Source organism: Haliotis rufescens, unplaced genomic scaffold (genome assembly GCF_023055435.1).
Source record: "Haliotis rufescens isolate VD_foot unplaced genomic scaffold, xgHalRufe1.0.p SCAF_1, whole genome shotgun sequence".
In the NCBI taxonomy this organism is placed as follows: domain Eukaryota; kingdom Metazoa; phylum Mollusca; class Gastropoda; order Lepetellida; family Haliotidae; genus Haliotis; species Haliotis rufescens.
Window position 1 is genome coordinate 26,460,258 of NW_025963779.1, and position 53,845 is coordinate 26,514,102.

At 40.5% G+C, this 53,845-nt stretch overlaps 1 protein-coding gene across 1 annotated transcript; it reads left to right on the plus strand.

Annotated features, from left to right (window-relative positions):
- The first annotated feature begins 1,051 nt into the window (after positions 1 to 1,051).
- Positions 1,052 to 20,499, plus strand: LOC124131701 (calcium-activated chloride channel regulator 3A-1-like). The gene is made up of 14 exons (XM_046495154.2): positions 1,052 to 1,391; positions 2,554 to 2,730; positions 4,644 to 4,764; positions 6,878 to 7,167; positions 8,702 to 8,983; positions 9,331 to 9,561; positions 12,473 to 12,659; positions 12,942 to 13,054; positions 13,419 to 13,544; positions 14,027 to 14,131; positions 15,534 to 15,807; positions 16,329 to 16,493; positions 17,459 to 17,668; positions 17,776 to 20,499. The coding sequence occupies exons 1-14, from the start codon at positions 1,191 to 1,193 to the stop codon at positions 18,198 to 18,200; spliced, it is 2,907 nt and encodes a 968-aa protein (XP_046351110.2). The 5' UTR covers positions 1,052 to 1,190; the 3' UTR covers positions 18,201 to 20,499.
- The last annotated feature ends 33,346 nt before the right edge of the window (positions 20,500 to 53,845 follow it).

The window sequence follows — 53,845 nt, forward strand, 5'->3', positions numbered from 1 at the left end:
CATAAGACATTAGAAACGTCTGGACCAAGAGAACACATGACAAAAGACATTAGAAATGTCTGGACCAAGAGAACACATGACATCAGACATTAGAAACGTCTGGACCAAGAGAACACATGACAAAAGACATTAGAAATGTCTGGACCAAGAGAACACATGACAAAAGACATTAGAAACGTCTGGACCAAGAGAACACATGACAAAAGACATTAGAAACGTCTGGACCAAGAGAACACATGACATAAGACATTAGAAATGTCTGGACCAAGAGAACACATGACATCAGACATTAGAAACGTCTGGACCAAGACACCACATGACATAAGACATTAGAAACGCCTGGACCAAGAGAACACATGACATTAAACATTAGAAATGTCTGGACCAAGAGAACACAAGACATAAGACATTAGAAACGCCTGGACCAAGAGAACACATGACATTAGACATTAGAAATGTCTGGACCAAGAGAACACATGACATTAGGCATTAGAAATGTCTGGACCAAGAGAACATATGACAAAAGACATTAGACTGCCTAAACCGAGAGAAAACTAGACATCAGACCAAGACACCACATGACATTAAACATTAAAAACGTTTAGACCCAGAAAACATATGACAACAGATATTAGAAACGTCATGACCAAGAGAACACACATCATACATTAGAGCAGTCTAGATCGGGAGAACACATGACTACAGACATGAATAACAGTCTACATCGAGAAAACACAGGGTCTTCGTGGAAAACGTACCGGTGCAGCGTATTATTCAGGCGATAGTAATTATTCAACAGTCGTATGGATGAAAAGATCTCTTGGCTCACCTGAAACCAACTGCGCAAATCTCAACTTTACAGAAAGTTATATGTAGAACACCTTGTGTGCTGAACATAAGAAACTTCGTTTCGGATAGTGAATCTGTCAGATAAGACCCAGATATAAAAGTTCGCTGAATATAATTGGCTCGGCTGCGCCGCTTCGATGCTTCTTATAAAAGGCACATGATGCTCAGTGAAATGTATACCACACAATAAATCCATTCGCGTTATCACAAAACATACCTTTTTGCGCGATAAAAATGCCCTTCCCATTGTAACCGTGAGCTGCATAGTATATAAATTAGGAAGGCATCATCACAAGGCGTGAAAGATCGGCGACACACCGACACAGACGAGGAGGCCTTGAATGACACAGGGATACAGCAGACCAACATTTGATCATAGAGACATGAGAGTACAGGGTCGGATACGTTGGACAGTGTTGATGTTGATGTTGTGCACCGGGGCTGATGTTGTGGCCGTCACGTATGAAGACAATGGATACGATCTACTGGTGGCCATCAACAGAAATGTTGCCCAGGAGCCTCGCATGATCACAGAGCTACAGGTTCGTTGAATATTGATACTCGAGGATATGTGCATTGCAAACTTCTTAGAGACAAGCATATAAGACCATGTAATAATAAGAATCTATGGATCGGTGTATGTTCTAATGCCGTTATCATACAGTGTTGAGGAGTTGCTGGGTTTTTGTTGGGATATTTAGATACCGTAGTTAAACAATGAAGCAATTGTTTTATCGTTGATCCTGACCATCCACTTGCTTGATAACGGTGTTAAAACTTACACTGAAACGTCGCTCTTAATTGTAGTAAAGAAGTTGTTCATCCATAGATTCTTATCCTTACTTAGTACTCCAACTTCTAAATGCCTATCAAAGAAGATATAAGATCATGTTCACAAAGACTGACATCACAGGTGTTGGTCAAAGTAAGGTCACAAGGCGAAACGGTTTCTACGGCTGCCGTGATTGTATATCAAGTTGGAGAGTAAAGGACGTAACAGCGTAACAGCTGTGAGAGGTAGACACGGAAAGCTGGAGTTGTTGGAATGTAGAGGGAAATTTCACTATTGGACAGTTAAAGTCATTCTTTGAGATACTTCATTGTCACTGTGTATCTATGCATAGTTCTAAATGTGGAAACAGGTGCTGCCTGAAGTTTTAAATTTATCCCTCTTGTCAATCTTGTGCAAATCTGGTTCTTTATGCATAAACATTTAAATATGAAACAGATAAACCGGTCTCACTGGTTCCCTTTATTTATAGTTCAGATGGGTAAATCAGTGGAAGGGTATTGCCTATTTGACAATTATTGAACGATATCAGATCATCGATATACCTGAAGCTTAACTTCTTGACCAAATTCAGTGTTTCAATTTTGCCAATCCGAGCAGAACTTCCGATTCATAAACAAATTATGCATAAAGAGCAGTTCAGCAACGACCGGGGCCCTATAGGTGATTATGGAGACACCTACTCCTTGCCTAAATGTGCCATCTCCAAGTTGCAGCCTCTCCTTGGTCGAGCATTTCACCTATTGTTTTCTCAGTGAATTGCAGATGGTATTTGCTTTCAGTTATGACTAATTGGCTTGAACAGTTGAAGATAGTGACAAATTACCTATGGACCTTATGATCAAGGAATATAATTTTCCGTTAGTTCCTTAAGTCATTTCATTTTGTTTATTCTTATGTTTTGGTTTTTGTAGAGTATGTTTACCTCTGCCTCGGACTACCTGTACACTACAACCCGGAAGTACACCTACATACGAAATGTGACCATCTTAGTACCAGACACGTGGACCAGAGATCCAGCTTGGGAGCTGGAAGGGGAGATAACCTTTACTGATGCAGATGTCAGAGTGGATTCGCCCCATCCTGTACAGGTACTACAACAGCACTATTATCTATTTAAGGATTGACATATCATATTTGTCATTGTCATCGCTAAATATATACATTTTGTTTCCATTTAAAGTGAGAAATTTGTGCATCTCTAAAACTATACACAACAAAACAATCTACTCTCAATATTAATGGTATATATTGCTCTTTTCGATAGCATTACCGTTATCTTCTCTCATACAGTGTTGAGGTGTTGCTGTGTTTTGGTTGGGCTATTTAGATACTGTAGTTAAACAATGAAGCAGTTGTTACATTATTGATGCAAACCATCGATTGTGACGTAGTATGTCATGGATTCCGACATCGATTGTGACATAGTATATAATAGAACCCGACTGTGTGAATCGATTGACACGTTGTAGTTATGGATCTCGACTGCATGCATCACGCCCTAATCAGCCCTGATCACTCAGCCGTTAAAAGAATAATAATCATGATAAATCAGAAAAACAATGTTATCTACAGTCCGTTTGATTCCATTTGAGACCGATGAATTGCTCACTAACTCAAAATCTAATAATTGCAACAAAACCAAATTGTGCACAGCGACATGGATTGGACAGACCAACTCTGATGGTTTGTCTCATAATTTTGGACACCCGAATAAAAAAATTGTTTAACAAACGATCATCATATTGTTGACATTTTTGGCCATCCCATACCAGGGAGGACCAGTCGCTCATGGAACAGCCAGGTAATGAACAAGCATGTGCAAGAATGAATGAATGAATAAATGAATGAATGAATGAATTAATTAATGAATTAATTAATTAATTTCATCCATTGTTGAAACCGAAGATCATACAGTATGTTATTTACATTACTTGAGTTTAGACATAGAAGAAAGTGATACTGTGGCAACGAATACATAATTTACAATGTACAATCTGTAAGCAGTAGGGTGTTTGTCTCTTTAAACTCAAAACAAATTAGCAAAAAGACAATATAATTTATTCCCAAATAGCGACATCATTTTCGTCAGATAAATCATGAACATCTGCCACAAGAAACGGTGAAAACATATCATCATATGCAATTTCACATGTACATCAACATCAAGTTTATCAGAGATGAAAAGGAATTATTTCTGTCAGACATAAAAGATCCACAGTGCAGTATAATATGGTAATCATAGTCATAGCAATGTAGCTCCCAATGGTTACATTCATTCGATTCTTTTGTGCCCAGTTTCCCGTACAGCTATGAACAAGTAGATTCCATAATTTGCCCTTGACACAAAGGTCATGCAACTTGACAACTATCGAAGCCTTTTCGTCTTCCTCATCTTCTAAACGTGCAGCAAACACATGCGATTCTCTTTCATGGTAGAAATTAACAGATTCTTACAGATACAGATATGATTGCTCCCTGTGATTTTCTGAAACCAAATTGTAAAAGAAGAGTGGGAGGTTAATGGATGTATATTTTTCTGTTCTTAAAATGTTGAAATCTAATAGTTCAGATATACATAATCCAATAGTTCAGATAGACATAATCTAATAGTTCAGATAGACATAATCTGATAGTTTAGATAGACATGATGTCAGAGTTATGCCTCTGCACAATGGTGATACGGGGATTATGTTTGTCGTTTTTGCCTTGCTAAACAGTTATTATCATACCTTGTCTGAAGACACAAGGATAGTGCTAGGATGCAAGTATATGGTTGAACGAGTGTTCTACTGGCGCCACTCCTCAAAGACATTGGAAGACATTTACATACAATTCATGTACATATATGTAAAATCTCAAGTCAAACGGGATTTTATTCTTTATTCTTTTCAAAAGAATTATTTACATGAACAATGTCTCGTATGTAAGTTGCATATTGTAGTTTTTCATTGCCAATGCAACTATGCAGTTAAGATACAGTTGTTCTTCATAACATTTATAGGGCAATACTCCCTACACGTTCCAACCCGGGCAGTGTGGGGACCCGGGACGCTACATCCTTCTGACGTCCGACTTTGTGCTGGACAAAGACAACGACCGCGACATCAACTACGGGGATGCAGGTGGGTGGGTTGTTACCCCCAGACAACCATTATATACTGAGTCAAATTAAAAACTTCAAATTTTTAAAAGTAATCCCATATAGGATACACAACGGACAAATGTATCAGAGAAGGTAATTTTTAATCATTAATGTCCAAAGAAGGATTTTACTTAACGGTGGTAACCATAATTTGTTACAAGCACCTACGGTATTCGGTAATAACATCAACAGTTTAAATCATAGTCCCAAGCGCGAGAATTTGATGGCACACAAGTTCAGTAGCGTGTATGGCCACCATGTGCGTTGACAACTGCCACACAACGCCTCCGCATGGACCTTGTGATGCTTGTGAAGTAATGATTGGGAAGACGACGCCATTGTTGCTGCAAAATGGTGCCAAGACCTGGCAAATTCTGTGGTTGGTTCTGGAGAGTGCGCAGACTTCTGCCAAGAGCATCCCATACGTGTTCGATGGGATTGAGGTCGGGAGACCTTGACGGCCGGTCCATGACGTTGACTCCCGCATTCTGAAGGAAATTCCTTGTCAAAATTGCTGTGTGGTGTCTGGCATTGTCGTGTTGGAAGATCAAAGCGGGTCCATGTGCTGCCATAAAAGGCAGAAGTTCTGGTGCCAGTACCTGGTCGCGGTAAGCAGCAGCGTTGATGTTGCCATGGATGACAAGAAGCCTTGAACGTGCATTGCCACAGAAAGCACCCCACACCATGACACTTCCGCCTCGAAATCTGTCAACTTCCTGTTCACAACACTGGACGTAACGTTCATGACGGCGCCTCCACACCCTCACCCTACCATCAGCAAATCGAAGATTAAATCGGGATTCATCACTGAAGACGACTTGATTCCAGTTCCTCTGAGTCCATCGTAAGTGTCGCTGTGCCCACAATTGACGTTGACGTCTGTGTAATTGAGTCAGAATCGGCCCGCAGTATGGCCGTCGTGCTTGGTGGTGAGCTGTTCTCGGTGTAGCCGTCAAAAATCGGTTACGGAGGTGACGTAAGACAATCTGACGATCCTCTGCATGTGACGTTATACGTGGTCGACCTGGCCGAGGGCGATCAGCGGTGGTACCCGTTTGCTGTAGACGCGTCGGTACATCATAGACAGTCCGTCGACTACAACCCATCGTCCTTGCGACTTCAGCTACGGACGTTCCCGTCTGCAACATGCCGATGGCACGTTCACGTTGCACATTTGAAAGGCGTTGCATGACAAATGGCCGTAAAGACTTTTGTTTTCTTGTGTTTTTCTTTTTTTGTTAATGACTGCTAACAAGTATGGCTGAAAACACGTGCGGTATTATGGCCACGTGACCAGTTGCACGTGAAAACCACTTTTGCCTCTATAGTGCTGTGCACATGATTTTGATCGATTCACCTGCACAAAAACGGGTGTTATCTGAAGACAGTACGTGGCCATTACAGTTTAAATACACAATAACGGCCCACAAAGATAACTGGTCAAAATGTTTAAATTTTAGGATTGTGAGGTTTTTAATTTGGTTCAGTGTATAATGGACGGATCAGGCTATACCCCAATCTCACAATCACCGAGGGCACTCATATCAACTGTACTGATACCGGATCATGCTAGGTTCACATGACCCATGCTTGTAATAGGTAATTCAAATGAGAGTCGGACTGACTGAATTACTGTATTGGGACCTCAACGGCTTTGATCATTCGTATTGTTATCAAGATATACACTAATTTGTCTGGTTGAGACTCGATATGACACACTGACATTCCCGACACTGGTGTTGACCAGCGTTCAAAGCTCTCACGTAGTCACTGTACACGTTAATTAATAATACAAATATTAGTTATGTAATACCAAAAGGGCGATAAATCCAAAATGTGCTTCATTCGTTTTTAGCGTAACTATTTAATCTATTACCTGTAGTGCGCAAACCTTGTTATCTTTAAATTAGATTATGAAAAACGTACTTAACCCCCGTCACATATTTCTTAAACGTTTTTCTCTACACCTGTACACTTGTACACAGCATGTGTAATTCAAAGATAACATATCAGTATTTTCTCAAAATAAAAAAGTTAACATCCATAAATTATCTTCTTAATTCATTTTTACCGTTTTGTTTTCCAACAACTAGGCCGTGTTCTGGTGCACGAGTTCGCCCATCTTAGGTTTGGTGTGTTCGACGAGTACGGCATCCGTCAAAGCAGCCAGCATCCAGTCTATTATGTTGAAGACTCTGAACTGTATCTACGTCCCACTGCCTGCTCCACCGACATCAAAGGTGACTTCATCAATGAAGTTAAAGACTCGGCTTGCGAACCTATGGACAATACGGAGGTGTTGAATAAGGACTGTGTCTTTCTCCCAAGCGCCTACAACAACAAGGCAACGTCATCTGTCATGTATGCCCAGTTCTTGAAGGAGGTATACGTGCTGGTTTCTTTTCTGATTCTTGATAAGATATATTTGCTCACGCTCCAGATAACGCCGCGATATAACTGGAATATTGTTTAAAGCGGCGTTAAACTCAACCCATTCACTCACTCACGTTAAAAAAATAGCGACGAAACACTTTCCATATCCAATAGAAATCTCTGCATAAAGCAGAGTCTAATGTACAATCCCAAGTATATCATGAGCATGTATTAATGAACCACTATCAAACAGTAATGATACTAGGTGTTCGCGCACCCATAACAAACACATGCAAAGGCAAGTCAATTGCTCACTTGAAAAAACATGGGAACATATGGTATAAGTCAAAATATGGGATTACATCGGACACCATTTTTGACACAAATGGGTCAAATGTGGAAATGCCATCCACATGTCTACCATAAAACCGGCCGGTCGGGTGGCCTAGTGGTTAAAGCGTTCGCTCGTCACGCCGAAGACCCGGGTTCGATTCCCGACATGGGTACAATTTGTGAAGCCCATTTCTGGTGTCCCCCGCCGTGACATTGCTGGAATATTGCTAAAAGCGGCGTAAAACCATACTCACTTACTCACTCACTACAATAAAACCTTTGGAAAGTTTTACTGAGGCCTTGAACGTTGTAACCGTGATCAAACCGATTCTGAGCAAGAGTCGTAAGGCGCTCTTTGAAATCTTGGTAGAAAGAGCATGCTTGATTGATCTCAAACGTTGCGAAATGTAAACACCAAAGGCGGGAGCTGCTAGAATATTGCTCGACATGAAGGGAGAGTTGACCATTGGAAAGCTGAAGTCATCCCTCTTGTCATACAGCCTTGTTTTGTCACTCTGAATCTTTATGCATAGATCTGAATATGAAATAGATGAGGCGGTCTCGCTGGTCTCCTTTATTTCTAGTTTAGGTGGGTAAATCAGTGGAAGGGATTTGGCTATTTGATTGTTATCGAACGATATCAGATCATCGATACACCTGAAGCCTAAGTTAAACTTCTTGATCAAATTACCTTGTTTTGATTTTGCACAGATTTTTCAATTGTTTGCGAAAGCAATTTCACGAGGGTTTTAAGCAGTGAGAATCACGGTTAACATGGGTCTCCAGCAACCAATGTTTATTGTATGAGGTAACTAAACGGAACGGATGGCCAGGCACGGTGACTTAGTTGATTGCGAGTCATCTATCCAGACCGTGCGGGACATTGCTCATCGTAAAAGTAACTGGTTTGGTTTGTCAAGATTCGATTATATACAGGCGGGCGTCATTTAACTGGAATGTTGACGAGCGTGGAATTAAACAATAAATATTAGTTATTGCCTTTTAGTATTCCGTTAGTATTCCTGCATATTTTGCAAGCCAAGGAGCGGCGGAAACAATTGCACTTGGTATGTTACTATAAACAATGACGTCGAGAGTATGCAGTAGTTGTTTTTACTTTCTTTAACTTTAAATATTAATAAAATTCAATTAACAAATATCATAATACCTCCGCCATACTATTAAAGAAAACCATTTTGTTTGTATTCTAGGTGGTTCACTTCTGTGAAAGTAACCCTGACAGTGGTAGGATGGACTTGAAACATAACCCTAATGCTCCAAACAGGCAGAACAAAATGTGCAAGGAAAAGGGAACGTGGGACATCATCAAGGAACACCCAGACATACAGGGGCGTAACCCTGCTGACATTGGGGACCGACCCCCACGTGCGCAGTTCAAAGTTGTCTACCGCCAGAGACAGACAGTCGGCAACACAACCATCTGTGGACGTAGAATTGTTCTTGTCCTAGATCTCTCGGGGTCGATGAGAGAGGTAATCAAACATTTGATATACACCATTTCCGAGGAAATTTTATTGAAGAATATCTTACTACTAACTGCGTAACACCGTGTGAACAACTAAATTCGCGCAATATTATATCGTTCAATAATAATTGTGGATTTACAATTACAATTTACGAGACGAAGGTGGAAAAAGGGAAAGATAATGTACAAGACAAGCGAAGGGTAATTATTTGATGCTACAAATGCAATTGTGGGTCCCTACGCTATTTAGTGGAGTTTCCGTGTAAATTGTCTTTTTGTCTGTCACCATGACAAGTATGTCTCAACATTACAACCACTTCAATATTGACCCCCATTACGCCGTGACTCTGACAGAATTCCAGACACTTCAGACTGAGTCAAATGGCTGACCAAATCATCAGGGATATTCTACCTGTGGGTACAGAAGTGGGGATCGTGGTGTTCGCCAGTTACGCCAGAGTCTTGGCCAACATGCGAGTCATCGCATCTCCAGCAGACAGAGAGGAGCTGGCCCTGAAGTTGCCAAACCTGAGGGACTACGGTGGTAACACAGCTATTGGATTAGGTCTTAAAGAGGCCATTAAGGTACCTAGGCGAAGAAGTATATTAGATTGTCATAACCGTTAAACTGGACATCATTTATCATACTCCTAGCCAGAATTCAAAAAAGGAATACCACACGAGTTTACCTTTGAGACAACACTATTCGAAAATACTTGTGATCATAACCTTTCTTTTTTTTAGAAGCACACGTATCATTTTTTCTTTGGGCCGCCACCGTGCACGTGGTCTGGTGGATAGAGCGTCAGCCCGGAGCGAGGAAGGTTGGTGGTTTGATCCCAGGCTGCTCGATACCAAAAGACATTAAAAGATGGTACTTGTTGTTACCCTGCCTGGCTTTCGGTATTAAGAGGACAGAACAAGGACTGGTCGGCTCAAAGTCAGTATACTGGGTGGGGTATCTTTTAAAACTGCAGCATGGTGTCTCAGTGGGCTGGCACTTTTAAAAAGGCTTCAGTCCTGACTAGTACGAGTAGCCTCAACACACCATATTACATCACGTCTTTTTATTTGAAGATTTAAGGATTTAAGGTAATTTATAATATTCCGGATGACTTCATGGGAGCTCCACGGATGTAACGGCTGTACCTACTGACTTTACACGTTCTGTGCTGGTGAAAGCATATGGTAATCCCAGGCATTTAGGCTGGACACTGAAGAGGCCATAACTTCCGATTTTTAACATTTGGCTGAAATAGCTCACTCCAGAACCCAAGGTATGATTCCAACCAAAGCAGATTCCTATGAATGCCAATAAATTATACGACCTTTTTATTTGATTATATGCCTACTATATAACCCACTTTTTAAATTTCCGAAAAATATTGGACAATCATTTTCAGAACAAGGCCAGAAAAAGTTGAACTAATACGCATTATAACCTAAATCAAGTTTAAGAAAATAATTGCATTTGGTCACGCGGTTACGCGGCATCAGTTTGTGGCCATCTCGAATTCAATTTTTAGTAATTTTGTTCCTTCAAAGATATTCTCCAAACCACTCGTGATAATAGGTGCAAACATTCTATATTTCTATGCGTCTATGTGGACCTCAGGGAAATCTATAAAAAATATAGCTAGAGATCGCATGGTTTGGCGTCCATCTTGGATTGAAGATATCAGGGATTATTATACATCCTTTTCAAAGAGGTTACTGAACCTTCTGGTTAGTACACTTATGTGCTGTAAATCTTGAAATTAATGCATCTCCAAATTAGTGCGACTGATGACCCCTTGCCAGAATGCGACTCAATATAAATGCGTTTTTAAGCACGCAGACTGGATATTGAAGGGGCCATAATTTCTTTTTTGACATTTGGCTAACATAGCTCACTCTAGAATCAAAGTAAGTCTTCATTCAATCTTAAACTACATGTGTCTGGAGAGGTGAGGTGAAATGGGGATTATTGCACTTATATAGCGTCGTGCATATATAGGACGAATGCCGATTTATAGTGCCAGCCCACTGAGTTACCATGCCGCAGTTTAACATGAATACACCACTCAGACACAGTATACTGACTCCGAGCCGATTTAGCCCCTTAATGCAGAGCCAGACAGGGTAACGTGTTCCATCGTTTAACGTCTTTTGGTATGAGGCGGCCGGGGATCGAACCCTGGACCTTCCACTCTCCGGGCGGACGCTCAACCTCTAGACCACGGAGTCGGTCTGTGTCTGGAGAGAATAGACTGTTCTATTAGTATACGTATACATGCATGCTTACATCTGGCATGAAACTTAAACTTGAAAATTACATCTTCATTCTGGAACTGTCCATAACTTTGTTGTTTAGAGAACTAGAGACATTTTCTCCCTAAGTAGGACTATACACGTCTATATTAATTGGCATGTTTTTTCTCAAACCGGATGACTCAAAATTCTGTGGAACTGTTTATAACGTTAATAAGTGAGTTTCTGTGCGCATTCTTTAACTCGAGTTTTGCAACATTATCCCCTGGTGGTAACAGAGTTCTTAATGACGTGATAAGTCACACATGACTCGTCCGGTCTACTACAATCGTGTATGACACGGCATATCAGGGTTACCTTTCGAGTCAGCTGCCAGACTGGTAACTATCGTTGACTTTTTATTGGCAATGATGTCCAGTTTTTCCAGATAGTAGAATACTCTATGGAAGTGTATATCACACCAACGTTTTCCCTGTTCTGCCTGTGGTAACCCGTGAATGTGGTCAAATGTCATTGCATATGATACAGTGTGGGACTGTAAATAGTCGCAGGCTGTGTACTTGAGATATTCACTTTGTCCCTAAGACTCGAAACGCCCTTCTTCTTTCCCTGCGTCAAGATAACATTTTTGCGTTTGCCTAGATCCACTGTTACATTGAAATTTCTTCGGGCTTTAATTTAAGTTAATTTAAGATTCCCAATTACAGTTAGCCATGGTGCCCAATAACATAATGAATTGTGTTTGTCATACGTGAAGAGGGTGCACAGTAGGCCCAGTCGTCTAAGGCGCCGTGATTTGCTTTGCAGAATTGCGTCCCTTGGGCATGCCAGAAACCTATGCTCGTGGATTCGAATCCCGGTTCGCCCCGATTATGTTTCTAGGTTTGTCAGCACCATACCCGAGCTCGTGGGTTTCACCGAAGGGGTAAACATCTGATCATGAGACCTGCATCACTTCGGACTTTCCTCCCAAATTTAAGCTGTCATGCCGTGATATAAATGGAATACTGTTAAAAGCGGCGTTAAACCCATCTCCCTCACTCACTCATACGTCCCAAAATGGGCGGGGTGATCATGCTCTGTGACTTGATTGATTGCAAGTCATCGTACCCTGACGCTTTTGGTGTTCCTCATATCAATCTCAGTCAATATTTACAGGATGTTGAGTCATTACAAGGACATTGCAGTTTGCAGCATTAACAACAGACAAGCAATGGTTATACGTTCTGACTGTTTTGATATCTAGTTGCTAAAAGCAAATGGGAAATCGGCAGAGAATGGACGAATATTCCTCATCACTGACGGAGAGGAAACTCTAAGCCCGTATGTGAATACAATTTTTTCCGAAATTGTGAGCTCGAAGGTTGTGATTCATACAATGGCCTACAGTGATGCTGCCGCCAAAGTCCTACAGCGACTATCAACAACGACAGGTAAGCAGGGATATTAACTTGACTGGAATGGTAACAGTGTCACATTCTGTTGTATATGGTTGGTTAGTGTTCCCTCTTTGCTACTTGAAAATAACGGTTACAGTGTCATTGTTGTATTCCTAAAATGCAGCCAGTATTCCTTCTTTGTTAGGATTCTGGACAATCTTGATATTAGGGTTACAGCGCCATTTTTGTATGCGACAGGAGGCCAGTATTCATTCTTTGTTAGGATTCTGGATAATCTTGATATTAGGGTTACAGTGCCATTTCTGTATGCGACAGGAGGCCAGTATTCCTTCTTTGACGAGAGTTCCACTTCGACAGCCCTTGAGGGAGCAGCGGAGAGGCTGCTGAAAGACGTCAGTCTCTGTGAAGAGGACGACGACGACATAGAGGTACTTCAATTACCCAATACTTTACGTGAATAGTTTAGTTCCTTACATTTGTTCCGGTTAGGTGTTTTTTTCTCAAATGTGTGTCCATTTAAGTAGACCATGGCCGGTGCCGATTCTGGCAGAAAAAGACCCTGATATTTGATGCTTGTGATAAGTGCCGATTAATGATGGAGGGTAGGCTGCAATATCTGACCTGGTTGATTACGGCATTATTGCCCGATGGCGTGGATTGTTGTGTGTGCTGTCACTGGTTTGCCCACAGTCCGATATTATGTCGCTAGCAAATTGCTGACTTTGGCGTTTAAGAACATTCACTGGTATTCCATACTTTAAGTTTCCTAATTCCTCGAAATCTTGTACCCAGATTGATCGCCGTGCCATAGTCCTGACGTCAACACAGACGACATTCAACAGAGAGGTTCTGATTGACTCCACCGTCGGTAACAACACACGTTTCATCTTTACGTTGTCGCATGGTGCGGGAACAGAGGTACTTATACTTGTGACAAACGTGACTGTCTTACACACAGCCGTGTAGCGTTACTAATGATTGTCATGTTATCCAAGCAAGCCAAACCTATCAATGAAATGCCAAAATACCTTCTTGATAATTCAGTACTGCTAAACCCAAATTCTTTCTTTTGTTCCTGCTCTTAAGCCAGTTGTACTGTTGTATGTTCATAGTACTTACAGTGAAACTTCATGAACTCAAAGTCCATCAACTCGACGAAACGTTTTAACCGACCTTAACAGCTTATGGTTTCAGACAGAATCCCACTGATACTTTGTCCTAATGTGGGCACTCTGCTTGTCTCGACTTATGGTTGACTTGATATTTGTTTTGATATTTCCGAGGACATAGAGTTGACCTGTTTTTTAAACCTCGCCTGCTCGTTACTCCGTGCGAAGGCCCACTCAGTGCATATGTTTGATGTGGATATGTTATTCACCAAAAATGTAATGTCACCATAGATCAGTATTGAAGATCCAGATGAGGCCGTTTACAATTCGGATTCATCTGAATACAACAAGGATGAGGCACTAAACATTAGGAGATTCCTTTTCCCATTAACCAAGGTAAGAGTATGTATACGTATAGCCATATGTATTGCACAAATGTATGTAATACCATCTGAACATTGGCCCTGCTTTTTTTTCATAATTGCTATGGGATATAAAATCTACACAAAGCCATCTTGAAAGTTAACATAATATTACAAATTATGATGTTTAAGAATTGTCTTTCACTCAGTGTGGGGGGCATGGGTGGCCCAGACGTCTAAGGCGCCGCGATTCGCTGTGCAGAGTTGCGTCCCTTGGGCACGCCAGAAACCTGATTGTGGGTTCGAATTCCGCTTCGCCCCGATTATGTTTCTAGCTTTGTCAGCACCATACCCGTGCTCGTGGGTTTCACCGAAGTGGTAAACGTCTGAGACCTACATCACTTCGGGCCTTCCTCCCAAATTTAAGCTGACACGCCGCGATATAACTTGAATAATATTAAAAGCAGCGTTTAACCCAACTCACTCACTCACTCTGTGTGAGTTCATTGGAACATTAACCTGAGTGAGGGCAACACTGTATGAACGTCGGGGCTTATTATTTTTTTAGTATTTTATGTCACTATTTTTTCCTTCGGAGGATGTAGGTCTAGATTTACACACAATTGTATTTTAGTATCTAGTGTGACATCATGTTTACACTGACAGACATACAACAACCAGCTCTGTCGCGGAATAAAGTAGTTCCTCAAAAAAAAGAGAGAGGATGTGAGTCGTATGTACGCTCTAACATGATCTACAGAAAAATCTGTCGCATTATGATCACAAGAAATGTATTCAAATAATGTCACCATTGGATTAGAAAGGTGTGTGAAGAACTAGGTCAGTAAGTCAGTCAGAATGGCGTCGTAATACATTTACATCAAGTACAAGACGTCAAAATGACCGACACGATAAACGTGACGGGAGAGATTTCCGAAATTGTTAATGATTCTGTGGCGGTTACATGTGTTGGTCATCATTGATCAATTGACCGACCATTGAAAGGTGATTATAGAGCAACACTACAAGAACCACTCTGATTGATACAGAAAGAAAATAGAGGAAGATTGCAATGTTGAAAAATTTAGATGAAAAAAAGTAATATGTGGCATTGTCATACTTCCAATGATAACTCATGAGGGTAAACAACTTAACCCTGACGAGAAAAAACGACTAAGGATTTCAAGTAACAGTACTAGTCTGTGTCAGTCAATCATGTTATTTGTTTCCCGCACAACCACATCTTCAACCCATTCACCCCCTCTTTGAACTATCACACACACACACACACACACACACACACACACACACACACACACACACACACACACACACACACACACACACGCACGCACGCTCGCACGCACGCACACACCATTGTCAAAAGCCAAAATCCGCCTCTGATATGAAATCGTAAGATTTTCATTCACTCTCAGACGGGGACATGGAAGTATACATTGAAACGCATCTCTAACATGGTCGAGAGCATAACGGCCGTGGTGACGTCGCACCCACGGGTTGGCTCCCCACCCTTCGAGGTGGAGACGTGGACCAGCTCAAAGACGTTCAACTTTTCCGGAGATGGTAATGGAGTCGTCGTTTACACCTATGTGCACCAGGGGTATGCTCCAATCATCAATGCCTCTGTGGAGGTCGAGGTATCCAGATCGAGTGAAACATTGAATATTACTCTCAAGGATAAAGGCATACGTGAGCATTACGTATTTAACTCATTTATTATTTTCATGAGTGTGAGTGAGTGAGGTGGGTTTTACGCCGCTTTTAACAATATTCCAGTTATATCGCGGCGTGTCAGCTTAATGTGGGAGGAAAACCCGAAGTAATGCAGGTCTCAGACGTTTACCACTTCGGTGAAACCCACGAGCACGGGTATGGTGCTGACAAACCTAGAAACATAATCGGGGCGAACCGGGATTCGAACCCACAATCATAGGTTTCTGGCGTGCCCAAAGGACGCAACTCTGCACAGCGAATCGCGGCGCCTTAGACGACTGGGCCACCCGTGCCCCTATTTTCATGAGTGTTGCGGCAGTATGATATAATTGTTAATAACAACAACAATATGTGATTTATTTATTTCGAAAAAAATGCAATATGTCTTAACTAATGGGCACAAAATGACAAATCTGTTCATACAGGGATGTGGATGTTTACGTTTTGTCAGTTGCTCTTGGGTTGGAGTTAATCTGGCTGGTTCGGTTTTTTCACAGTCCCCGACAACACAGCCGACGACGGTGTATACAGCAACTACCTGCTCGGCTTCAAGTCCAACTCCCGTTATTCCATGAAGGTGACGGTAGAGTCGGTGGAAGGACAGACTGTCATCATCAAGTCTGGAACCGCCCTGTCTGGCAGAACACTCTCTGTTTACCAGAGTAAGTCTTCTCATTAATGAACAACACATAACCCTGACTGTAACATAACCGTAGTCCAATGTAATACCAGTTTTAAGAAACAAGTGAATAGTTCTGGTATCTAACGATCGAAAGAACAGATACCAAACTGTTCACGAGTTTCATAAACTTGGTATTCACGGAATGTCTTGTGACATTAAGGCAGACATCTGCACAATCCACAGCATAATCCAATTGAGTTTAACAGAATAATATGTCATACACGTTAAAAGTTGACACGTATTAATTTAAAACCGTACAGCGGACTACCTTTAGCATTCAGGGGGCAGTTCCACAAAACCATTGTAGCGCTATGGTAAGCATAGCTCCCTTACTATAATATGGAGTAACGATTGACGTTGACTCCGATCACTTTGTGAACCTCTTTCCTGCACCATGAGGTTTACAACCACGTCACAATACCCTATGACGTAATTTGTGAAATTGTGTTGCCTAGGGATGTTGAGAGTTTTCAATATTTTCTAGTGAAACTGCATATATAGTTCCCGCAGTACACAAGCACGCGCGTTGGCAATAAACACTTGTAATACGAGCTTTTTGTTATTAAACAGGGTTATCTCCAACGGGCGAGTAATAACATAAGCTGTAATACTCAATATCTACCAGAGTAACCAGCAACACATATCATTGACTGTAAGACAACAGTAGTCCACAATAAACTATGTTTACCAGACTCGAGCCTAGATTCTGGTATTTAGACATAATATCCTAAAAATAATATATATCAGTCCACAGCGGGTTAAAACCAACTCATTCACCATATATATATATATATATATATATATATATATATATATATATATATATATATATATTTATTTATTTATATATACGATAGGAGGAAAAAATGTAGGTAAACGTGTCCTATTGACAATGTCATTTTAACCAATTCTGATATTGATGAACTTTTTGAATGTTTCATCCAGATACGACACCACCAGTGAGGTATGAAAGGGTAGAAGCTTTCAGCAGAACAGCTTCTCCAGATGCCATAGATATATCTGGGTATAATGAAACGGTTGACCAGCTGGATCCAGGTCGAGTCACTGACCTTGACATTGCTATACACAACAAACTCAATCAGACCGTGACCTTGTCTTGGACTGCACCAGGGGATGACCTGAATGTCGGAACGGGTGAGGATGAAATATTTCGTTTATAAATTCTTTTTTATTGTCATATTGACAATATTTTAACCATATCTTATGAAATCGTAATGACATATTGAAATTGTTCATTGCAGTTTCAAAATATGAGTTGAGGGTTGCAGTGACGTTTGGAAGTCTCAGAGAAAACTTCACACAAGCTTCGAAGGTCAAGGACGAAGACTTAGTAACTGGAAGTATGGACCCACTTCCGGCAGGCTCGCAGCAAATGGTCACGGTCCGCCTACCGAGCAACTGGTCAAGTGATTTCTATGTTTATGGCCTAAAAGCATCCGACGAAGCCAGTCGCCAATCAGAGTTGTCGAACCTGCGTTCCATCACCTTGCGGTCTCTTACCATTCCCCAACGTAAGCCTGCGCCTGTGTCACCTGGTAGTGCTACCAACTTCTTGATATGGGTCGGAGTGGGCCTTGGAGTGGCCGTCGCTGTTGCAGTTGCATTGGTCGTCGTAGTGATCTGTATTTACAAACGCAAAATGAAAACTAAGGGAAATCCCATATAAGGCTTTTTTTTATCCAAGGCGATGAACTTTCAACATAAGTTCATGACCGCTAAATGACCCGTAATTCATCGCATCCTGTAAGCCAGGTTTATATTACACACTGGCCTTTTAAAGACCTTATACTTTTCCGTATAGATATATTTTGTTTTATTTGTTTTGTTTTTATTATTATGCAACATTCTTCATCTGAAACGTGACAAGGTAGAAGAGGGAAGATCAGTCAGTTAACTTGGGGGCGGAGTTATTGACCATCTCGTGGAAGGTAAGGCCTACACGTACTTATGGATGCAGATTGGGGACAAACCTCATAATGCCCATATCAAGCGCAAACTTCGGGCAGACATAAGAAAATCTGGAGTTCAGAGCTGAACGCTCGCAATGAAGTTAAAGCCACAAATACTAAAGCTGTGCCCGTCCTTTCATATTCTTTTGGTGTTGTTGATATGACGAAACAAGAAATTCAATACAAAGGTATTGACGCCCTCACACGCAGAATCATGTCAGACAATAGATCCCATCACCCTCGCTCTTCCCTCAATCGCTTATATTTACCAATCATAACGTTGGGGCTCTTCGTAATAGAATTATTTTGTGCACTTTTGCACACATTTATTTGTCTGATGATCCTCTTGTGAAGCATGTCAAGACTCATGATGAAAACGAGGCATTCCAAAGTTTTCTTAAATGATCCAAGGATATGGGACATGATCTCAATGTCAATGTTGATTTGTACTTCTGGACGGAACAGAAATGGGTGTATATGAACGACCACTGAATCGAGTTTATGTGCAGTGTGTTGAGGGGAGTCCTTCGTTTGGATGAAGTCGTCTGGCCTGAAAAAGAGAGTCAGAAGACTTTCTGTTTGCTGTTTAAGACCAGTCACGTCCCACTTTAAACCGTCAATGTGTGATTTTGACTAAAATGTAAATATTAAATATAGATTAGGCAATAAATTTAAGGAGACTGTCCGACACATTGTCAGTGGATACCCAGTTTTGGCACAAACACAATATCTTACGCCACATGATGTAGTGGCTCGATCGTTTTATTACCGTCTTCGCCATGCTTGTGGTTTTGACACAGAGGTCCATCCATGCTACGACCCAAAATATGTACAGGGCGTCATGAAAAATGATTAATATGAAATTCTTTGAAATAGGCCCGTATACAGCCTCAGACCTATCCAGGCCAACAAACCTGATCTTGTCGTCTTTGATAAATCCAATGAAACCTTTTGTATTATTGACCTTTTTGTTCCTTTTGACACTAATGTGATTGACAAGATTCAGGGAAAACATGGCAAGTATGCGGACCTTGCTTACGAAATGTCACGCGTGAATCCCAAGTACCAAGTTGTCAGACTCCCCATTGTTCTCGGTGCCTTAGGTTTGGTACCTCCCAATCTGTCGACTGACATTGGGAGAGTACCCGGGATTTCTGCCAGGAATACAGCCCTTCTGACAATCTAGGTAATGTAGAAGGCCGCAGTGTTGGGGAGACTTCACATTCTCTAAAATGTTCTGGGTGGATTCGACTTGGCAGAAGTCCCATTCGCTGTCTGGGCTGATTGTAGTTGAGTTAATCATAACTCGCTCACTCCTACACGACAATTGTTATATGTTCACCGAAGTAAGCTGAAACAAAATTCCGCAACGTCCTCTTTAGATTTAATGAGTGAGTTGGTTTTTACGCCGTTTTTGGAAATATTCAAGCAATACTTCGGCGGGGAAAACCAGAAATTGGTTTACACATAGTCCTTATTCTGCTTGTCGAGAGAACGCTTTTACCACAAGACTCTAGATTTAGGCCAGCGTTTATCTCCATTCTACCGTGGTAAGATTGAAAGCGAACTCTTTGATGTTAGCGAAGTCATTGGGTGAAGCGGCATAGGTTGAGACCAGTGTTTGGAGTGGGTCGTCGATCAAAATTCACCTAGCACCGATAATAACCTTAAAAATAGAACGTCGACGCCAGACAATAACTAGTCTCGATTATCAGATGGAACAAATTCTATTGGCCATAACGACAAAAGGGCGGTGACAAGTATAATCCATTCAGTAATGGTTTCATCATAAGGTTAGTACCACTTATCTATGCTGAATCAACTATAAAAGAAATGTTTGTGCCGAGACATTAAAACTGTCCCCAAATGTGTTGCAAAACGAATATATTTCCTAAATGTTTTTCTTTATTTATCAGCAGCATAATCTCTGCACTTGTATACACAGCAGATGTAATTCAAAATTAACATAATGTATGTATTAGTTTCAATAAAATCAGAAAACTTTATAATTATGCACTATTGTGTCACTTGATGTTCTTGTCCATCGATCACCTGATTGTCTGAATTGTTTACAGGCCGCCGTCGCATGACTGGAGTACCGTTATGCGGCGTCAAGCTATAAATACTTACTCCTTATACAAATTGTGTGAATTGCTGGTGCTACCGATAGAACATGTTTACCCTTTTCGCGAACACCTGGTGTCATCACTGATTTTCAGTGGTCCATTCATATAGTGTTAAACAACCATTGTGTCCTTTACGGCAAATGGAATCTGTTTTGGTGGATTTATCTTGCATTGACGTTTGATATTTTCTATAAAAACTTGCTTCCGCGATGAAGATATCAAAACAACTATTTTAACCAGGTGTAGTTATTATGCTTTTAAACTTCTAAATGACCAATCATTATTGAATGTGTTCAAAATGCATGTGTTCTCGAGCATTGTCATCTTGGTGTGTGTCATATTTCAAAAAGCTTTCAATATGGAAAAGTGGACGTTTCACTCATATATGTTTATGTTTGACTGATATGCAAGAGGATTGTGTTCATTTCTGAACTTGTTACTTTTTACCAATCTGATCTTATTCCGCTTTCAAATATAAGGTATCATAAAGGAGAATATTCAAATTGATTAGAACATATTTTAGTCATCGTGTTGAGTTTGGGACACAGGTGGCCCATTGGGATGGATGCTCCAAAATCTGCCTTGCAGATGCGAGGCTCGTTCCCATCCCTGGATCTGCTGGTGGAGGTCAAATTCGCCTCGATAATGATACTCGTGCACCTGGGTTGTAACCAAACCTCTACTACCAGTGTCACTTTGGGTGTGTCTCCCACTGTCAGCCACCACCGTGTAATGAGCCCGAGACGATGGTACTCGTGCACCTGGGTTGTAACCAAACCTCTACTACCAGTGTCACTTTGGGTGTGTCTCCCATTGTCAGCCACCACGGTGTAATGAACCCGAGATCATTTTCAAAGTGGTTCAGGATTTAACCCACTGAACACAATGTACACGTAAATCAATTCCTAGAGGCTGATTTAAGATTTACACGTGTAATCGGTAAACATGATATGGTTGAACATTCTAAGTTCCGGTTACAGCATACCTAGCTGGGATACTGAAAATTCCCTTGTTAAAAAGGCATGACATATAAACCAATAAATGTTTCAATGGCTATGCTATATCAAAGTGATTTAATATTTAAAGGGAATGTAGACATTGTCACGCCCTTAGCACTTAGGGTGCAGAGATTGTACAGTATTGGAGCCGCAGACAAACGCAATTTATCAGCTTAAGTATAATACTTATCCCAACAGTGGGGAACGATGCTCATTCAATCAGCTATTGGTGGTCTTATCCACTTGAACGTCTTTCGCTGACTCACTTCCTGGTGCACTTCTTGTGAAGCATGCGTTCCAAGAAAGGCGTGGTTGTCAGCACTCACTCGTCTTGTTCTGGTATTGTAACATCACTTGGTGGTTCATTTCAATAGCTTGCTTACTTGTTCATCCTTTGTGAATGCATTCGGTATTCAGTTACGTTTGTGTTCAATTGAGCAGCAGGTTGAAACACTCTGCTGGTTCTCAAAAGCGTTCTTAGAAGAAACAGAAAGCTCTAGAATATAGGCGTGTGGATTTTACCGCGCGGCGAAGTGTTATCTTTTTTTGCAAATCTCAGTTAACAAGCATGCATAATTCAGACACTTACAGTTTTAACCCGACACAACGTATGTACTTTACTGCTTTGTGAACATACAGACTTATCCGATATCTAAACATAGTTGTCCAAATACCAAAGATAGGTCAAAGAATGACATAATAGTACAAATATTGTTATATCATAAAAAAACACCTATGTTATATGTTTGTTTGTTGTTTAACGTCGCACTCAGCAATATTCAAGCTTTATAATGGCGGTCTGTAAATAATCGAGTTTTGACCAGACAATCCAGTGATTGACATCATGAGCATCGATCCACGCAATTGGGATACGATGACATGCATCAACCAAGTCAGCGAGACTGACCACCCGATCCAATTAGTCGCCCCTTAGGACAAGAACAGTCGCCTGTTACGGCAAGTATGGGTTGCTGAAGGCCTATTCTACCCCGGATCTTCACGGGTCCGTATGTTATATGAATCAAATGCAATCGTTATCCATTATGAAGTCCAGTTTTTATCAAAATTGCTTAAACATTGTTTAATACGGACGTTCTGTAGGAAACGAGTGTATCAACATGTATTTATAAGCCTTTCCATTTCAGAGCACGGTACACATGCCTCGACTACTCACACATACAATGAGACTCGTGAAGATCCGGGTTGCAATGGCTTGTATTGCTGAATGCGGCGTTCAACAAGCAAACACACACACATACTTGTTGCTATACTCGGGCTTTGCAGATTCCATGTCCGCCTTGTGTGTCGGTGATCCATCCATGATGTGTATTGGGTGGTTTCAATATGTGGGTTGGGCACCTGGGTTGTATATAACCAAAGCAGTAAACTTCTACTACCAGTGTCACCTTGGGTTTGTCTCCCATTGTCAGCCACCACCGTGTAATGAACCCGAGATCATTTTCAAACTGGTTCAGCACTGAACCCACTGACCACAATGTACACGTATATCGATTCCTAGAGCCTGATTTAAGATTTACACGTGTAATCGGTAAACATGATCTGGTTGAACATTCTAAGTTCCGGTTACAGCATACCTAGCTGGTATATTGAAAATTCCCTTGTTAAAAATGCATGACATATAAACCAATGAATGTTTCAATGGCTATGCTATATCAAAGTGATTTATTATTTAAAGGGAATGTAGACATTGTCACGTCCTAAGCAATAACTGCAGAGATTTACAGTATTGGAGCCGCAGACAAACGCGGTATACTTATCCCAATGCAACGGTGGGGATCGATGCTCATTCAATCAGCTATTGGTTGTCTAGTCCGGTTGAACGTCTTTCGCTGACTCACTTCCTGGTGCACCTCTTGTGAAGCCTCCGTTCCAAGAAAGGCGTGGTTGTCAGCACTCACTCGTCTTGTTCTGGTATTGTAACGTCACTTGGTAGTTCATTTCAATAGCTTACTTACTTGTTCATCCTTTGTGAATGCATTCGGTATTCAAGGACGTTTGTGTTCAATTGAGCAGCAGGTTGAAACACTCTGCTGGTTCTCAAAAGCGTTCTTAGAAGAAACAGAAAGCTCTAGAATATAGGCGTGTGGATTTTTACCATGCGGCGAAGTGTTATCGCTATTTGCAAATATCAGTTAACAAGCATGCATAATTCAGACGCTTACAGTTTTAACCCGACACAACGTATGTACTTTACTGCTTTGTGAACATACAGACTTATCCGATATCTAAACATAGCTGTCCAAGTACCAAAGATAGGTCAAAGAATGACATAATAGTACAAATATTGTTATATCATAAAAAAACACGTAGGTTATATGTTTGTTTGTGGTTTAACGTCGCACTCAGCAATATTCAAGCTTTATAATGGCGGTCTGTAAATAATCGAGTTTTGACCAGACAATCCAGTGATTGACATCATGAGCATCGATCCACGCAATTGGGATACGATGACATGCATCAACCAAGTCAGCGAGACTGACCACCCGATCCAATTAGTCGCCCCTTACGACAAGCATAGTCGCCTGTTACGGCAAGTATGGGTTGCTGAAGGTCTAGTCTACCCCGGATCTTCACGGGTCCGTATGTTATATGAATCAAATGCAATCGTTATCCATTATGAAGTCCAGTTTTTATCAAAATTGCTTAAACATTGTTTAATACGGACGTTGTGTTGGAAACGAGTGTACCAACATGTATTTATAAGCCTTTCCATTTCAGAGCACGGTACACATGCCTCGACTACTCACACATACAATGCGACTCGTGAAGATCCGGGTTGCAATAGCTGGTATTGCTGAATGCAGCGTTTTACAACAAGCAAACACACACACGTTACTTGTTGCTATACTGGGGCATTGCAGATTCAGTGTCCGCCTTGCGTGTCGGTGATCCATCCATGATGTGTATTGGGTGGTTTCAATATGTGGATTGCTGCTTATGGACCACTGGTTTTCTTAGCCCAGACTCGAATATTTGAAGATATTATTAGAATTTGCTGACAATGACGTTACACAACATTCACGTATTCACACACTCTAACTCTATCCAGAGATGATCAAATACGAGAGGGCGGTATACTGTTTCGTGTCAGTCCTATTATCCTCAGAGTGGGTTCGGGGCACGGGTGGCCCAGTCGTCTAAAGCGCCGTAATTCGCTTTTAACAGTATTTCAGTTATATCACGGCGTGCTAGCTTAATGTGGGAGGAAAGCCCAAAGTGATGCAGGTCTTAGACGTTTACCACTTCGGTGAAACTCACGAGCACAGGTATGGTGCTGACAAACCTAGAAACATAATCGGGGCGAACCGGAATTCGAACCCACAATCATATGTTTCTGGTGTGCCTAAGGGACGCAACTCTGCACAGCGAATCGCGGCGCCTTAGATGACTGGGCCCCCGTGCCCCCTACTTCGAGGTCAGGGTTACGCACCTTCCAATGTATATATTTTATACTGATTGCTGTTTAAAAACATTTGTTCACATAAATATGTTTGTGGAATAATCTTCACTTGTTGAAGAATCAATTTATGCTATTAGTTGGAGTTGGCATTGTAATTATGTAAGCCGGCTGTCGCCAACTACGACCGCTAAACTGGAGAATGATTTTTAGTATACTGCACGTGTTTGAGTATTTATCTCAAATTACCTGTCACCTACTGTGAATTACTTAATGTTTAAAATGATTCTCAATGCTCAATTGCGGAATATTTGGTTTAATATTCCCAGGTATAGATACGTTTCAGCTGAATTATTTTGGTACCGTGGAATCACAATGTAGTTGGGGTATGCCTCGGTGAAATTCCAGGAATTTGATGCCGTTTGAACCTTCTCTGTGGTCTTACGGGTAGAGCGTCTGCCCGGAGAGCGGAAATATGGTACTTGTTGATACCCTGCCTGGTGGTCGGCATTAATGATATCAATCTTGAAAACGACATTAAACCCGCATTTTCTTTGAACGATTTACGGTATTTTATATTATCCTGGGTGAGTTTGAGGGAGCTCTACAGACGTAACGACTGGCCTATTGACCTCACATTGTCCGTGCTTGAAGACTATGGGAAGTGGTGCATATCCTTATCCCAGGGATGTAGGCTATTTACTGAAGGGGCCATAACTCTTTTTTGTTTAATTGGGCCACAATAGCTAACCCAGGAACCAAATATCTTTTTTTAATCCGGACCACATTCCTATAAAGGATCATGAAATAATACGATCTTTGTTTGAGTATAATACTTAGAGGTTATGGAACCTTCTGGTTAGTAAACTTATGAATGCATTCCTTAAGTTTGCCAAATAGGTTCTTTTAACAGAATGTGTCGTCATCATACGGACGTGTTTATAACTTTGATACAAAGTGAGCTGGAGGCAATGGGCCTTCCTATCAGTAAGTCTATACATGCATACATACATTTAGTCCTGCACAATGACCGTAAACTATATTTATTTTATGAAAAAAAAATAATCTAGAAATGTATACAAAAGCAAGTCTAGCCAGCTTAAGCTAGCTCTATTCCACACTGAAATCAGCATAGGGAATTTTTTAATTTTTTTAGAGTCAAGAAGGATATTGTGTAATATAAGATTTCAGAGACTAAATGTTAGTCTAACATACATTTAGCATGACAATTAAAGCCTAAAATAGCATCATGATATTAGAAGCTTCCATAATTTTGTTATTAACAGTCTCCCTCAGAACTAGAGACATGTTCTGCTTTAGCAGGAGTATACGCATCTCCAATAATTGAAAGGGTTTTTTGTAAAACCGGAAGTGACATCATTCTGCTGAAACTGTTCATAACTTTGTTATTAAGTGAGCTGGAGACATGGGGTTCTGGTCAGTAGGGCCTTATATGTCTACATCGATTAGGAATAATTTTTTGTTCTTCGTCAATTGGAGTGAGTGAAATTTTAGTGTCAATCAGGATTGTGGGATAAAGATGAGTTATCATCTGTGTAGGTAGTAACAGAAACAGAAAAGCGGCTCAAATCAAAATTTGTTCACAGCACCATCAAACCCAAGCAGATTCAAATCTTCCAAAAGTGGCTAACTAACATGGATGTTTTGAGTATATCACAAACTGATTTCGGGGAATCCATGTTCTGCATGGCCTTGTTAACTCATAGTAAGTGAGTATGGCTTTACGCCACTTTTAGCAATATTCCAGCAATATCACGGCGGGGGTCACAAGAAATGGCCTTGACTCATTTTATCCATGTCGGGAATCGAACTCGGGTCTTCAGCGTTACGAGGGAACGCTTTAACCACGAGGCTACCCGACCGCCCCTATTTCACAAAAATTCGTTATTCGACACTGTTTTGTGTTTTATCATTTTGATGTGCAAGGACGTTAATGTGTATTTGGATCACGTTCGAGACTTTAATAAAGATTATATAAAGTTAAAATTATCAACAAGGTTTGGCCTCCGAGGTTTGAAGAGTAGTCTCCCTTTGACCCTTAACGCCTTAGGTTGTAAGTGTTAAGTTTTTAGTTTTACGTTTTGACATGACATGTGCGACAAGGATACCAAATAGTGCAAACCTATCGGCATAATAAATTCGTTATGGTGTCTTTAGTTGCCGTATACGGTGTCATATTAGGTTAGCAGAAAAATCTTGGGCTCGGCTGACGCATCGCCCAATTTTGTTTTCTGCTAACCTAATATGACACAGCATAACTAATAATCATGATCATCATGACGAGGGGCACAGTTAGTGGCGCGGGGATGTCAACTTCTTGCCTGAATGTCTTACCCCCAATGCTACACAGATGCTATCAATGAGGAAGTCCAGCATTTCAAAGATTGTTTTCTCAGTGAACTTCAGATGGCATTTGCTTCCATGTTTGACAAATAATCCTGAACCTCTGTAGATTGATACGTAACTATATCTATAGTCACAACGTTTATTACATAAACAGACTAAACCCTTTCCATATTCATAAGACACAGCATTACAAAAGCAATTGAATGTAGGTATCCCACAGCGTGAGTACGTCTAAACAGGTTAACATACATTAGCTCCACTGAAAGTAACTTGTCAGCTCTAAAACACAGCTGACCCGATCTGAAATAAACGGAGGTATAAGCTGCCACGACGCCATTCTAAAGTGTCTTACACATCGGATCAAACCACCTGTTGTGTTGCCAGCCACACTCCGTCGCAGTGGTGACTCAGCATAACACCACTGCCACAGGCTAATTTGCATATCACGTGACCGGACTTTTCTCTTGTTTGTAAACAAACGCGCTTTTTCAGAAATCAGTATAGAACGGACTAATGCAAGTATTTGGGGGCGCTTTACATATTGTTTTGCATAACTATATAGATATGCTACTACAACTGCGACAGTGAGTTGCATGACAATATATATTTATGCATCAAAGTGACCGTGTCGCTAGCTCTCCGTTGGGCTTCGATGACAGCACGTGGAGCCGTACAACCAATGTAAACATAGGATAACTACGCAAAAACAAGTAGATTTTTACGTATTTGCATACTTTCTCAATGAAAGTTAACCATTTTTTTGACATTTGTTTATGAAAATGTGTAGACTTGTCAAACATGAAACGGATGAAAAGCATATGCAACATCTTGAATGGACTGTGAAAGATGTGACGAATCGTCACATTGCGCTGGCCTGTGGCAGAGGTACTATGCTAGCTGGCTGCCGGCCGCATGGAACTCTGGGTAGGAGAGTGGTTGCCAGCCTCTGCATGCACAGCTAGTTTTTGATCCACCGCACTGGTATAGTAGGTATAGTAGGTATAGTAGGCTCAAACGACTCCCCCTAAATTTGACTCCAGAGTCATCTGAGCCTAGGGAGTCATTTGAGCCTCCTACACCGGCGCTGCGGTACAAACTGCAACGCAGCTATATACTTATACACGTGGGGGCCGACAAAGCGCCGACGTCGAACACGTTTTGTTTATGACCTGAGAAAACTGAGAAGTAATAATTGTATATTATCAGTAAATACTTAGGTAGAGCTTACTATAGGTAAGGACTTTGTAAGTGGTACAAAGTAGTAGCGTTTTAAGAAATTGTCGTAAGATACTTTCTCTTCGAAACGAAGATCGTTCACATGGAGAGGAAGATTAGCAATAATAAATGCCACGTCATATCCCGCAATTGTCTGACCCAAATAATAACTAGTATAACTCACCTCTGTTTTTTCTAATTGATATGGTTCGGTGGTCGTGACAAAATTAAACATAACGTGTTCTTGAACGATAACAGCGAAGACGGACACAAAATAATAATATGAGATATAGTAGCCATTTTTAAAGACAGAGAAAATCAAGTCGTTAAGGAGGTCGTTGACCTCAACAGGTGTGTGGTAAGCACTTGCCAAATTTGTCATATTTCCCCATGGTGATATAAATAGTTTTCACTTTCAAAGACGTCACCCTCACAAATGTTGATAATACATTTTGGAAAGACGGGATCTCAAATGTTTGCTTAGTTTAGGAAGATAACAATAAGAATAAGGAATTTTTAAAACTTTCTTCCTTAAAATGTAGTATTGAAAGATGTGAAGCATTTTAAGCTGGTATAAAAAAGGTATCCGACCAAACGGGAATCTCAAAACATTTTTAGAGTTAAAAAGAGAACTTGCATTGAAAACGACTCTCCTGTTATACTTTGGATTATAAAGCACATTCCGGGGAAAGGGGACGCACCTAGGAAACAACATGTAAACACTGAAAATCTTTTTTACGACACAGGCAAAGATTTTTACATGAACTGTTTCAGAAAAAAGATATGTTAAAATCTAAGCTTCTTTAGTTCAAAATGGGAAATGAAATAGACAACTGCGTGAACAGAAAATAAAAAGTTAACAAAAGTGAACATGCATCTTGATGCTTAGAATTAAATGAAGAAGAAACAATTGACATTAAAACACGTATTTTTCAATAAAAGCTAATTAACAGAATTAGTACTTCAAGTTCATTTCTACATAAAATAGACATACCTGCGTTCGCTCGAAGACCCGGGCTGGATCCCTCACTATTCATACTGTCAATTGACTGGTATGGTATGAATTGAATACTCATATAAGTGGTGTTAATCAAGACTCTCTCTTATTTCCTTTCTTACGCTAGGCATACTTGACGATCCAAACTTCTAAACAAGGACCTCACAGAAGTATATCTGATACTCTGTGTCGCAGCTGGTATCGTCTAGTGCCCAGGTAGTGTTGTCGCAAAAACCTTCCACTTCCAGGCAGTTTGCCTCCTCGTCATATACATGCTGAAGTAGGCAACTGTGGAGTTGTCGTACACCCATATCCATTGCTCGGTGTTATCAACGCGTTGACCTCCGACGAAGTATTCCTCGTCACAAATTCTATCCCCATCTTCCGTGTCTGCAATGCAGAAATTACACACTTCGTTCTAACATCGTAGAAGCTTCCAAAGCGATATCTTCATCACCTAATGAATGGCAGGAATTGTTATCCATAAACCTCTTTTATCATTTAACTTAAACATTTATCCATGACATAAGCTTATGACATAAAAACATGTATGTCATACCCAAATGACATAAGTATGCAAATTAGATATGCAAATTAGATAACCGGAAGAGCGAGCGGTTTGATTTGAAACTATATATTATAAGTGAAGTTACACCAGAGATATAATCAGATTACACAGAATCGTTGTTGTTACCGTTATTAAAGTTTCAATTATTCTGCAAAAGTCTGTTCAAGTATTTTGTTTAAAATAATCCGAGGAACTTTTTTTCTCAGCGAATTGTTTATTTTGGTTTACATGGCTATGGAAAACATGTATCACTACGCACGATCTATACGTAAGATTTCGACAAGTTGCTGATGTTAATGTTTAATGCAATTATTCCTTAATTTGGAAGCAAAAATGTGAAAATGATAAATAGAATTCATCACTCGTGTTTTTTAATATGGGAAATATCAACCTCGTCCCGTTAATCGGTATTTGCCTCGCCAAAGGCTCTGCAAATACCGATTAACTAAGACTCGGTTGATATTTCCCATATTAAAAAACACTCGTGATGAATCCTCTATGTAAATCACCAACCACCACTACGAAATCATTTTAGTCTGGCTATGCACTGTTCTGAGAGCGTTCATTAGTCTAGTGTAAAGCATCTTACCGAGGCAAGAGAGTTAACAATAAAAATCCAGTTTCCACCCTTGCCGTAAAGGATACTTGCACATGTATATGTTTCTTAAGATAACACTTACATAAACCGGACAACTCTTGGGTAATGCCTCGTATGAACTGACGCTTCATTTCTGTGTCGAGTTTCATCAATTCTCCACCTTCCGCGAGGCAGTTTGCACGTGCTTCAAACCAATTGACCTTGGTGTTGTGTAGCTTATAGCAAATGTCGACTTGACTGTATGTGTAGTTAGCATGAAGGCGGCACTCTGGAAATAGGCGTCTTCTTCATGAAACGTATACTGCACAACATTTAATATCAGAGTTTAAATGCATACAATTTCGGAACTACTGCAATATGGGGGACAAGGGTAGCCAAACCGGCCTATTCAAGGCGCCAGAATTTGCTGTGATCCATCCAACCCATCCCAAACGGGATCGGGTGGTCAGGCTCACTGACTTGGTTGGTTGGTTTGTTGTTTAACGCCGCACTCAGCAATATTCCAGCTATATGACGGCGGTCTGTAAATAATCGAGTCTGACCCAGATAATCCAGTGATTGATATCATGAGCATCGATCCACGCAATTGGGATCGATGACATGTATCAACCAAGTCAGCGAGCCCGACCACCCGATCCCCAGACACTTGTGACATGCTTCATGAATTCCTTGGAAAGTACTTTTCGTCAAAGTCGAAAAAACTTGACTGCTCGGAACTCGTTCTTTTCCATTTCTGTATCCTTTTGGACCCCTATCACGTACAACTGGCTGTTACTAATACACAAACGACCTCAACAGAGAAATACACTTGCTATGAACTACTCAGACAATGTACTACAGTAAACTACGTTTATAACGAACACGCTTATAACGAACTGACCGATATAACGAACTTATTTTTAGTCCCTACCATGTGTTGTATAAATGCTGTATATGTGCTTATAACGAACTATGGTTATTACGAACTAAAATTAGAAGTCCCTTCGAGTTCGTTATAACCGTAGTTTACTGTACATTAACTAGTTCACTTTATTGCCCATAGTTGAAAATTAGAACGTAGAACTTTTTGACCAGCCGTTGTATTACCTGTTTAATACCATATAGATTGTTTCGCTAGCATGCTGACCTGTTCGATGCAAGATAGTTTTCGTGTACATATGACCAGGGAAACCCCGTTAATCCGGACGCTGGGTTAACGGGGTATATAGGGATCATTTGTTGTTCCTTTGTAAGTCGATATTAAATTCATAAGAAGTTAATCCGGACGCTGGGTAAACGGGGTATATAGGGATCATTTGTTGTTCCTTTGTAAGTCGATATTAAATTCATAAGGAGTATTGATATGAACGTTCTTTTTTACACTTATGCATTGATTTGTCAACAAATGCATTACAATACACCTCCATGTACAGAAAGCATGGTTTCTGGATTTAAAGAGTTAGAACTAAATGTTTTCATTGTTTTTAAAACTTTTTTCATTTTATTTTACTTTTGCGTTCTGTAAAACTGTGTCAGAATTGAATTGACATGGCATTCTTTACTCCCATTGTCTTACGACGAGGTAATAGATTGTTTGATATTGTTCAAGTTTATCTAGTTTACTGTGGAGAATAATGAAAACATGAAGAACACACATCACGTTGTGTGTTTAAATCTATTTCAACATGTTTTACATTAAAAGATAACCCTATTTATCATATAATGGGTAGGTTTCTCGGCAGGATAAAGCCAACGGATAAAAACGATATCCGTTTGGTGTCATATGCGGATAGAGATGCAAATATCTAAGGTCAAGTAGGGACTACTTTCCCTGTTTATAAAAAAACATGGCGTAGCCCTTGTCATTCGGCGATCGAGTCAGAATTAACCATCGGGAATGTGTAGAAACTACAGCGATAATTGCTATCATTATGAAAAGAATAGTCTAATATACTGAAAATCAGTGTCTAACTGTGACGTAGCTAAGGCATGTTACAAGTTTTGGCAACTTTGGAGATATGATTTGCGAAACAAATTTAGCGAGGGCACTAGCCAAGCGGGATCACTTTACATATTTGTTCTTGTAGACCTCTGCGGCTTGGAACCTTTTCCACAAATTAAAACAGTTGGGTTTGGCCGAAATATGTTCGAATTGTTACCTTGTTTCGTTTTGTCGCTGTGTGTACATCCGACTGCGCTTCCAACGTTAGGACAGGACAGGCCTACTGTCAACAACGTCTGAACGTGGCAGTGATGTCTCATAGACTAGGGTTAGAGTAGCTTCCCTTTGACAAAGGGCAGTTACTCTAGCGGACAGACCGATGAATTGCCGCGAAAGGCAAGTAAAAACAATTGTTGTTTTGCGTATATGTTGCGTATATGTTGCGTATATGTTGCCTCGCCACTGTATAAGAAACAGATTTCAATTGGAACTATATTGGCTACTGTCACTGTCCGACTGACACACCACAGACGTAATAAATATTAATGCTCGCCAAGGCTCGCTAAATACAATGTTTATTCCTAATACAGGAAACACCATCCCAAAACACACTCGCGTGATAACCTCAATATATTCACTTTTCTCACTATCACAGACGATGCTTTTCACGGAAACCTGGTATCACCGCTATTTGATACCATGTCAAAAAATATAAAACGTCAGAGAATAGCCAATCTTGAAGATCGGCCGAAACAGATTCCATTTGGCGTAAAGGGCAAAATAGCAGTGGACAGTTCGTGAATGAACCACTGAAAACACATACATGGTTAGAATCATACAGATGGGTTCTTATTATGGAAATAGTTTTGTTGTTTTGATTTATCATATGTTAATACTACACTACCTCGACGTTTGTAGTACAGAAAGCTCTCTCCCCCAACACAGGAACTGTCAGTCTGCGGCCATCGTTCGTGTATTCGGCACTGTTTGGTCAGACAACCGTAGGAATAGGACGCACACACAGAGTCGCTGATGCAGATGACGCCACAGGCAGCAACACTGGCCACGTATTCATGCTGCAGGTGTGTGTCGACCTCACAGATTCCAATACGTTGGCTGGAGCTTTTGATGAACATGCTGGATCGACTACCACTGAGGCTGCTATCGTAGAATAACACCTGCATCAGGACTACCCAGAGAGATGTGGTGCAACGCATTTCCAACGATGAACGATCGTCTATAGTTTATACTACAAAATAGTACACTAGCATTCAAGCATGATCTATGTTCAGGTTTATGGAGACTAAACAGATAAAAAGACCGTTCAACCATTTACTGACAGGATATTTACAGGAAGTAATTCGGGTTAGAATAGGGTCTTCAGCAGCCCATGCTTGCCATAAAAGGCGACTATGCTTGTCGTAAGAGGCGACTAACGGGATCGGGTGGTCAGGCTCGCTGACTTTGTCCAGGCATGTCATTGTATCCCAGTTACGTGGATCGATGCCCATGATGTCAATAACTGGATTGTCTGGTCCAGACTCGATTAATTACTGACCGCCGTCATATAGCTCGAATACTGCTGAGTGCGGCGTTAAACAAGAAACAAACAAACAAACATGAAGCTACTATTCAGGTTCAGAATACTTACTTCTCACTAACGTCTGGACTTTCTTGGAATAACGTTTCTTCTCTGAGGACAGGGCTAATATAATGCTGGTTGTGGGCTTCCAATTTGGATCCGGTTGCAGTTATTTACGACTTATTGACCGTTCCCGTGAAAAGAGCAGTATTAACCTTTGTCAGGTGACGCGATAGATAATTCCCGAAAAGGCATTTCAATTTGTTTCTATAATTATCTAGATAGACAAAGCAAGCATCATTAGTGCCACGAAAGCGTATATATATTTAATTATACTATGTCTACATACTTGATTGCTTTGCAAATTGATATGTCGAACTATCTTCTACCCACATGAATATTACTTATCCAGTTCAGATAGCTCCTTCCTCATGAAGGCAGCATTTGGCAGCCCTAAGCCATATGACCTGCACACCCTTTGCTTATTGTAGGAATAGGATTCACATAAACAAGATGAGACCACACACATTACATTGTTCGAATAGGATGCTCATATCATCGCTGATTCAGACTCAGAAGGATTTGTTTCCTGTGTTTGATCTCCGTCATGATTTCTGACGCAAAATTGGGATAATCGATACGTGTATATTTCGGGGAAATATCGCTCACAGAAGTCAATTGATCCTTTTCTTCTCGAAGTGAAATATATCTTTCGTGCTGTTCAGATTTCTCCAATTTGTATCAATATATGCGACTTTTATATGCATAATGAATAAGTCTGTTGATACATATAGATCACGTTCCGACATTATGCTGAAAATAAATCTCAACAAAGTGCTGAAATTGTCAATGCCAGAGAAAAATCAGTCTCCAATATCTTCTGAAACAGACTCAAATAGGTATGAAACGCAAACAAGTGATAAACAAATTATATGAATTGATCACAGAAGATGTCTGATGACAGGTGTCCACGAACACCGTGAGATTGTCCAGCTTTACCGGTACCACCGACCACACCCATACACGTTTCATTACAAAAGTATTTGTTTGTTTGTTGCGAATTGACATTAATTACTCCTGCCATATACGACGGCGGCATGTAAACATTCGACCAGACAATCCAGTGATTGATATTATGTGCAATGACCCACGCCATTGGCGTTCGAAGCTATGCTATCGAACTCGGGTCACTGACTGAGTGAGTGGAAGTTAGTGAGGAGGGTTGAAAACTCCATGTAAGGGTCATTGTATGGGGTAGCATCATTTCCATCATTGAAGGCGGATAACACTATGGTTTGATCATTTGTATTTATTCAACACATGATAACATTGATTACCAAGTAGGAGTGAGTCTTTACCAGTGGCAGTAAGAATCACGAAAGAAAAGAACAATTACCTATTTTGTTTAATGAGTGAGTGAGTATGGTTTTACGCCGCTTTTAGCAATATTCCAGCAATATCACGGCGGGGGACACCAGAAATGGGCTTCACACATTGTACCCATGTCGGGAATCGAACCAGGGTCTTAGGCGTGACGAGCGAACGCTTTAACCACCAGGCTACCCGACCGCCCCTATTTTGTTTAAAAGATGTGACCTTCCATCCGAAAGTACCCTCAGCCATGTAACTTACTTGATAGGACCGACTTGGAAGCGGGTGTGTACTTTGTTTTGAAAGTCGATCTCACAGTTGCCTATAATATGTACGCTATGATTACGACTCGTCTGATTCAGAAGAGATATTTTGTACATTCCCCAAAATGTTATTGTCTGCTTTCGATATTGTGTAATAATGGAATTGATTTAAATTAAAATATTATGATACAATATGCATACATTTCATTCAAATATAAACGTTACCTTAAAGAATTTTGTGTGACATGCAATTGAAAACACACACACACACACACACACACACACACACACACACATACACACACACACACACGCACGCACGCATGCACGCACACACACATACACGCAATAGCATCTATCAGTAGTGAGTCATAGTCAGCAGAATTCACTGACAGGTACCCATTTTAGGCATGATGATATTTCAAATGCACTTTGAACATTCGGTAAAGTCAATCTGACTCGCCAATTTCATTCCTACACATTGAGAGATGCCTACTGTATGTGACTTGAGGTGGGTCGTCGACCATCCATGATCATGTCATCTATTTAAGTGATGACAGCTGAAAGTCTTCGAGGCTCTTTCTTCTTGAATCCCGCTGTCCAGCTTTTAACACAGGAATGAGCATCAACTACTAAAGTAGACACCACGGATGGCTATAGCAGCCAAAGTAGTCCATTTTCATCAACAGAGAATACCTAGTCACTTTGACATGAGTGAGTGAGTGAGTTGGGTTTAACACCGCTTTTAACAGTATTCCAGTTATATAACGGCGTGTCAGCTTAATGTGGGAGGAAAGCCCGAAGTGATGCAGGTCTCAGACGTTTACCACTACGGTGAAACCCACGAGCACGGGTATGGTGCTGACAAACATAGAAACATAATCGGGGCGAAAAGGGATTCGAACCCACAATCATAGGTTTCCGGCGTGCCCAAGGGACGCAACAGCGAATCGCGGCGCCTTAGACGACTGGGCCATCATTGCCCCCTTGACATGAAATATGCTGCCTGGTTGTGCATTTTGATCATATGTAGCATTTAGGCATGGTAAAGTATTGTACTAAATACGTGCAAACTGTTAAGGGCGCAAGATACAACGATAGTAGTTTGGCTCAGAAGTTATAGCAACCCCTCGAACATGCCTCGAGTACGGTTACTCTAAGGCTTTGTTTGTTTGTTTGTTTGTTTGTTTGTTTGTTTGTTTGTTTGTTTAACGCCGCACTCAGCAATATTCCAGATATATGACGGCGGTCTGTAAATAATCGAGTCTGGACAAGACAATCCAGTGATTGACATCATGAGCAACGATCTACGCAATTGGGATACGATGACATGCATTAACAAAGTCAGCGAGGCTGACCACCCGATCCTATTAGTCGCCTCTTAGGACAAGCATAGTCGCCTTTTACGGCAAGCATGGGTTTCTATCCCGGATCTTCACGGGTTTCTGAGGCTTTGACGTTTTCAACTGTCTGTTTCTGTAACCTCAGAACGATACACGCTACAGTCGTACAGGAAGGATAACCATACTAACTCCAGCCCAAAATAACAATAGTATAAATATTACCTTATCCATTTTCAATCAAGTCGAAGTTGACAAAAGTCCTAAGAGAAATATATGTTTATTGAAAATTTACGCTATTAATGTCAGCTTAATGTGGGAGGAAAGCCCGAAGTGATGCAGGTCGTAAGAGGCAAGCTCGGTGACTTTATTGATGCATGTCATCGTCAATGAACTATTACACATGTACATGTATAATGACAACATTTATTTCAGTAGCTGAGTTGAGATTATTTAGCTTTTTGTGAGTTACAGGCAGTTATTAGATACTTCGGAAGAATGCGTGAGTATATTTTTACGCCGCTTTTAGCAATATTCCAGCAATATCACGGCGGGGGACACCACAAATGGGCTTCACACATTGTACCCATGTCGGGAATCGAACCCGGGTCTTCGTCGTGACGAGCGAACGCTTTAACCACTAGGCTACCCGACCGCCTCCACTTCGGATGAACTTTGTTGAATTCTTTATCTCCCACGACGCACATTGTCTGAACGTACAATCACGACTTTCATCGGGGACGGCTTTCTTTGGTCTAATTTCATTAGCTCATAATCGTAATCGTAAATAATACTAAATTTAAATAACAGAAATGTAGCCAAAAACGACTTCACCGAATAAATTGGGTTTTGAGAGAATGCCAACTTCTTGTTTCGAAATCCAGTGACAATCAGGAGATAGAGGAATAAATCCCATTCTCCACATGGGTACAATTGTGAATACTAAGTGTATTAGTACTTCAATACTTCACACATTGTACCCATGTCGGGAATTGAATCTTCTACTAAGAACACAAAATGAAAAAAATATTCTGTTTGAAATATGCATAGGAATGCATTGACTGGTGATACTTAATAAAAATTGTCAATGCAAGAGAATAATCTGCCTAGATATTCTGCCGAAACAGATTCCACTTGGCTTAAAGGGTAAATAGCTGTGGAAATTATATGAATGGACCACTGAAAATAAGTGATGCCAGGTGTTCGCGAAAAGGGTAAGCATATCCTGCCTACCGGAGCCCCCGCCAATCATACAATTTGCATAAAAGTAAGTATTTATTGCCTGACGCAGCACAGCAGTACTCCTGCCATGCGACATCAGCCTGAAAAAATCCAGTGACACGAGAGTACCATTATTGATTTTGTTGAACTAAAGTGTAGATGCATTGCTGTTGAAAAGTTTTAAAAAATCGTTCAAGAAATATGTTCGTTTGCATGCAGAGTCTTGGCACAAACATTTCTTTCGTAGTTGACTCAGCATTGGTAATACCCGTGAAGAATAGGTCTTCGGCAACCCATGATTGGAGTAAAAGGCGACTATGCTTGTCGTACGAGGCAAACGCAGTGACTTTATTGATGCATGTCATCAATTCCAAATTGCGCGCGCGTGCGTGCGTGCGTGCGTGCGTGTGTGTGCCAGTCCTGACGTATGCCGGTTTTGTGATTCCGGGCCACTGAGGATCGATGCCGCAGTTTAACATGGGTGCCCCGAGACATTGATCGAACCGGTCAGTCTTTTAGTTTTATACCTTTAATGCCGAACTCCAGGTCGAGTATCAATATATACAGAACTATCAGTTAACGTATTTCTGAGTGAAATCAAATGATGGTTAATTGGAATACAAACCAAAATCAGCAAGTTGTGAACTACTGTTATCCTGTAAACTGCCGTACACACTTTGGATTTGACCAAAGAATTACAAACGAAATCAAAACGTGACTGTCCTGCCCTACCGGTAGCACCCGCTATTCACACAATTAGCATACAAAAATGTACGCCGCACAGCAGTAATCCTACCAAGGGCGATGTAAACAAACCTGATAAAACAAAAGTGACAGACAAGAAATCCAGTCACACGACAGCTCATTTGTTTATTTTGGTGCAACTAATAACAATATCTTAATTGTGGATTACGCCTGTTGTATACTGCTGCTTTGTAACACAGAAAGGGGCACTTTAAATTTCTCGGTCCAAACATTTCTTTTGTTGCTGATTCAGTATAATTGATAAATGCAACTCCAACTTATTGGATTGACAGGGTTTCACTGCACTTACGCTGTCCGGATTGACAGGGTTTCACTGTTCTTACTCTGTCCGGATTCACAGGGTTTCAATGTTCTTACTCTGGATTCTTGTGGATTTTGGAGGGATTTTAGGTCACACCCTCTTTTCCGGCGAATGTGGCTGATGTAAGCATGATGTACATGTAGGCATCTGTTTCTTCACAAATTTACATCCCTCTGTGTAACTACTGGCCTCTTGTTTGATCTTGAATTAGTTCTTTACAAAGTTGGCAAACAGACCTCCCTCTTGAGTGACAGGATCGTAGGTGGATAAGGTGTCGGTGTGCCAAGCCTCATAGATGTGATGGAACTGATAGCCACACTCTTGAACTGCATACTGAAGCTCCTTCCTGACATAAGTCCCGACCCGTGGGGGCAGCAACCAACCAACTGTTCTTCAAGCATAACAACTTATCATGGACGCGGTAAGGCAGAAAAGGGTGTTAGAGGTTGGTGGGTTGCAATACCCGGAACTGGATCAGGCCATGAAGCTCAAACAGTGCAGACAATGGAGGATGAACTTTGATGACGGAATGTCCCACGGGGAGTTCGAATGTACCACACAAATGTAAAGATGAAGAGAACAGACATCTACATCAATGATTTCATCTGGTTTAGTCCAAAGAAAGCCTCTCTGGGATCCAATGCCTCTGTTATGTAAGCATGTGGGCCTTGCATTGTACTCAGGAACGCCGTCAGGTCAGCCTGGTATTGCCTTTCTTGCCGAAAATCACATTCCCAATGGATCACCACTTGGTTCATGTCAGGATGTTGTCGTAATACTTCAAGACGATACAGGTTATGATGGTACTGTTCTCAATGTGTTGTACCCAAGGTGGGTTTTTTTCAGATTGGTCTGTCTTGTAACAACGAGGACATCCATGCCTGGGTGCCGTGCCTGAATGCAAGATTACCTTGCTTTTCTTCTTTGTTTTCTTCTTCTTTCAAGTTGGGAACATGTGTACCTTGGTCTTGGGTGCATTCAAAGTCACAAAAGACATTGCTGTCGTTCTTTTCCTTCATCGTCGTCACGAGCACTTTACAGATCTTGCGATCTTGACCCATACCACAGATGCGTTGTCCATGCTATGGATTAGTTTCAGGTGGACTTTGTCCCTGCATCCACGACAGGTGTGAATGGTGGAACAGGTGCTGGGGTGCTTGTCGTAGACAGTCAAGTGCCACTGGAAACAGTGAGGGATTTGAAACCAACATCGACACTTGAGGCAGGAGAGTCATTCATTCACAACAGGATCCAATACGTCGACACCAGCTACATCGAAAAGTCTCGTGTGCAGGGATAATTTTTCTGCTTTGTGATATCCTGTCAAAAGCTTCACAATAATAGACACGACCTGTAAAGGCTGACACGGTCGTGATGGCATCGTAATGGCAATCGTGATGGTACAAATGGAGAATTTTGGTAGGATGAGGTACATCACTCTTGTGCAGGAGACGATTCAGTTTCCATTCTTTGGTCCATTCCGGCGTCACAGGATCAGGTCTGTGAGCATGATGACTGGCAACCGCCAGAGCCTGTGCAGACCAGAGTTGATCTTCATTCTTGATGTTCGCACAATGCATCGTTTATTTTCTACGAAGGTAGTCAACCCTGCTATGTGTCTTTGTTGTCCATGGCCCTCTGCTATTCTGTCTGGATCGTCTACATGAACTAAATCGATCTCCATTTCTTCGTCCACATGTGGCATTGTGTGTTCAATGTAAGTCGTTGTTACTTTGTTAATTTTTTCCTAGCATAGCAATGATGTATTTACCATGAGTAAATGCATAAATGTTGTTTTACGCCGCTTCAGCAGTGTTCCAGCTATTCACCTCAAGAACTAGTTACAAAACTCGAACATGTGCTTATAAAGAACAACCATAAAAGCATCATGTCAAAGATGATATAAAATATCAGTCATTTATCACAGAAAATAGAAACAACTGACTATTTGGGTTAAAACCTACATCTTGTCATAAAGGTGGATTTCTTTCAAAAAAGCTATAATTGGATGGCGATGAACTTGGGTAAAAAGTTGTTTCAAAGTAGAAACTTAAAATATGTCTGAAATCAGTATCCACACAGTCTAAAAGTATGTGTTTCAAGGTAACTTCCATTGACAAGGAATACACATGGGAACATCTTATCCCTTTAAAAGGAAAGCATGAGTACAATGTGAACGTCCTATACGGCATCTGCTTAAAATAACGTCATCTCTACGACAGCCGACGCTGATATTGAATTGACAAAGGAGTGGTTGAATATTGCGCAGCTTGTTAGTGGTTTGAGTATCCCAAATTGACTGCCAACATTGATTAACATATTGCCTAATAACTGGCTTACAATCAGTAAAAGGGAGTTTAGTCTGTGTTACTCTTTGCTCATAGCCGCTTTTGCTGCTGCATCAGCCTTTTATGCCAACATGGCTTGGAAGTCAATAAAAGAAAATATCATTATCGGCTACTGGTAAATTCAGGTGTCATTCTAAAATTTCAGCCAAAAAAGGATGATCAGATTCCCGACTATTTATCGCCTGCAAGCAGGACAAACTATAAGAAAAACATGATAAATTATCTGTTCGGCGAATGCTTAATATACTGCAAAGCTAACGAAATAGCCTTTGCCTCTGCTGTGAAAATGGAACTGCCATTAAGGTCTAAGTTGACTTTTATGCGAGCCCCATGCATTTCACTACCCATGAATGGGTATAAAAACATGTGCGTTAACGGGATTCCATATGCATTGTTTAGCATCGTGCTGACAACAACCACTTAGAAAAACAACAAAATTACGATATTATTCAACATTACGAAATGCCAAGCCTGTCCGAAAATGAGCGTCTGCGGTAGCCACATGTTTTTATGATGCAGCATAACAAGTTTAGGCAATGTAAATTCATGTGCAGAAACCTGGAAAATTACATGTACACCCAAAAGGTTTTTAGAACGAATATAACACACCTTATGTTATGTTGGTAATGACTAATGCTCCATACTGAGTTTGAATAACCAATGCACCTGTACAAATAACGTTCCATACCGACTCAGAAGAACAAATTCATCTGTGCCAGTTCGAAATATAACACACCTTATGTTATGTTGGTAATGACTAATGCTCCATACTGAGTTTGAATAACCAATGCACCTGTACAAATAACGTTCCATACCGACTCAGAAGAACAAATTCATCTGTGCCAGTTCGGAATATAACACACCTTATGTTATGTTGGTAATGACTAATGCTCCTTACTGAGTTTGAATAACCAATGCACCTGTACAAATAACGTTCCATACCGACTCAGAAGAACAAATTCATTTGTGCCAGTTCGGAATATAACACACCTTATGTTATGTTGGTAATGACTAATGCTCCATACTGATTTGAATAGCCAATGCACCTGTACAAATAACGTTCCATACCGACTCAGAAGAACAAATTCATCTGTGCCAGTTCGGAATATAACACACCTTATGTTATGTTGGTAATGACTAATGCTCCCATACTGAGTTTAAATAGCCAACGCACCTGTACAAATAACGCTCCATGCCGACTTTGAATGACAAATTTAAACTTTAAATATCACAACCCATATTTCTTTAATAATGAATAACGGTCAGTACTAACTGAGAATATAATTATGTCACATACATTGACACGAATTAATTATCCAGTGGATGTGTATGTATTCGTCATTAAGAAGAGGCCTTAATGAATTAATTATTTCCCCGTAATTCCCCAGTAGAATGTCACGTACGCTACAATGCACAGATCTGGTCAGGGTGGTTTTCTCAAGGCAAAATTCCATTGTGAGTCTTTCATGATTTACTAAGACACTGAGCTCTGTATCAAGACAGACACTGCAGTAGTTGAATGGGAAAAATGTATGAGCTATGTGTTTTGTTTTAGTTGGAGTCTAGAGATTATGACACATAGATTATGTGTTAATTGCCATGCCTAAAGTTCTTGCTTAACTTATCAAAGTACCAAAGACCATTCTTCCTATGCTCCATTACAAAAGCTTGAGATTTTCTATTGGGACAGTCACATGCCCATGACTAAAATAAAGACGTAACTTTGTCCAGAGAATAATGTCTTTTTAAGAAGATGTGGTTTCTCTTGTTAAATGAATTGCCATTTGCAAACCACACCCAGCCTTTTCGTCTCTGCCCACTTGTAAATGCAAAATATATACAAATCTTAATGGTAGTCCTACTGACTTTATAGTCGCATTATTACATGAAACATTTATCCAGTCATAATATGCTTGAACCAGAATTAACATGATCATACATGCAGGTTGTTGGAACCGTTTCTTGAACCTCCGCAGTTTGTCTTGGCATTGTAATTATCTTAATAGCGAGATTTCCCGCTCGAACCTGAACTAACATGATCATATGTGCCGTTCATGAGAACCGTTTCTTGTGCCCGGCATGTATTGGCGTTGTTATGATCTGAAAAGTGCGACTTTCAACAGGATGCCGAAGATCGAAGTTAATTATTCATGGTTATACAAAGGTCAACGCCGGAGAATACCCCGTCTCCCGTCTACAGATTCCATTGTCGTAAAGGGTTAGAATAGGTCTTCAGCAAGCCATGTTTGTCGTAAAAGGCGGCTATGCTTGTCGTTAGATGCGACCAACGGAATCAGGTGGTAAGGGTCGCTGACTTGGTTCATGAATGTCATCGTATCCCAGTTGCTTGGATCGATGCGCTATATATCAATCACTGGATTGTCTGGTCCAGATTTGATTATTTACAGACCGTCATATAGCTGGGATATTGCTGAGTGCGGCGTTAAACAACAAACAAACAAAATATTTGGCGTAAAAAGCGGTGAATTATAGGTGAAAAATATATGAATGGCACTAAGGTGAGGTGAAATGGGGTTTAACGTCGCGTCCAAGATTATTGCTCTTACATGCACCCGACATTTTCATTTCCTTTATGTTTGAGGGCGTTTGGTACTTCATTATGGGTTAATTCTCCCTCTATGCTATTATGTTAATCTGTATTAGGCTTAGGTGTTCCAAATGGTATTATTTGCGTCTAAATTAGCAATTAGCATGTAGTTCAGGTTCATTTAGCAAAATTTGTGCTATAATTTGTTGATTTCTTTCCTTTTCATTTTGTGATGTTACGATTTAATACTTTTACCTTTAACATCGGTTAAAGTGTTTCCCAAGACAGTTTTCCATTTAAGTTAAATACGTTTATGCTATCACTGCCCATGTATTTGGTATATTGCAATTCAGCTTCCTTACTAGTCCTGCACCATGACCGTGGAATATATTTATTTTATTAAAAAAATAATCTAGAAATGCAAACAAAAGCAAGTCTAGCCAGCTCAAGCTAGCTCTATCTGAAATCAGCATTTATATTTTTAGAGTCAAGAAGGATATTGTGTAATATAAGATTTCAGAGACTAAATGTTAGTCTACTTCCTTACTTTTTCAGCAGCTTGGTGTATTCAGTATCAGTCAATTGTAGTGTAATTCGATCTCGTGAATGATCTAATCTATAGCTTGGGTTGGACTTTCGACAAGACAATTTCCTGACGTCCTCGAATAGAAAATAGAAAACAGGAAATAGGCAGATTCATGGTTTGGACCGTACTATATGTGTTAGGTGGTGTGTTCGCGTAGGTGTCTTGTAAGAAATTTAAGTCTGGCGTGCGTGATAATTTTCCTTACCAACGTACTTTGTTCTCTGACAAGATCAAAGTCAAATTATTCTTTAAATATAAACTAATTCTGCACTCATTTTAGTGTCATTAATATATTCGTGTCTCCATATCACCTGTAAAGTGTGCATCCTGTAAATAATGGATGTGTGGTTTTCTGGTCTTAAGATGTCTTAACACAATCTACTTTTAAAGCTCTTGTTCTATTCCTGGCTATTTTAAATGTTTCCATGGTTAACGACATTCTTTTCCCTTCCAAGAAATCACTTTGTTATCCCCCCGGCATAAAATGCGGGGGGATATAGCGATCAGCCAGTCTGTCTGTCTGTCCGCCCGTCTGTCCGTCCGTCCGTAACCATTTCCTTTTTCGGGGCAGAACTCAAAAACAACTCAGTGTATTTGATCGAAACTTGGCATATCTATCAGTCACATACTGAAGTTGTGCCTTTGACTATTTAGGAATTTGAGAAATTTTTATTTTTTACGTTTCCATGGTAACAAGTTGGACTTAGGTTATATAAGGGTGGTGTTCGTTTCCGGAGCGTAACTCAAAAACCGTTAAATACTTTTTTACAAAACTTTGCATGTCTACCAGGCACATACTGAACTGGTGCCTTTGCTATTTAGGAATATTATAAATTTCTATTTTTTATGTTTCCATGGCAACAAGTTGGATTTAAGTTTAGGCGGGGGAAATAGGTGACTTTGTTGACTTTTCGCTTTTTTAGTTATTGTTTCTTCTACTTTGTCATTTGTTTGCATAAAAAAACACAGAAACACAAATGTTTTACTGTCCATTTCATATGAATGCGACCATGGTGGATCTTTTGTGGGTAAACAATGTATGCTTCTAAAAGAACATTCAACTCTTGACTCATTACATACAGAATTGCATATTTACTTGTGGTTACTTTACAGACAGCTGCCGGAGGGGGGGGGGGGGGGGGGGGGGGGGATATATCATCTTTCTGATGACTCTTGTTTTAAATACTGATACTCATCATCAAATCATGTTGCTTGCATAAATTACACATCCTTTCACCATCTTTTATTTTGTTACATCTGTGTGTTTCAACTTGTAAATAAAAGCGACAAAACACTTTCCCTTTTCCTAAGAAATGTCCTTGTTAAATAATTTTCAGTCACAACCTCTTTCCCCTAAAAAGATAAGTATCAAAACATACATGAAGTTTCCATTCTGGAAGGTTGGTGATTCGAAACGCTAAACGTACGTACACCCTAACAGATGATAATACTCACAACCTCACACAGATTCCATTCATTCTGCACGTCGATGCCTTCAGAGCGAGATTATACGTCAAAACTTAAACAACGCCAATTCCTGGGATATGCGAAGATGAATTTGCAAACATACCGTTGACAACTATCTGTTTTACACAACATACGTTTGCTACGAAATAGTTTTGTTACTTCATTACTCTTCAATCAAGTGTATATATGAAACTATACAATGTCTTCAGCAAGCGTTTTTAATTTTCTGATGTTTAAATATAAGCAAGGCTTCGGGTCCCTTTTATACTGCGAAAAAGGACGAACATATTTTGAAATTTTCACAGGGCTTGGTCATGGCTCCCGACGTTCCACCCAAGTTAACCTCGTTTCTGTGCTTACTCCATGGCCTATGTGACAAACATTTAAAATATATGCATCATTTGGCTTATAGTTGGTAAAATAATGGTTAGATAGAATACCGTAAGTTTACTAAATGGAATCTGTTTAAGAATGTTGCAGTTGCAAAACATCAACATTTAATATAAAAAGTTAGTTCTCATTATTTCAAGTACAGCACTGATTTAAATATTTCAATATGAGTTGAGTCACTTTTGAAAATTATTTTCAGATTATAACCATGGGTGTAAAAATGCATATTATTTCTGATATTTGCTTAGTATTTGCATGTAAATAGAAAATGTATAGCACCTTCAAAATGATAACAACATAAGCAGTCTTATCTCCCCCACACATGTCAGTTAGATTTATCAGCCTTTTACTCGCTACAACAGAGCCTTTGACAACAATGAATAAGGTAACAAGACTATAATAGTACCGAAGTTCAAGTGTGTTGAGGAAATGATTGTAAATTTTCTTCGTCACCAATCGTCAGTACACTTCCCGTGCATAGCGTTCCATAAGCTTATCGTATTGGGTAGAAAAGGTTTAACATATCTCTGGGTCTTACAGTTGATTGTCTGGACATCAGATCTATTTCTCAGGTTAAAATTACTGTTTTGCTGAGACAAGACATGGAAAAACTTCATTTAGATATTTAGGCGAAATACCTGTAATAAAATTGGTTTCATTATACTTTTTGTCATGACTGTTACAGCGACCTACACCGCAAATAGTTCTCAGTGTGTTCAAATATATATTTTGAAATAAATAGTGACTGTTCGTTTGTAACAGTGTATCATATATGAAAACACTAGTAACTAAAAAGACACTATGAAATCAATCTCTCACATTTTTCCATATTACCTAAACTTAAATTCCTGAAGCAGTTTATTATTACATTAATCTTTTAGCAATTTCATAACTATGCGTTGTCCATGAAAAATAGCTTTGAAGTGTAATACGGCTTCTTTATGTCATTCTGCTTCTTAAATGGAATGCTCTGCACTGACCGCTACCACCTACAGAACACTGCAGTGTGCTGTGTATGTTGCGTAGTTGTTAACCCATACTTTATCGCCGCATTGCATTTGTAACTTAAGCATGAGGGAGTTTAATGTGAAGGTTGTGAGATGTGATCGACGGCAAAATGAAAGCGACAAAAGCCTTTCCTTATTCATTTTTTTTTTTTAAATAAAGCGACAAATCTCTTTCCATATCCAATAGAAGTCACAGCATAATAAAGAGGCGACTGTACGATTCCGACTATATCATGAACATGTGTTTATGAATCTTTCACCGGAAAGAAAAACACGGGAACATATCTCACATCATGCACATGCATCGGACATCATTTTTGTCACTGATGCGTCAAATTTGGAAATGTCCTCTACGTCTCTACCATACACCTTTTTGAAAGCTTTACTGAGACCTTGAATGTTGATCAAACAGCTTTTGAGCAAGAGTCGTATGACGCCCTGTGAAATATTCGAAGAAAGAGCATGCTCGATTGTATCTCAAAAGTTGTGAAATGTAAACACCAAAGGCTGGAGCTGCAGGAATATTAATCGATATAAGGGGGAAGTTGACTGTGGGAAAGTTGAAGTCATCCCTCTTGTCATACAGTCTTGTGGATAGTGTTTTGTCACTATGAATCTTTATGCATAGATGTAATTATATGAAACAGATGACGCGGTTTCACTGGTCTCCTTTATTACTAGTTCAGGTGGGTATATCAGTGGAAGGGAATAGGCTATATGATGGTGATTGAACGATATCAGCTCATCGATATACCGGAAGCTTAAGTTAAACCTCTTGGCCAAATTACCTTATTTTCACTTTGCTAATTCGAGCAGAAATTCTGAATTTATATGCATAAAGAAACAAGTAGAATCAGGTGCCCATGGGAATGCCTCCTTTTTGTCGAAATGTCTTAACCCCACATTTTACATAGATGTTATTTATGGGGAAGTCCAGCCTTTCAAATACTGTAATTCTAGCAAGTTTTGCCAGAAGGAAAGTTCTGCGAAAATTACGAGCGACACACACTCGCAATAATTTTACGCCGCAATTATTGCTGCAGGCCAACAAGGAACAAAAAACGTAAGGATACATATTTCGTTTATTCACTTCCTCATATTGTCAAACAGGCCAGAACAATATTAAGTAATAATCAATCACATCTGTTTCCTTATCACGCATTGTCACTCAGTGTTAATAATCTAACCAGGAAAACTAATTAACCTCCCTCACCTAATTGTCCTTACATAACACTGAGTAGTCCAGATATCCTCATAAAACTGCAGTTAGATAAACACGTTACTACAAACTTCCTTGTCAACTACAACGAAAAACACTGACTGACACTGAGCTAACTTTTCGCTGCTGCCTACTCATAAGATATAACAATCCAAAAGCAACTTTCATCTTTTGAAATCTCATTACCATGATGTCGCAAAAATTTTCACGCACAGTGGAGGATATTAAGTAAGGATAAGAATTTATGGATGAACAACTTCTTTATTACAATTAAGATCGACGTTTCGGTGTAGGTTCTAACACCGTTATCAAGCAAGTGATTAACATAGTACTTACTTCCTTACTTTGGAGATTTAACGTGCGCTTTCAGACTGGCGTCTATTTAAATTAATAAATCAAATACTTAAAAGCTCCAACGACCTAACTAAGGCAGGCAAACAAATAACCTTCTTGTGGATACCCGTCCACGTAGGAATATACGGTAATGAAAATGCCGATAAAGCAGCTAAACTATCCCTCAAAATCCCAGAAATAAGCTTAAACTTACCCATCTCAAAATCAGAAATAAAAAGTGTAAACAAGCAAAAAATCACAAAAATGGCATAACCTATATCTAAACTCAAATAGCCAAATCAAAAAAGTGCTCAGCAAACCACTAACCAAACCAAAAATTCTCCATCCATCCAAAAAAATCGACAGAGTAATCACTAAACTCCAGACAGGACACACCAACCTAAATAACCACCTAAAGAAATTTTAAAAAACACTACAGGTAACTGCCCACACTGCAAACAACTAAAAACCCAAGAACAGCACTCATCCACTGCACACACTACCTAACACATCAAACCGCATTACAAACCACCCTCAATCTAAACAAGGCTCTCACTCTAGAAGCAATACTAAACCCACAAAATAAACTAGAAAACTTCAAGGCCTTAGGCGTATTCATAATCAAAACGGAACTAATAAAACGCATCTAAAAACACAATAACCTACCAAATCAAAATCACATAAACAAACAAATATCCACCATACCCAGCTCCCTTAGTTCTCCTCCCCAACCCCATCGGCATCTATTCCAAATCTCAAAATTCCCAAATTCTATATAAGCAACCCCTAAAGCCCCCTCTTGGGTTGCACACACCACTTTCGCCCCTTTCGGAAACACATTAAATGGCCTGGCCGGGCCCGTGTGCGAAATACGCATCTGTCGGAAAGCGCACGATAAATCTCCAAAGTAAGTAAGTAAGTAAATACGGATTTCTGTAAAATGAGAGTAGAAGAATAATGTTTTAAAGTAATTGATGATAAACTTTGAGAAGGAAATTAACCAGTATAAAATATAGTTATCGAAGATTGGCATGTTAGAGATCCGGACATGGCAAACCCGAAGAAGGTCCAGTATCATATGTCACAAAAAGGTGGTCAGCAAGTCCTACTAGATGGCTACAGGTACAGACTCAACAACCGTAGGCTAACATGTGTGCACTGGAAATGTGTACAACGTGGGTGTTTAGGGAAATGCACAACAGTTGGCCAGTTTGTGAGGAATCAGTCACCTCATAATAAGCAACCAGACGACCTTGTAGCATTGCAGGCTGTAAGCACACTTCGACAGAGAGTTCAAGCAGAGACAACGCCCATCCAGATGATTTACGACGAGGAAGTTGCCCGACTCGACGTTCAGGATTCTGCTGTCTTTCCGGCTTACCACAGCAAGAAGAGTGGCCTCTACAAACAGAGAAGAAAGACGATTCCCCCACTTCCACAGTCCCTTACTAAGAAAGTGTTATCCCAAATATAACATTAGTTACACCTGAGTGAAGTAGATTGTCCTGATATCTACAAGCAGACAACCGATGGAATGCCCTTTCTCTGTATAGATGACGGAGATGAAGACAAGATTCTGTGTTTTGCCACCAGTGACCGCCTTCACCTACTCCAAGAGATAGACACTCTGTACATGGATGGGACATTCTACAGCTGGCCTCCTCTTTGGGATCAGTTGTATGTCATTCATGGACTCGTAGGTACCAATATGACACAGATAGTGTTCCGCCTTCTGCCAAATCGCCAGCGCCAGACTTACGAGCGTTTGTTCCGTCTTCTCAAGGATGCTGTCCACCAGTCAACAGGTTCCCCACTACAGCCCCAAATAATGCAGACGGACTTTGGGGGTTGCAGCTGGGCAATAGAGACATTGTTTCCAGACTGAGATGTTAGAGTGTGCTTCTTTCATTACTCCCAGGCCCTTTGGAGGAAGGTGCAGAGACTAGATTTCAGTGCCCTCTATCAACAGAATCCTGAAGTCAACGCCTGGGTCTGCCATGCAGCTGCACTTCCTCTTCTTCCTGTCAACCTGGTGCAGGATACATTTATAGATGTCATGGACAGTGCTCCAGAGATCCCACAAGCATATATGGATAATGTAAGATGCGTGATAAAAATGGGAGTGTGAATGTGATGTTTGAATCATAATGTACATGAAATATGATAAATGAAACTATGGATGATGGATGATGTATGATGTATCAGAAGAAATGTAGGAATTAAGAAAAAAACAATAAATATCATTTGCTAGTGTTCGTCATTTGTCACTGTAGGCAATAGTACACTAAAATGGGCCAGTTCAACTCTGCAGAGAGGTAGCAGAGTATCACATGTAAAACCACTGAAGCATATAAATGTTTGTTTCAGACTGTAGGCATTTGTCACTGTAGGCATTAGTGGACTCCTCCGCCAGGGGTATGTAATAGCTTTGGTAACGGATAATTGACGGCTGGATTCTTTGATGTTGATAGCTTCTTGTAGTTTCCTGATCTTGATGTCTTTGAGGTTGTAGGCGAGGGTTGTGAATGCTCACTGAATGCTGTGGCTTGGGTTGTCACGGATGTGGTCTAAAAGAGCTGATTTAGAGTCATCTTTGGAGACTGAGCTTTGATGTTCTTTTATTCGGGGGGCGGTCGGGTAGCCTAGTGGTTAAAGCGTTCGCTCGTCACGCCGAAGACCCGGGTTCGATTCCCGATATGGGTACAATGTGTGAAGCCCATTTCTGGTGTCCCCCGCCGTGATATTGCTGGAATATTGCTATAACCATACTCACTCACTCTTTTATTCGGGTTTTGAGGGGCCTCGATGTTTCTGCTATGTAAGCTTGTCCACAATTGCATGGAACGTGGTACACTGCTCCTGATGGTTCTAGCTTGGTTGTTGGATGGTGGTTTCCCTGTGGCTTATATTGTGTTCTGAATGGTATGACTTCTCTTGAAAACTGCATCAATGTTGGCCTGTTTCTTTAAGAGTCTCTGGATTTTGTGGCTAACTGTTGGGAAGAAAGGAAGGCTGATCACAAAGGGTGCAGACGTTTGACGTGGGGATTTCTGAGATTTCTTGGTGATTGTCTTTATCGTCTGTTGTACTAGTTGCTCATGATAGGTTATACTGTGTAAATACTTGTTTGAGGTGGCTTAGTTCAGTAGTTAGAAATCCTCCCATCCCTAGACACCCGCCTAACAACTGACAGCATCATCCGACTCATACACTCCTGTACTAGCTCAACATACTCTACCTGGAGAGATAACTTCTATCAACAAACCCACGGCCTCCCAATGGGATCCCCACTATCACCCTTGATCACCGAGATAGTAATGACCCACCTTGAAGAAAAAGCCCTGGAAACATCCCCAATAACTCCCCTCTGCTGCTTCCGCAAAGTTGATGACACCTTTGTCATCCTACATCCCAACAATGACCCCAGAACTCTATTGGACCACCCGAATTCCCAAAACCCACGAATGCAGTTCACCATGCCATGGAGGAAGAAACCAATCGACAGCTCCCCTTGTTTCAACCCTTGCAAGACGAGCTCGCAACATCTGTTCCACGAAGCAACATCTAACTACTGAACTAAGCCACTTCAAACAAGTAACATAATTTGTGAAAAGAAATATCGTACATATACAGTGACATTTGTGCATGAATGTGAATGTGAAGGCTTGTGAATATTTGACAAGTACAAAATAACAAAACACTCAAGATGTTTCTAATTTATAGTGAAGAATTTAATGTGGGTTATTTATTTGGAACGGAACATGAATATATAGAAAAGATCATATTCAGTATGGTCCCCCAAAATAACATAAACTAAATCATATTCCGCATATATATCGCCATACGATAATCGAAAGCATTACCGCAGTAAATGTGATTTTACGAAATTGTGGACTGTTTATCCAAGTTCTGGTCGTATCCCACTTCTGGTCGCTACACACGCCTTCAGGTCTCTTCCTGTGGTATGGTAATTAGTTCAGCTTAACGTGGGTCCTCCTTTGATCAAAAGTTTGTCCCCCCTGTAATGAGTGAACACGAGTGACGAACGGGGTGCACACTCGTGTTTAACGCCTTGCACACGGGTATCACACGCCTGGCGGACGGGTTCCACACGAGTGACCAACGGGGTGCATACGGGTTGCATAACGCGTTGCCCATGCGTGTAAGGGGAATGAACTTCTAGGCAGTAGTGTATCTGTTTCTTTGGAATGATCGGGTGATTCTTGTTTAACGCCACATCAACAACCGTCTAGCTGTTCGCGGCGATTGTTCCCTCGGAATATGGCTCACATTTATCCCAGTAAAGTGAACATGGACGTCCTGTTATCTCAGAGATTGTTCTCCTTATTTATGAAGTGGCACACACCTAATCCTTTGCATTTCCCTAAGCATGGTTAAATTTGCATAATCTTT

Excerpts from the sequence above, each read along its gene's own strand:
- LOC124131701 (XM_046495154.2), top strand. The coding sequence starts at position 1,191 with ATGACACAGGGATACAGCAGACCAACATTTGATCATAGAGACATGAGA. Across the intron at positions 15,808-16,328 it reads TCTCAAGGATAAAGGCATAC|TCCCCGACAACACAGCCGAC; the intron begins GTGAGCATTACG and ends GTTTTTTCACAG. Across the intron at positions 17,669-17,775 it reads TGACCTGAATGTCGGAACGG|TTTCAAAATATGAGTTGAGG; the intron begins GTGAGGATGAAA and ends TGTTCATTGCAG.